We start from the raw sequence: 72,089 nt of genomic DNA on the forward strand, positions 1-72,089 counted from the left end.
TTCATTATTAATGGCTCTCCACATTTGGTAATCTTGGGTTAAAAAGATTTTCATTTTGATTTTCCAAAATCCATAATTTGTTCCATCAAAGTAGGTGGCCTAGTGTTTGAGTAACCTTCATGGTGTTGAGGGTAGTTTGCCTTTTTTAGAATCTTTACTCTAGACCGGTTAGGGTTTTAAAAAAAAATAGAGACGAGGCTTTGATACCAATTGAAATAAACAAGAGGGGGGGTGAATTGATTTTTAACACTAAATTAGCCCTTTTGAAAATTAATTATGAAACCTAATTTGAATTTTCTTCTTTTGATTAATTTTGGTTAGTTCAAATGAGATCAACACAAATAGAAATACCAAACCAAAATTAAGAATGAAAGTGCGAGAATAAGAAAGAACACACCGATATATAGTGGTTCGGGCAAAGCCCTACTCCACTCTTCTTAAGATCGTCCTTAAGGATTTCCACTATTGGAGACCTCCACGATGCCCGGCTCCTAGGCGATTACACTTCCAAGGGATATTAAATAAAGATGCCCTTACACCTTTACACCGACTCTCCTTCTTCGCCGAGTTCTAAGCGATGCTCCCTAGGGTATTAAGGTAGGATGCCCTAGCCACCTTTACAAGAAATTGAAGATAAATAGCTTGGCTTCTTCTTGAAAGCTTGATGCTCTTTGAAGTCCCTTGATTGCTCTTCAATAGTGATTGCAAGTGAAAGCTCTAAATCCAAAGTCAATAGATTTGCAAGTGCAAGGCAAGTTTGGGAAAAACAAGATCTTAAGCTTGAAAGGGTTGCAAGTTTACTTGAATGCTTAAGGGGTTTTTTCAAATGTTCAAGAGAGAGGAAATAATCCTCTTGATGTTGTATATATAGCCTCTTGTCAAAATATGATCGTTTGGGGGTGTTGTTATCAAAAACCAAGTTTTAATTTCCCAACGGCTATATTCTCAGCTGTCGCTAGGTTCTCGGAGCTCCGAGAACCATTCTCGGAGCTCCGAGAGAACGGCCATAAGATGAAAATTTCTACCGGACCATTTCTTGGAGTTCCGAGAAAATTTCTCGTAGTTTCGAGAAAATGGCCAGAGGCTACTGGACTATTTCTCGGAGTTCCGAGAGAACTCTCGGAGTTCCGAGCTCGGAGCTCCGAGAAGCCTAAAAATCAGCAGATTTTGTGTTTTTATTACTTGTTTGATTTTTGGCTTTTGGAACTCAACTCCTATGATAATTTTGAATGTTTATGAGGGTCCCAACATGTTGGTCCACCATACAACCATTCACTAAACCATTTTAAGTTCTTAAGTGTTTTTGAAAAACTCTTTTGAAAAACCATGCCTTGACTTACAAATCTAAAGAGAGAGGATGTACAATGAGTTCTAGGTAAACCTCAACTTCTCTTTAGCCTTGGTCTTCAATTGGTCTTCCATCTTGTGTATGCTTGCTTGAGAGATAATGTGAGCTCCACTTAGCTCCTTTAACTCTTCTGTTGGTACGTCTTCAAGCATGACCATGTAGTGTGTTGGTTTCTTCAATGATCAATCCTATCTTAAACACAACACTTCAAGGCAAATTGATTAGTATTCAATAACACAATCAATTATGTTTAGAATCATCAAAACAAGATAGGAGAGTAGACCCTTGGGCTTACACGTATACTAATTGCGATTAATCCTGCATAATTGGAGTGCGTAAATTATAGTATGATATTGGCTCCGAGGTCCACTGTCCACGGAAATCCTGAGAAATATGCCAGGCAATAAGATACTTTAATTTACGTGCTAAATTATACAAGTGTTGAGAGCACGATTCCCTTCCATGGTTGCGATTCGAGGCCGAAACTTGCGAACCATACAGCCTTTGATATTCCTTAGATGTTTAGGAATAAAAAATCCTCAAAAATTGAAAATCATTAAGTTTAACAAATCGAATTAACTCGATCCGCATCTTAGGAGCCGTTGGATTACGGTTTCCTATCGTAGGAACCTTTAGGGCCCCTTAGGAACACTTACGTCTCGTTGTGTCCTAGGTTTTAGGGAGTCCTACAGTTAGGAGTCCAGCCTCATCACGGTCGTTTGCTATGGATAGCAACCGTACCAATAGATCTAGTTACACTAGTCACCCCTTTTTCCCATAGGACAAGCCTAGTTACCTAGGATGTAGGTTAACCTGCATTAGTCTAAAGGACAACTTGCACTTAGATAGGATCGTATAACATCTTAGATGAAGTCCTAGGATAATAAAATCTTCAACTTGAACTAAATAATTTCTCTTAAACTATTAAAACAGTCAATCCAGTCTAGATCGGTGTTCTAGATGAGTTAGGCATAAGTAGCTTAGTTCAGGTGCACCGAACTACGATCGACTCTGATTCCAGTGAGGCTGGGATACGTAGGCAACTTGGATACTTGAGTGGCATACCAAGCCCGAGTCGGCTCCACACATAAGTGGTGGGGTTTTGTACATTAATCCTTAAATTAAAAGTAATTATATCACTTAGGACTTTCCATGAAATTAGAATTTTAGAAGAACTTTCACTTAGATTGAATTCAAACAAATTAAGAAAATCAAGGTACACATTTAGGAATTACACTGAAATTAGATCTTAGGATGCGTGTCATGTAGTTCGCACATTAATATAAAGTTAAATGAGCCATTTAAAAGAAATTCAAAAGAGTTAACTTTTGGAATTGAAGACTGATTATCGGGCAGGAATGGTGCATGTGGTGGTAACTCCCCATACCTTCCATTCTCGTAACCAGGTAACGAGTCTCGATTTCAGGTCAATTATGGGTCCTAGATCCCTCATCTAGGTGGCGACTCTGTCACTCTCTTTTGCGTGGAATTCGGATTGCCATAGTGATCCCAAGTTCACGGAAAAGATGAATTAAATCACACCTTGCTAGGCTCGGCGGCTTACCCCTGCCCTTATGGGTACTGGGTTGCACGTTTGTTTGCACCCTATGGCTTGGCTGCTGCCTGCTTGGTTGGGTAATTAAAATCAATAATAAAAAGCACACGCCATTCGCATGGGTACGAGAGACCAAGAGAGAGGGAGACGGCTCGCTCCTCATTCCCCTCTTTGGGATCAGGTCCCACAGTTTGGCGACTCTGCTGGGGACCACCCAACTTCATTAAAACTTCAAAGGATAACTCATTTGAATTTAATTTAACTGGCTCATAAAAACTCTATCTCTTATATGCCTGGTAGATTAGTTTTTTTAATTTCTCATCACATAATACTCAAACTTAATCTAACAAAACCTGAAGGCATCATAGATTGCGCAAACATATTGCACACACTTACATCACTTGCATCTAAACCCTTGCATCTCACATGCACACACGTCCTATTTTAGGAACCCGGAGTTTTATCTGGCATGGTTGACTGGGATTTCATCACCTGGTGCCTCTGTGCTAGAGAAGCATTCCACTCTTAGCCTAGTACCTTTATGGTGCGTAAACGGATCTCTTGTTCACGTACTAATACGCCGGACACTGGTACAATATATCGAACACGGATTCGCGCTAAGGGAACTCTTGGCCTTACTCCTAGATTAACCCACACATGCATGTAGTATACGAACACACGTGCATCACGTGTGTGAGCCTAGTTTAGGATATCCTACCCATTTGTGTCTAGATTAGGCCGTAGTCCATCTTCCAATGGCTACGATCGGTCATTAGGTACACAAACAAAGTCATGAGTCGAGATCCTCTCTCCACTCCGTTAGATTAGGATTAGGATTGATGCCTTCAGGTAACCCTTGTCAAAATGTAAAAAGATTAAAAAACTTTCCTTTTGGGATTAGGGTATAAATCCCATCTTTCCTAAGATCTCTTAGGATTAGCCACAAATGATCTACCCGTTGAAAGCAATCCTATGTAATCTCATCTTTTGATCATGTGTCTATCATTCGCCTCTTGTGGGATTCGATTATGTCTTCATTCCCTTTCTCAATTGGCAGGAATTGTGTCTTAATCATTTGATTGTGCAATCTTGATGATCTGATCGTACTTATACCCTTAGTCTCTTCTTACTCTAAGGGCAACATTTTTCAAGAATATTTTGCTAAGTCCTTCAGAGTTCACTCTCATAATTATTGAACTAGGGGCATTCCCCTATACGAATCTGTCATCATTGTCATGTCTTGGTCCTTTAGGATTCATTCTATTGTCCCAATTACTTGCTTAAATGTGTAATCTTTTTTTAAGTCATTGAGAATGAACACTCTTTGAATGTCAAGCTCATATACCGTTCTTATTGTTTCCATGTCAGGACTGTTCACAACTGAAAATCCAGGAAAGCTTCTTGGGTTTGAATCTATTCGCAGTCAGTGAGGAAGCTAATTCCCCATTTTCTTTGGAAGCGTCTCTAATCCTCTCCTTCCATACTCATGGCAGACTCTATGAAAAATTCACAGCTCTCTTACATCATGGAAGCCTTGACCCAGCTCGTCCAATAGATGAAGGAATTGAAGGAAGAAAATCGATTCATCAAAGCTCAACTTACTGAGAAATTTGTTCCAACCACTGTTGTTTCTAAGGGCAAAGATCCGAGCATCTCCATGGTTATGGGTTCGGAAGAACTAATTGTGAATCTCTCTAGACAAATGGCTGCGCTAACAGAAGAAGTTCATCAGTTGAAGCAACAAATGCAAACCTGGTATTGTCAGTCCCAAAGTTCTGAACATTTCTCTGACAAAAATACCAAAGTCCAGGATGTTGTTACCAGGAACTCTGTCTCTGAGCACCAGCAGGATTCTGTTGGGCCCTTACTTCTTGAATATGACCAAGAACCGCCATTTGAGATTCCTAAAAAAGAATTCACCGACTTGCCGATCTCGCGACCTGATGCTTTGAAATGGTTGCTCAAGGAAAGAATGATAACACTATTGGGACCAGAGCCTGTTCATAATCATCTTCCCAGTCCTAGGAACTTCCAAATGAAAGAATTTTGTGATTACCATTTACGTCCTGGTCATGCTACTGATAAATGCCTCAGTTTGAAATATGATATTCAAAACCTGATAGACATGGAGGTCCTCGACCCTCAAAATCTTTTGTCAAGCGGCGAAACTCCATCCTTTCCTGATGACCGCAAGCCGTGGTTTGAGCAAATGAAGAGAAAGTCTCACGATAATCACGACCAGCAATGTACAATGATGGGTCGAAATATATTGAGCCCGGTCTCCGTAGGTCAGGAAATCAAAGTGGTCACAACACATGGGGCTTATAACAGAGGCAATTTTACTTCAAAAAAAATCAAGGAGCTACAAAATCCTATGGTATTCAAATACAATCAGTTAACGGCTACACCTAAGCAAGCGCTTAAGAAGGAATTTACCCCTCTCTCGTTTCCACCATCAGTCATTTTGCAGCAAGGGTTAGCTTCAGGTGACATTACCCTACCCGGCATTAGGGCTCCTCCTAATCCTTTACCAGCAAATTGGAGAATGGACCAGTATTGTGAATACCATAGCGGCCCTGGCCACCTTACTAATAATTGTATTGCCTTAAAATTTAGGATCCAAAAGTTGATTGATGAAAGAAATTAGCCTACCCGAATCATGCAGTACTGCCACCAGCCGATCGCAATGCTTAAATAATTGAGGGTTTAAAGAAGCACAGGTCTGGTTGTAATGAAATAAAATCAGAAGTTGAAAGTACCATTTATTTTTGAGTCAAGAATGTGAATCCTGAGTCTGTTCAGGATAAGTCTTATCAAATGTAGTCATTTTCAATTTAATGAAATTTGCTTTTTTCTATACATTCCAATGTGCGCTTCTGACTTTAATAAATAATGAGAATAGTACTCCCTCCTCGAATGAGGAAAGATGCCGACGAAACTCCTCTTGAGTTGCAGCCTATGCTCAAACAAGAGGAGGAGCGCTGAGCCCAGCCTCTCAAAGATGAAATTGAAGTGGTAAACACTGGCACTGAAACTTTGATTCAGTGAATGCCGATTTAAAATACATTACCCTCTGAAGAATGTGAGGAATTGATAAACCTATTTCGAGAATAAAGAGATGTTCCAGTAAGCACTACCATTAATGCCAGGAGAAAGACCCAGATAGAAGGTTCAAGAAAGAATGAAGTGAATATCACATGCTATACAAGGGGCATGGATTCGAAACAACTTCCAAATCTCCAGTCAATGGCCCCGGTCACAGGTTTCACCAGTGACAATGTAAAGCCATCAAATTCAATATGAAAAGTGCAAGAGCAATCATCTCAGAGCGATCATCAAAATATCAAGAGCCACCGATTCAAGGATGAAATGATGTCCAAAAACCAGTATGCACTCTCAAAGTCAAATTACTTATCAATACCCAGAAGGAAGAAGAATCATTATCTCTCACCGAAAAATGCCGTCAAACTTCGTGAAAAAAAAAAGGAAAAAATAAATAAATAATCAGTACTAGAGGGACTCTAGTAACCTAGATCGATTCCCAATCTGAACATCGGAAGGCCTCATTTGGCCAAATAAATCCCAAAATCATAACCCAACGTCAAAAGAATACCGGTTTGCAAACCCTTCGAGCCTAAATAAAATTTTCTTGAAAACCCATCAAACTAGGGGCATTCACCCGGAACTACACTAAACCTGATCCCTACACTGGGGTACGTAGGCAGCTCGGTTAAACCGAGTTCGGTCGATTCAAAAAAGAAAAGAAATTCAATCGTTCCAAAAAAAAAAGAGGGACAAGTTCCAAAAGAAGAAAAGTCAATCATTCCAGAAAGAAAGAAGAAAAGAAAAATCAATTAACCTTCAAACAATTTATCTTCAAAATAAGGGCATTCGCCCTGAACTACGCACGACCTGATTCCTACCCTGGGATACGTAGGCAACCTGTTCACAGGTTCGGTCGAAATCTTTGTTGAACCTTAAGCCATTCTTTGAAAAGCCCTATCCTACCTATAAAGTCCTTCCGGTGTTCAGAATTAATGATCTAGGTCCCGAAACACAAAAAGTGAAAAAGAAAAAAAAGAACGGAGTTTGAAGATCTGCTAGACTGAAAACCTGAAAGGGTGGTCTAGGCAAAATTTAAGATCATTCCCCTGCTAAGTTGAAAACCCGAAAGGGCGGCTTAGGCAAAAGCTAAGGGGATAGCCTGCTGAGTTGAGAATCCGAAATGACGATTCAGGCAAAAGTTAAGGCTAACACGGTCCGCCAAGTTAAAAATCCTGAAAAGGTGACTTGGTCACGGTAAGAGAATCATTATAAGAAGGCTACAGCCGATATCAAGACTGAAGATCAAAAAGAAGTTCAAGCGAGTTCAAGTGTCATCCTAGAAATTGGGGGCATTGAAACCAAGCAATCGAATGAGTTGTAATCAACTCCTTGAGGCTTTGCCGTTTTAAAGAAGAAGTCCAGTGTTTAGCGATTGAGAAACTATTCTTTGAAAGGCTAGACTTACCAAACAAAATATTAATTAAGTCAGGAGCATCATTCTGTATCAGTCCAGTCAATCCATTCATGTTCGTTTTAGCTCATTCTTTCAGAAACTTCCCGTTCCTCAAATAATGTCTTTACCATTTTTCCCTTTTGGGTAGAGTCGATCATTGTCCAGTTAGTCAAATGTTGCAACTGTCTTGGTGAAAGAGGCCCGGTGTAGCTAGCTCCCTATAACTACGCCGGAGTAATGCTAATCCTGAGGGAAGGACTTCAGGAATCAAGTGAAAATGATCCAATTTAAGCAAAAATCAATTCAGAAAGAGTCCAGAAGCATAAATATCAGTAAGCGCAGTTCCCATAAGAAGATCGTACCCTAGAAAGGCACCATAAGCTTGGAAGAGCCTTGGATGCAATGATGGTTGAGCCAGTGAGACTTTCTCTGTACTTGTCAAAAGAAGAATCTAATATCCAGTATTCCAATATTCCAGTTCCAGTATCCAATATTCTAGTATTTCAGTATTGCAGCATCCAATATTCCAGTATTCCAGTTCCAGTTCCAGTATCCAGTATTCCAATATTCCAGTTCCAGTATTGAAATTCCAAGGGTGGTCCCGAATTGGCAACAAATGAGGAGTGAGAAATTAGGTTGCTACCGAGTTTTAATCTTTTGAAAACTTCAACCCAAATTTAGAAGATGAAGAGATCAAGATAAAATTCAAGCACACAAGTTAAATCTAAAGGTGCAATGCAAAATAAAGAGCAAGAGTTCAAGAGAGAGTGCACCCGAGATTTAAAGTGGTTCGGTCCTCAAAACGCGAGGCCTACTCCACTCCACCAACCAAACCCGTTGATGGCTTCACTATGTGATCTTCTTAACTTCGGCGAAGATCGGTGCCGATTACAAATTCCGATTACCTTTAACCTTGGTGGCAATCTTCACCACGGAGAGTGGGCTTCGCTTCTCCGAACACTCGCCCAATACAAGTTCTTTGACTAAGAAAGAAAGAACAAAAAATCCCTCACAAGGGTTTACAAGAATTGTAGAAGATGTACAAATTGAGCCTATGATCAAAATCCTAATCTTTAGAGGATGAGAGGCATAATCAAGTTTGATTCACTCTTTGGATGTTCAAATGGAGTTTAAGAGTGTTAGGATTGATAGTCTTGAAGTTTAGAATGCCCATATATATAGGAAAACCAAAATATGACCGTTCAGTGGCATTGTTGTAATTCCTGCAAAAATTCCCAACGGCTATAATTATGGCGGTTATAGAGTTCTCGGAGTTCCGAGAATATTTCTCGGAGTTCCGAGAAAAAATCTCGGAGTTCCGGGAATACAAACAGAAAATGGAAAAATGCTACTGGACCATTTCTCGGAGCTCCGAGGAATGTCTCAAAGTTCCGAGCTCGGAGCTCCGAGAATTCTCTCGGAGTTCCGAGAAGCCTATGTCAAGCAGATTTTCATTTCTTGTTCTTTGGGCTTCCAACTCTACACTAAGTTGGGATTGCTATGAGGGTTCCAAGGTGTTGGAACACCACAAGGACAATCTCTTATACATTTAGGGTGTGTGAGATTAACTTAATTATGCCTCTTAAAATCTAAATTAAGATTGGATCTTATAAAATCTAAATTGACTTCGATCTTCAATGCGATTCTTCAAGTCTTCATCGTCTTGGACTTCGATGTCTTTGGCCTTCATGATGTGGTCTAATGAGATCTTCTTGGCCTCAATCCAAGCAATATTGTCTTAGCACCAATGTGATCTACAACTTAGACAATCAAACACATTAGTGATCATAAATCACTTGTGTATTGGAATCATCAAAATAAGATGGGAATGCCAAGGTGCAAACCATTGGGCTTACAATCTCCCTCTTTTTTATGATGACAAGCACCAGAGATTTTCTAATAAAAGCATTCATATTTTCCTTACACTAGAATTCTCTCCCCCTTTGGCATCAATCAAAAAGATTGGGGTAAAAGAAAAACAAAGGGATGAAATATTCAATTTAAAGCTCCCCCTGTTTTAAGGAAAAAGACAAACCTAGAACTCCCCCTATTTAAAATTTTTATTCAACATAAGAGGGGATATTTTAATTATCCAGAGAAAGATATTCAATTTTAGAGCAAAAGCCCCTAATCTAAGCACATATGAAGATGATCATATGGGAGCTTTGGGAACCCAAGATTGCTTGGTTCTACCATAATCCCTAATCTTATATGCACATTGGAATTGGTAATGACCATTAATTTCACAATAATGGCATCTAACATGAGGGTTAGATAAACTAGTCCTATAATGTGCATGATCAGGTCTTTGACTAGCTTTCTTTAAGATTATGTCAATTATTTTATCTCCATTTAGGAATCCATGGAGACATAATCTTAATCTTTCATTTTCATTATGAAGATGGGTTATTTGATTTAGAAAATCATTAAATTCATCTTCATAAGATTTGGAAGAGCTTGCCACATCTTGGAGTTTTGCAATTTGGCAAGTTTTCTCATCCAAAATACCCTTAAGGGTTTCAATCTCAAGTTTAAAATTTTCAAGTTGTGCTTGAGATTTGGAAGAAGATTCATTTCTCAAAAAATTAAGTTCATTTTCTAATTTTGAAATAGGTTTCTTTTCAACTTTATTTTTAGAAATTTGAGAGTGCAAGGTTGAGCAGAATTCATCATATGCTATTTTTTCACTATCGCTACTTGATGAATTACAAGATGGGTTAGAGTTTACCTCATCTTCATGGGTGAATGCCATGAAGCAAAGATCATCTTTTTTATTTTCTTCCCCTTCACTTGAGCTTTTGCCCGATGTGCTTAACGCATCCCAACCGGCGGCAAGAGCCTTATGCTTCTTCCAATCCTTCTTTCCCTTGTACTTTGACGAAGACGACTTGAGAAGTGGACAATTCGATATTTTGTGTCCGGTCTTCTTACAATTATAACACCTTATTCCTCCTTCTACTTCACTTTCTTCTTTCTTCTTCATTTTATCCTTTTTATGTTTCTTTCTCCATAAGCTTTTAAATTTTCTTAAAGCTTCTTCTTCATCGCTATCCGCCTCGCTAGAGGATGATGAGTTCGCTTTGGAGGCTTTTAGAGCTAGAGATCGACTCTCTTTTTCTTTCTCTTTCGGTTTCTTCTCGTCTTGTCGGCTAGTGAGGAGCATCTCATGGGTGATGAGAGATCCTACAAGCTCCTCCATGGTTAGCGTCTTGAGATTCTTTGATTCTTGTATGGCGGTTGCCTTTGGATCCCAATATGGAGGAAGAGACCTAAGCAACTTACTCACAAGCTCATCAGTAGGATAAGATTTACCAAGATTAGCTAGTTCATTAGAAATTTTAGAAAAAACGGGTATACATTTCGAAAATGCTTTCATTTTGACCCATTCTAAATATTTCATATTTGCTCTTTAACAAGTTTATTTTGAAATCCTTAACTTGAGATGTTCCCTCATGGGTAACGGCAAGTGTATCCCAAATAACCTTGACGGAATAAAAAAGAGCAACTCGATTAAACTCCTCCGTAGATAGGGCGCAAAACAAAGAATTTATAGCTTTGTAATTTAAATTTGCATGCATTTTTTCTACGACATTCCATTCTTCAAATGGTTAGGAAGGCAACATGTATCCATTTTCAACAATGTGCCAAAGTTCCACATCTATCGAAAGAAGATAGATGCGCATCCTTGTCTTCCAATGTCCATAGTTGGACCCATCAAAGAAGGGAGGTCTAGTTATGGAATGGCCCTCCGGAAGTCCGGTTCCATTTCTATCCGCCATTTCATAATTAGAAAGTTGCCAAAGATCTTATGATCTTTCCCGTGTTTGAAATTTTTAAAGAAAAATTTACCAAAGACTTCTAGAAATGAAAATCTTTTAAGAGCCTTTGCTCTGATACCAAGGGAAATTCCAAGGGTGGTCCCGAATTGGCAACAAATGAGGAGTGAGAAATTAGGTTGCTACCGAGTTTTAATCTTTTGAAAACTTCAACCCAAATTTAGAAGATTAAGAGATCAAGATAAAATTCAAGCACACAAGTTAAATCTAAAGGTGCAATGCAAAATAAAGAGCAAGAGTTCAAGAGAGAGTGCACCCGAGATTTAAAGTGGTTCGGTCCTCAAAACGCGAGGCCTACTCCACTCCACCAACCAAACCCGTTGGTGGCTTCACTATGTGATCTTCTTAACTTCGGCGAAGATCGGTGCCGATTACAAATTCCGATTACCTTTAACCTTGGTGGCAATCTTCACCACGGAGAGTGGGCTTCGCTTCTCCGAACACTCGCCCAATACAAGTTCTTTGAGTAAGAAAGAAAGAACAAAAAATCCCTCACAAAGGTTTACAAGAATTGTAGAAGATGTACAAATTGAGCCTATGATCAAAATCCTAATCTTTAGAGGATGAGAGGCATAATCAAGTTTGATTCACTCTTTGGATGTTCAAATGGAGTTTAAGAGTGTTAGGATTGATAGTCTTGAAGTTTAGAATGCCCATATATATAGGAAAACCAAAATATGACCGTTCAGTGGCATTGTGGTAATTCCTGCAAAAATTCCCAACAGCTATAATTATGGCGGTTATAGAGTTCTCGGAGTTCCGAGAAAAAATGTCGGAGTTCCGGGAATACAAACAGAAAATGGAAAAATGCTACTGGACCATTTCTCGGAGCTCCGAGCTCGGAGCTTCGAGAAGCCTATGTCAAGCAGATTTTCATTTCTTGTTCTTTGGGCTTCCAACTCTACACTAAGTTGGGATTGCTATGAGGGTTCCAAGGTGTTGGAACACCACAAGGACAATCTCTTATACATTTAGGGTGTGTGAGATTAACTTAATTATGCCTCTTAAAATGTAAATTAAGATTGGATCTTATACAATCTAAATTGACTTCGATCTTCAATGCGATTCTTCAAGTCTTCATCGTCTTGGACTTCGATGTCTTTGGCCTTCACGATGTGGTCCAATGAGATCTTCTTGGCCTCAATCCAAGCAATGTTGTCTTAGCACCAATGTGATCTACAACTTAGACAATCAAACACATTAGTGATCATAAATCACTTGTGTATTGGAATCATCAAAATAAGATGGGAATGCCAAGGTGGAAACCATTGGGCTTACAAGTATCCAGTATTCTAGTATTCCAGTTCCAATATCTAGTATTCTAGTATTCTAGTTCCAGCATTCAGTATTCAGTTTCAATTCCAGTATTCCAGTTCCAGCATCCAGTATCCAGTTTCAATTCCAGTATTCCAGTATTTCACTATGCCAGTTCTAGTCTCCAGTTCTAGTATCCAATATTCCAGTATCACAGTTATAGTGTCCAGTATCCCTATCACCAGTATTCCAGTGTTCCATTTTCCAGTACTCATATTCCTGTTCCCAGTATTTCGACACTCCAATTCCAACACTCAGTTCCAGTGTCCGAAAATCCAGTGTTTCAGAACTCTAATTCTAGTATCCGGTATGTCTTCGTTCTAGATTCCCGGTTCCCGATGTTTAGATCAAGATTCCAGTTTCCAGTTTCCCGTCCTAACATCCAGTGATCAAATTCCAATCCCAATTGAATCAATCAAAATGTCAATCTAAGATAATCCCCAGTTCACCAATTATCAATTTTTGACTCTCCAGTTTTCCAGTAATCAAGTTCTACAATTCCCAGTGAACTAGCTCTTTAACTTCTCAGTTCTTTAATTCTCCAGTTATCCTACTATTGAGTCCCTTAATCATCCAGTTCTCCAATTTTCAGCTCTGCAAATATCCAGTCCCTAAATTTTCTACTTCTCTAGTTTTTCTCTAGTTTCAAGTTATCCAGTTTTCCAATTCTCCAGTCCACCCACTGTTTGATTATTCAGTTTCTCAGTTCTCCAGTTCTCAAGTCCTTAAGCATCTAATTCTCCGATAATCGAGTCCTCCAGTTTTTAAATTGTCATTTCCAGTCTCATTCTCATTTGTCATCTCCGATCTTATATCCATTAGCCCCCGTCAGACTCGCGAATAGGCTAATTCTCTGATTTCTCTGAGCCCGTTCAGGGAACTGTGCCTCCTTTCGTCGTTGCCCGTTTGAAAACGGCGCCATGTCTAGGTTGCATGATTTTTACACCCAGATTGAATCCAGTTCTTTATTATTCTGAACCACCAAGTTACGATGTTTAGAGTAAATGATCTTGATTATGTTCTAGGACTTCATCTAGGGTCCTGCATTAGGTTAGGTTGCATTGTATAGTGAATCCGTTGTTGATTAAAGCTACGCAAAACGGTTCTGTCACTTTTTGCTTTGGTATTCAATGACTACGTCGCCTCTACCAAAGAGGGGCATCTGTAGACACCCCCATTTTGCTATGCTTTAAAAAACAAAAGATTCGGTAGTATCATCGAGTTTTGAAACCGTATTCAGCATTAGATTAGGCATCCATGCATTTTAGGGTAGATTTCATTTCATTATGGGAGTTTTGAAGTTGATTAGCGATCCTGAAGGTCTCTAAGGGGTTCCTTTGGCCTCTGCAAAATGAAAGTTCAAGTTTCCAAGCAAATGAAAAAACCTGCTATATTTAGAATTTTCAGGGTTTCCCTCATTTTTGCCTATTTTGCACTGCAGGGGTATTTTGGTCATTCCCGATCTGTCTCATTTGACCCCCGAGTTATATTTGAGAAATCTTGAGTGATTTTACAAATTTTAAAAAAGTTGTTATTTTTAGAAACTCATGGATAATTTAATAGCAAATCAATACAAAAGTTAGTAAAAACCTCCAACAAATCTTAACTTTACATCATGAATTTAATCCCTAACTCTTCTGAAATAGAAACCTTAGGGTTCATGGATTGCCTTTGTAAATTGGCTATACTGTGACAATTTAACTGCTGAGATCGCAACCGTAATCGTATACTAATTGCGATTAATCCTGCATAATTGGAGTGCGTAAATTATAGTATGATATTGGCTCCGAGGTCCACTGTCCACGGAAATCCTGAGAAATATGCCAGGCAATAAGATACTATAATTTACGTGCTAAATTATACAAGTGTTGAGAGCACGATTCCCTTCCATGGTTGCGATTCGAGGCCGAAACTTACGAACCATACAGCCTTTGATATTCCTTAGATGTTTAGGAATAAAAAATCCTCAAAAATAAAAAATCATTAAGTTTAACAAATCGAATTAACTCGATCCGCGTCTTAGGAGCCGTTGGATTACGGTCTTCTATCGTAGGAACCTTTAGGACCTCTTAGGAACACTTACGTCTCGTTGTGTCCTAGGTTTTAGGGAGTCCTAGAGTTAGGAGTCTAACCTCATCACGGTCGTTTGCTATGGATAGCAACCGTGCCAATAGATCTAGTTACACTAGTCACCCCTTTTTCCCATAGGACAAGCCTAGTTACCTAAGATGTAGGTTAACCTGCATTAGTCTAAGGGACAACTTGCACTTAGATAGGATCGTATAGCATCTTAGATGAAGTCCTAGGATAATAAAATCTTCAACTTGAACTAAATAATTTCTCTTAAACTGTTAAAACAGTCAATCCAGTCTAGATCGGTGTTCTAGATGAGTTAGGCATAAGTAGCTTAGTTCAGGTGCACCAAACTACGATCGACTCTGATTCCAGTGAGGCTGGGATACGTAGGCAACTTGGATACTTGAGTGGCATACCAAGCCCGAGTCGGCTCCACACATAAGTGGCGGGGTTTTGTACATTAATCCTTAAATTAAAAGTAATTATTTCACTTAGGACTTTCCATGAAATTAGAATTTTAGGAGAACTTTCACTTAGATTGAATTCAAACAAATTAAGAAAATCAAGATACACATTTAGGAATTACACTGAAATTAGATGTTAGGATCCATGTCATGTAGTTCGCACATTAATATAGAGTTAAATGAGCCATTTAAAAGAAATTCAAAAGAGTTAACTTTTGCAATTGAAGACCGATTATCGGGCAGGAATGGTGCATGTGGTGGTAACTCCCCATACCTTCCATTCTCGTAACCAGGTAACGAGTCTAGATTTCTGGTCAATTATGGGTCCTACATCCCTCATCTAGGTGGCGACTCTGTCACTCTCTTTTGCGTGGAATTCGGATTGCCATAGTGATCCCAAGTTCACGGAAAAGATGAATTAAATCACACCTTGCTAGGCTCGGCGGCTTACCCCTGCCCTTATGGGTACTGGGTTGCACGTTTGTTTGCACCCTATGGCTTGGTTGTTGCCTGCTTGGTTGGGTAATTAAAATCAATAATAAAAAGCACATGCCATTTGCGTGGGTACGAGAGACCAAGAGAGAGGGAGACGGCTCGCGCCTCATTCCCCTCTCGCGGGATCAAGTCCCACAGCGGGCGACCGCGATGACCCCGTTCGACCGCTGCGATTTAAATTTTGAAAATAAAAAAGGGGCGCCGATAAGGGCGAGCTATCGCGATGGCTCGGTCGACCACGCCGGTCTCGCAAAATTGACGTTGGGGTTTGCAGTGGGTAGGTGGAACCACCCAGTTTTATTACAGTTTTGCCCTTAAACCTTCCTAAATCAACTAGGGCTATTTAAACCCCATCAAAGACCTTCTTTAATACCTTTTGAGCATTTATCTTTCAAACCCTAGAGCTTCAATCTTTGAAAGCAAAAGGATTATTTTTCAAACCTCTTGTGCATTTAAACTTGCATTCATTTCTTGTCAAGAGGAACTCCCCAAAGCATTTAGTTTCATTCATTGGGAGTATTGTGAGCATTGAGAGTTGTATATACCTTAAAGAGGCTTGAGAGCTTTTCATCTTTCCTTCTTCCTTCTTTTCTTGTATTTGAAGTTGTGAAGGGGAGTTTCTTTCTTCATGGCGGTGGTGCTACGAAGAAGAACGTCTTCGGAGGGGGATTGTATCCAAGGGTGTGTCCCCTTGTTGAGGTGGTATACGCTTTGTGGGGCGGCGTTGAGGAGTCTCACTGTAGTGGATAAAATCCCAAGGAAAGACCAAGTACTTGGGTAGTGGAGTAGGTCAAGTTGTGACCGAACCACTATAAAATCTTCGTGTAGTCTCCTTGCTCCCTCTCCTCTCTCTTGTGGTGTGATTGGTAATCTCTTTCCTTTTTCTATTTGAATATAATCTTGAACAAGGGTTAGAACTAATTAGGATAATTTCACAAGCCCTAGCATGTTTAATAGATAAATTTTAAAAACACCCAGTTCACCCCGTCTTGTGTCTTCCCCTTTGGGATTTCACTTGGTATCAAAGCTAAAGGCTCTTACAGAGATTTTTGATCAAAAAATCTACAAGAGAAAGATCCATGGCAACCAATCCTCCTCCATCCTCATCCTCTCCCAATCCTCTTCCGGTAGCTCCGTCAGGGTACATTGAGGGTCACGCCTCAAATAGACTTCCATATTTGAATGGACTAAACTACGGATATTGGAAAGTTAGAATGGGTTTTTATTTAAAATCCATGGACTTTGAAATTTGGGAGCTAGTCCAAGATTGGTACATTGATCCCACAACGGATAGGAAGGAGTGGAGTCCCGCGGACAGAAGAAAGGCTACATTGGATGCCGAAGGAGGGACAGATCTATTTTGTGCTCTCTCTTCCGAGGAATTCGATAGAGTCTGAACTTGTAAGACGACTATAAAAATTTGGACAACACTTGAGACAACCCATGAAGCGACAACTCAAGTGAAGAAATCTAAAGTTAATATGCTTATTAGTGATTTTGAGGCCTTTGAGATGCATGAATGAGAGTCTATCTCCAACATGTTCACAAGGTTTACTAATATTGTAAATGAGTTGAATGTCTTAGGAAAGACATACAAATTATGAATTGGTCCAAAGACTCCTGAGATGCTTCCCGGACTCGTGGGATCCAATGGTCACGGCAATAGAATAATCTAAAGACTTGGATACCCTAAGACTTGATGACCTCATGGGGAACATAATCACCCATGAGATGAAGATGAAGAAGAGGGAAAGCAAAAGAAAATGAAAGAGGAAGAATCTAGGAAGAAGGATGTGGCTTTCAAAGCTAGGATGGAAAGCGAAGAAGAAGACAGTGAGAGAGAATTGAGCATAGAAAATTTAACATCAGAAATGGCTCTCCTCACAAAAAGGATTAGTCGATTCGAAAGATTCAATCGGAAGAATCGATCCTCAAGAAGGACCAAATCCCTAAAGAGAGACAGAGATAGAAGAAGAAGAGAAGTTGATGATCCGGTTCGATGCTTTGAATGTGGCAAGGAGGGACACATTTACTCAAGAGAGATTTGGATAGAAGAAAAGAAAAGGATGACAAGAAGAAGAAGAGCATTAGTGCCAACTGGGATGGATTGAGCGACACCTCGGAAAGCAAATCTAGCGGAGATGAAAAGTCAAACTTTGTATGCTACATGGCAAGTGATCCATCTCAACTCAATGTAAGTCAAATTCTAGACTCTTTTGTTCAAAGTAGTGATAGTGATAATAGTAGTGGTAGTGAAAGTGATAATGAAAATGAACAACCTACCATGAATGAATTAATACACACTTGTCAAGAAGTTAAGAAAGCATTACTTCTTGAAGTTTTCAAAAATCAAAGATTTAAAAAGTCTCTTGAAATGATGACCAAGGACTTTGAAAACTTGAAGAATAAGCTTGATGAAAAATCTTTCTTAAATGATAAACTCTTTAAGGAAAACACCTTACTATAAGGAAAGCATGAAAATCTTAGGAGTAAATTTGATCACTTAAAGGAAGAAAATAAAAAATTGTATTTTGATATTGAAAAACTATGTGATGAGAGCAAGAAACTTAAAAGTGAAAATGATAAACTTTTTCTTAGACATGCAAGTGGAAAAGACAAACTTGATGAGATTTTAGCAAGTAAGGTTTCTATTGGGAAACAAGGTCTTGGTTACCAAGATTCTCAAAAGAAAGTTGCTCATAATACCAAGTTTGTTAAGTCCAAAACCCCTTACAAAATTTTTAACACTTATTCTCCTATATGTTATTATTGTAGAAAACTTGGACATTATAATTATAAATGTAGATTGAGAAAATCATCTAATCTTGTTTGGGTAAGAAAGGATAAGTCTTTTGATACTAACAATAGAGGACCCAAGATAGCTTGGGTACCTAAGGGCAAGACTTAAATCCTTTTTTGTAGGGATGCTTGAGCTCAAGAGCCGCAACGGATAGATGGTATTTGGATAGTGGATGCTCAAGGCACATGACGGGAGACCCCACCAAATTTTCAAGCATTGTCATGGGAGACCAAGGACATGTCACTTTTGGATACAATGGCAAAGGAAAAATCATTGGGGAAGGTACTATTAAGTTTAAAGGCCTTAGTATAAAAAATGTTTTCTTGTTGAAGGCCTACATCAAAATTTGCTCAGTCAACTATGTGATGTTGATTATGAAGTTTTATTTTAAAACAACAAATGCATAATTAAGAAAGAAAATGAAAGTAAAATCAAATTTGTAGTGGCTAGAGACGGAAGTCTATATTCTTTGGTCCTAAACGAGCTAGATGACCAAGACGTGAAATGTCTTTCCTCTGTGGAAGACAATTCATGGATTTGGCACAAAAGGCTAGGCCATGCGAATATGGATCTAATATCGAGGCTTGCTTCAAAAGAGATTGTGAAAGGTTTACCCAAGTTGAAATACGAAAACGATCATGTTTATAGAGGTTGTCAACTTGGTAAACAACATAAAGATTCATTCAAACCCAAGCATATCATATATACTTCTAGACCATTACAATTGTTGCATATGGATTTGTTTGGTCCCATGAAAACATGTAGTCTTAATGGTAGAAGATGTATTTGTGATTGTTGATGATTTTTCTCAATTTACTTGAGTTTGTTTTCTTCCATCCAAAGATGAAACGTTTGAAAAATTTTGTACTTTATGCAATAGATTACAAGTTGAAAAAATGTTGCAAGATTTTAAAAATTAGGAGTGATTATGGAACCGAATTTGAAAATATTCACTTTAGTTCATATTGTAAAGAACATGAAATTGATCACAACTTCTCAACACCTAGAACCCCACAACAACATGGTATAGTGGAAAGGAAAAATAGCGTTATTCAGGAAATGACTCGGTCTATGCTTCATGACAAGAATGTCCCTAGAATCTTTTGGGTGGAAGACGTTAACATGGCTTGCTATGTCATTAACAGAGTCATGATTAGACCTCACACTCACAAAACACCTTATGAGCTTTGGAATGATAGAAAATCAAATATGAAATACTTTAAGGTGTTTGGGTGTAAGTGTTATGTCTTGAACAATAAAGACAACCTTCACAAATTTGATGCTAAATCCGATGAAGGTATTTTCCTTAGATACTCTACTAGTAGTAAATCATATAGAGTATTCAAAAGAAGAACACTATGTGTTGAAGAAGTCATCCATGTAAAATTCGATGAACTTAGTGAAGAAATGAAAAGGTCATATGATGATGAAGATTATGAAGTTATCCCCCGAAACACAAACCAAAACAAAATTGAAAATGAAGTGCGTGTGGATGATATTAGTGAAACCATAGAGACACTAGAGCTAGAGAGTCCTCTTAAAGAGGTTGATGATCAAGGGAAAGGGAAACAGATTTTATCCGATCACCCGAGTACCTAAATCATTGGTCATACCTCTCAAGGAGTCAAAACTAGGTCTCAATATATAAATGTGTGTGAATTTGTTGCAGCCTAAAAGTATAGATGAGGCTGAAAAAGATGATTTTTAGATTATTACCATGCAAGAGGAACTAAATCAATTCAAAAGAAATAAAGTTTAAAAATTAGTTCGTAGACCTAGAGACCACCCCGTGATTCGCACTAGGTGAGTCTATATAAATAAGTTGGATGAACAAGGGGAGATTCAAAGGAATAAAGCTCGATTGGTAGTCCAAGGTTACAATCAAGAAGAATGAATCGACTATGATGAAACCTTTGCACCCGTTGCCCGGTTAGAGGCCATTAGGATGCTTCTTGCATTTGCTTATCATAGAGGATTCAAGTTATATCAAATGGATGTAAAAAGTGCATTCCTAAATGGGTTGATAATGGAGGAATTTTATGTTGAACAACCTCCCGGATTTGAAGATTTCAAATTCTCTAACCATGTCTATAAATTGGACAAAGCCTTGTATGAATTAAAGGAAGCTCCTAGAGCTTGGTATGATAGGCTTAGTTCATTATTATTAGACAAGGGCTTGATATGGGTAAGGTTGATAAAACTCTTTTCATCAAACGTCAAGGAAATGACATACTCATTGTGCAAGTTAACATTGATGATACTATTTTTGGATCAACAAATGAGAGTATGTGTAAAGAGTTTGCTCAATGCTTGCAAGGGACGAGAGAACTCAAATATTTCCTAGGTCTACAAATTCATCAATTGAAAAATGGCATATTCATTAATCAAGAAAAATATACAAGAGAATTGCTTAAAAAGTTTGGAATGGATAGCTCTCCAACAAAGCCTACTCCTATGAGTACATCCACCAAACTAAGCAAAGATGATCTTGGCCCATCTATTGATCAAAAAAAATATAGGGGTATGATAGGGAGTCTACTATATTTGACTGCTAGCCGACCGGACATTATGTTTAGTGTTTGTTTATGTGTTAGATTTCAGTCAGACCTTAAGGAATCCCATTTGCGAGGTGTCAAGAGAATATTCAAATATCTCAAGGGGATTCCTAGTCTAGGTTTGTGGTACGAAAATTCTAATGATTTTAACCTAGTAGGGTATTCGGATGCTGACTTTGCCAGATGTAGAGTGAATCGAAAAAGTACTAGTGGTACTTGTCAGTTTCTGGGTAGATCCCTTGTATCTTGGTTTAGCAAGAAGCAAAATTCAGTTGCCCTGTCTACTACTGAAGCTGAATATATTGCAGTAGGAGCTTCTTTCGCACAAATCCTTTGGATGAAGAACACCTTAGAAGACTGTAGTCTCAAATTTATTTGTGTTCCAATCCATTGTGATAACTCAAGTGCGATCAATCTAACCAAGAACCCTATTTAACACTCTAGGACAAAGCATATTGAAATTAGGCATCATTTTCACAGAAAGGTGACATCAATTGAGTGCATTCACACTGATGCTCAACTTGCTGACATATTCACTAAACCCCTAAGTGAAGAGAGATTTTGTGATCTTAAGAGTGGTTTGAATATGTGGTCACTTCAACAAGTAAAAGAATTTTGAACTATTGCATGCATATACATATATTCTATGTACTTGAATGGTTGTGTATTATTGAATGCATGGTCATGATGTCAATTTAACTTTAAAAGCTACTCAATTTGTACTCTTAGTCCTCTTACCTAGTAAGATGGAGAGTGTACACTCACATTTTAATTAAAACATCTAATCATTTGGCGTCATGCCTCATCAAGACCATGAACATGTCCATTTGATTCCTAGTACTATATTTATCTAGGCATGTATTCTACAAAAAAGGGGGAGAAAAGGTTTTACCAAAAAAAGGGGGATTTTCACTTGTTTTTTATTTTCCCATTTTTTTAAATGACGAAAGAGGAAGAAAAAGGGTAAATTGATTACGTGTGCATGTATGCTCTCTTATTTTATTTTTGTATGCATATGATTTCCCTAAGTCACCATGTTAGCTTACCTATGCTTATCTTGTGCTCATTGTCGGATGTTCTAAATGATTGCTTAAATATCTTAATAATCAGATTTATGATAAGCATATATTGAGGGGGGGCAAAATTTGCATAAATGTTTTACCAAGGGGGAGCCTCCAACCCCATAATCGATTTAGGTTTGTCATCATCAAAAAGGGGGAGAATGTAAGCCCAAGGGTACATCCCTCTCTTGTTTTGATGATCAACAAACCCAAATTGATGGTAGTTTGCTAATGGCTTCTCTAGTAATGTGATTTAGACAGGTTTCATTCATGTCAACACTTAAAGCTAGAATAACAAGGGCTAGTCTTGGAGAAAGTCAAGTCTTGGTGGTCATCCTTCAAGCCGTATGGTGTATCGAAGAATCAATGGAGCCACAAGCGCAAGAACATATTTGAAGACTATCTCAAGATAAGGAGAAGCTCATGCAAGCGCTCAACAAGATTGAAGATCAAGAAGACTCAAGGTTCATATTTTTAGAATGCATGGGAGTCTTCTTGGCATTTAATGTTTGCATGCTTCGATGTTTTCAAATCATCTTTAAAACTATTTTTCTAAGTGCATTAATGTATTTGAAAACACATGTTTAAATCCCAAAGAGCAAGGCCCTAAGTCCCTCACACAAATATTTTAAAACAAGTTTTTTAAAGCAGCGGTCGACCAGACTAGGCCGGTCGACCATGGGATGTTACCTGGATTTTCAAGACATCTCAAAATTTATCGGGTCGGTTGACCGGGCCAATCCGGTCAACCGCAGATTTGTTTTCTGAAAATCTAGAAAACATCCAGGTTGGTCTTCGCTGTCGACCGCAGAATGGTTTTCAAGCAAAATATTTTTTGAAACAGGGTGCCTTCGGCTGGCGACTGCGGTGACCCCGGTCGACCGCGGCGATTTGAATTTTGAAAATAAAAAAGGGGAGCCGATAAGGGCGGGCGACCACGGTGGCTTGGTCGACCACACCGGTCTCGCAAAAGAGACGTTGGGGTTTGTAGTGGGTAGGTGCAACCACACAGTTTTATTACAATTTTGCCCTTAAACCTTCCTAAATCAACTAGGGCTATTTAAACCCCATCAAAGACCTTCTTTAATACCTTTTGAGCATTTATCTTTCGAACCCTAGAGCTTCAATCTTTGAAATCAAAAAGATCCTTCTTCAAACCTCTTGTGCATTTAAACTTGCATTCATTTCTTGTCAAGAGGAACTCCCCAAAGGATTTAGTTTCAATCATTGGGAGTATTGTGAGCATTGAAAGTTGTATATAACTTAAAGAGGCTTGAGGGCTTTTCATTTTTCCTTCTTCCTTCCTTTATTGTATTTGAAGTTGCAAAGAGGAGTTTCTTTCTTCAAGGCGGTGGTGCAATGAAGAAGAACGTCCTCGGAGGCGGATTGTATCCAAGGGTGTGTCCCCTTGTTGAGGTGGTGATTGTTGTATACACTTTGTGAGACGACGTTGAGGAGTTTCATCGTAGTGGAGAAAATCCCAAGGAAAGACCAAGTACTTGGGTAGTGGAGTAGGTTAAGTTGTGACCGAACCACTATAAAATCTTCGTGTAGTCTCCTTGCTCCCTCTCCTCTCTCTTGTGGTGTGATTGGTAATCTCTTTCCTTTTTCTATTTAAATATAATCTTGAACAAGGGTTAGAACTAACTAGGTTAATTTCACGAGCCCTAGCATTTTTAATTGAAAAATTTTAAAAACACCCAATTCACCCCCTCTTGTGTGTTGCCCTTTTGGATTTCAATATCATCGTCCATTTATCATGGGTCACATCTCCTATAGCTTAGGGTTCCTTTTCATGATTCATCTCATAGCCCTAACTTTGGACTTCATCTTCCCTTTAGACTACGGGCATCTTCTTCAAGCTCATCTCCAAAATCTCATGCTCTTTTCATCTTCCAACCCCTATAACTTCAATTCCTTTCAGACTAGCGGCATATCTTCGAAGTCAATTCATCTCAATGGTCACATTCTCTCCGGGCTAGACCCCTACTTTCCTTATTCTCCAGGTTAGCTATACTCTTTTTCCTAGACCTCGTTGGTTGCACGATAACGGTCATACTTTGCACACTAGGGGCATCCCCTGTACTGACCATACAATGTCTTCCGTCCCGAGCTCTGTCCTGCTATCACTATCCGTCGCTACTGGCATCCGATGTCTCATGACTAGTACCTTGTGTCTAACCCATGCATTCTCTTCAAGGCTGAACTAGTCATAGTTGTGAAGCTTTTAAATCTTGCTTTACTTGAATGACAAAATGCACCCTTGGAACCAAACTGAATCTGGTGTTTATTGCTTCCTTGGTAGGATTTTCTCGCACTACTGTTAAACTTCAACTCTGTTTAGATGGCAGAACCACTTCAGAAACCCACAATTGAAGAACTGGTGATGAACCTCTCTCAGCAGATGGTGGCGTTAACTCACGAAGTCAAGCAAGTGAAAAGGCAGATGCAAAATGCGAGTGTTGAACAGGTCAATAGCATGACTGAAGATACTGTAGCCTTTGGTTGGAATTCCAAATCTGGTCCCCCACCCTAAAGATGTCAAGAAGCCCCCTACGGTTAAATGAGTAGAGAAAGTTGGATTGCCAAATCAAGTTTGCAGGCTCGAGCAGTGGAGTAAGAAACCAGCCCAAAAGCAGAAAAGAGAATTCACTTGGTTACCGACCTCACCATCCAATATCCTCAAAAAGTTGATAAGGAATGGATGGTTAACCCCTTTAGAAACGAAGCATCTCCCTTGTCCTCTTCCCAGGACATTCAACATATATGAGCTCTTCGATTACCACCAAGGTCAAGGTCATACTACCAACCGATGCCAAAGTCTAAAGCATGCCATCCAGGACCTCATAGACGAAGGCTTCCTTCTTTTCCCTCGAGATCAAATGCCCATTACTACTGCCCACACCACCATGGAACAAAAATTTCATCAAATTTTGAGAGAAGGGTATGGAGTGGCTAATGTCCACATCATGCCAAAAAGGAGTCTCCTTCCATCAGAGAATCAGGAATCAGAACAAGAAGATATTTTTGAGCTGTCGCTTCTTGGCCCCATCCTCCAGCACAAATAAGCAAGGAAGGCACATCGTTCATGCAACCGCAATGCCAGATCATTGTCATTGAAGAATGTCCCACTCCTCAAAGTTTCATTTATCATTTATTTCTAAGCTTGAGTTCAGAGTCTTCTTTCAATATTTCAAATGTAGAGCCCATTAGCGCGCGCATCAAATAATACAAACTTTGGATGTACTTCCAATTTTCTCTTGATCAATAAAATAATATTTTCCATCTTATCTCATGTTTGCTTCGGTATCTGATGATAAAGTCAAAACTAATTCCCACCTCAAATGAGGATGCGGGCGAAACTCTCCTGAGACCTAAAAATGGTCAAGAGGAGCTTCGCCTACTATCGCCACTCGTAGGAGAAACCAAAACTGTGAGTGTTGGTATTGAAATCCAAATTTGGGAAAATATAAATTGGCAAGACGTTATCTCCTCAAGAGTGCAAAGGATCAATAAACCTACTTAGGAAGTTCGAGGAAAGTTCTGCTCAGCCCTACAAGGATAGGCCAGGATCGATCAAAGAGATTGTTAAGTATAGGCATCCTTCAATTTTCGACAGGTGAGCAGAACGAGAATGGAGGAAAATCTTCCAAGAAAATTGTAAAATCAAAATTCGAGCCAATCGAAGCAAAGACCGGAGTTGAAAGAAAACGAAGGATCATAATTGGAAGAATCTCATGCGTTGACGCCAAGTCTTCCTTGGAAATGCCGCCAGACTTCTCAAAAAAAAGAGAAAAAAATGGAAAACTGATGAACCTCAAAAAACATCACATCAGAAGACCGTCTTTGTCTGATTAAACCCAGAAGGAATAAGAGATGCAAAAGAAAAGAAGAGCAAAATAATAAAAAAAAAAGAAAATATAAGAGAGTACCAAACTAGGGGCATCTGCCCCGAACTATGCGCGACCTGATCCCTACACTGGGGCATGTAGGCAGTCGGGTTCATCCTGGTTCGGTCGAAATTTGCAAAAACATCTGAAGACTTTGTTTGATCAACTCTATCAAACCCACAAAGCCCTTCCGGTATGATAAAAAGAGGTTCAAGGCAAAAAAAAAAAGAGAGAAAAGATGGAGTCTGAAGACCTGTTAGGCTGAAAACCCGAAAGGGCGGTCTAGGCAAAAGTTAGGGTTACTCACCCGCTAAGTCGAAAACTTGCAAGGGCGGCTTAGGCAAAAATCAGGGTATTAGCCTGCTGAACTAAAAACCAGAGATGGCAGTTCAAGAAAAAGTTAAGGCAAGCGGTCGAGCAGATTTAAAACCTTAAAAGGCAATCTGGTCAAAAGGCAATGACTTCACACGAGGGGCAAGCCATCATGCAACGTGGGATCTCTTCCCTTATCAGAATGAAATTTTAAGATCCGAGTTGTGCTAACAAGCTTTCTTTGACACTTCTCTAAACTAGGGGCATTGAAACTGAGCAATCCGAAAGGAGATTATAACCATGAAAAAATATCGAACGAGGAAAATAGAGTTTGTAAGCACAGTATTCGGAATACACTAGAAGTGGCTGGCCTTACCTTTTAAATCTTAAAATCACATAGAACCCAAAAGCAGGTCTAGTTTATTTTAGAGTCTTAGCCTAGTTCTTGGAGTCCTAATTTTCCTATGCCTCGAGACATCTCTGATTCCTTAAAATTCTCTCCAATTTGTCCCCACTCTCTTCGAAGCCAATGTGTCTGGTGTTGGAAAAGCAGCAATGTACCTCCAAAAAGATAAAAAAAGAAGAAAATGACAATCGGCTCATGGAGCTGAAGGGGCAAAAAGGCTCTGGAGCTCTGATCTGAGAAGCACGACATTCAAGCAAGAGAAATGAACCACATTGGCCATACTATCCGTATATTCCTACCACGGAAGCATTAACCTTCACCAAGGCTATCCTATGGCCATGTTTACTAGGGATGTGTTCTATCCATCGATCATGACCTATCAAGCATTGTCATAAGAGCGAAGAAAGTAACAAAAAAAACTGGGGGTGTTTTTGTCACCTCAAGCAAACCAAGATGAAAAGTGTGTACAAAACACATCTATCATCACCAACAAAATTCTTTTCAGGTCTACCCGAGGCATCGAGGCATCATATCTATGTATTTCCCATAGGGCGTCCAATCTTCGTAAGTCTCCTGAGTCACCCTATCTATGTAAATCCCCTGAGGCACCCTATCTATGTAAGTCCCCTGAAGCACCCCATCTGTGTAAGTCCCCGGAAGCATTCACTTTTTGTAAGTCCCCCAAGGCGTCCTATCTGTGTAAGACCCCTAAGGCTTTTAAATATTCGTAAGTCCCCTGAGGAACCCTATCATACCCTAGAGGCATCCGATCTTTGTAAGTCCAGTGCTCCATCTCACTTAATCAATCCCCACAAAAGATTCTTTTGCGTTCCGCCTTTTACGGCATTCACATCCGTCTGTTATGACATTCTGCCATCTACGACATCCACATCTTCCTTCTATGGCATTCGCATTCCGCCTTCCTTGGCACTCTATCAAATCCTTTAGTTAAAGCAGTGATCCTTTAAATTATTTTGAAATCCTTACGCCAAAGCGGCGATCATTCGCCAAAGCGGCATCTCTTCGTAATTCTTTCGCAAAAGCAGTGATCCTTTAAATCATTTTGACATCCTTTCGCCAAAGCGGTGACTATTCGCCAAAGCAGCGTCTCTTCGTACTCCTTTCGCTAAAACAATGATCCTTTAAATCATTTTGAAATCCTTTTGCCAAAGCGGCATCTCTTCGTAATCCTTTTGCTAAAGCAGCGATCCTTTAAATCATTTTGAAATTCTTTCACCAAAGCGGCGACCCTTCCCGAAAGTGGTGTCTCTTCGTAATCCTTTCGCTAAAGTAGCGATCCTTTAAATCATTTTGAAATCCTTTCGCCAAAGCAGCGACCCTTCGCCAAAACAGCGTCTCTTCATAATCCTTTCGCTAAAGCAGCGATCCTTAAAATCATTTTGAAATTCTTTCACCAAAGAGGCGACCCTTCGCCAAAGCGGTGTCTCTTCGTAATCCTTTCATTAAAGAAGCGATCCTTTAAATCATTTTAAAATCCTTTCGCCAAAGCGGCGACCCTTCACCAATACGGTGTCTCTTCGTAATCCTTTTGCTAAAGCAGCGATCCTTTAAATCATTTTGAAATCCTTTCGCCAAAGCGACGACCCTTTGCCAAAGCGGCGTCTCTTCGTAATCCTTTCGCTAAAATAGTGATCCTTTAAATTATTTTGAAATCCTTTTGCCAAAGCGGTGACCCGTCACTAAAGCGGCGTCTCTTCGTAATCCTTTTGCTAAAGCAGCGTCTCTTCGTAATCCTTTTGCTAAAGCAGCGATCCTTTATATCATTTTGAAATCCTTTCGCCGAAGCGGCGACTCTTTGCCAAAGCGGTCTCTCTTCGTAATCCCTTTGCTAAGATAGTGATCCTTTAGATCATTTTGAAATCCTTTCGCCAAAGCGGCAACCCTACGCCAAAGCGACGTCTCTTTGTGATCCCTTCGCTAAAGCGGCAATCTTTTCGAATTTTTCCGCTAAAGCGGGATTCTTTCAAAACCTTCCGCCAAAGCGGCAATCTTTCAAATCCTTTCACGAAAGCGGTGATGCTTTGAGATCCTTTAGCAGAAGCAGCGACCCCTTCACCAAAGCGGCTCCCTTCATGATCCCTTCGCCAAAGCGGTGATCTTTTCGAATTCTTTTTCAAAACGGCAGTCTATCATAATTCCTTCGCCAAAAAGCAGTGTCCCTTCATAATCCTTCAGGCAAATCACTTGCATTAACCTGCACTCAAGACATTTCTAAAAAAGAAGAAAAAGGAAAAAACATTTGCATTTACTTGCATTAGCTTCTATTAGATTTAGGTTGCACGCATTTGCATTAGCTTGCATGCTAGGTTTTCATAGCGTTGGGTTGCATTAGGTTGCTTTGTGTAGGGCATGCCATTTAATTTTCCATAGAAATCCAGTTTTAATTCACAAATTCGAGTGGTAATATTGTTGGTTCAAGTTACGCAAAATGGGACTGTCTCTTTGGACTTTGGCATACTGTGTCTAAACAACCTCTGCCAGAGAGGGACATCTGTAGACACCCCCACGTGATCCATGGAATTTTATTGGTAAATTATTCATATTCACATTCCCTGGGGTCCAAAATGATAACAAAATTTACCCGGTAAGCTGATTTGATCCGGAAAATTGGAAAAATGCCCTGTTTGGTAACTTTAGTGTGTTAGACCCAAAGATTTGTGATCATTTATTCAAAATTAGATCGATCAAGGTTGATCTCAAATTCGGATTCAACATTGGATCACTTATTGGGCAAAAATCCTATGAAAAGCCACAGATCAAGGCGGATGAATGAGAACAGTCGAAATTATCCCCTTAAATCATTGGTAACAGAACTTTTTAATGTCTTAATTGATTTTCATATCTTGGTTTAATAGTTTTAACCAATGATCCAAATTTGATCGAGTTGGTTGGTTCATTTGGATCACCGATTTGCCCAATCTTTGGAAAAGCAATTTGCCGATGGAGATCGATGGCTCTCATTAGTGAAAAAATTTAAAATCTATTCTATGGCAATATTGGGCGTAAATGAAAGAGGAAAAGTAAAGGATTCCAAATTCAAAAAAATTATTCAAAACGGACACCAAAATCTTCGGAAAACGGCATTTTTGTGTATTCCCGTACTTTCTCTCTCCTCTCCCACATGTTTTCCCCACATGGAAAAACATGTAAAGACAGCAAGGAGGCATATTTTGGGAATTTTTTACACTCTTAATTGATTCCCAAGATTTGTAGAAAGATTGCATGGGATTTGGGATGCTATCACGACCGTTCTTTCGATTTTCTTAAGATTGCAGGCAATCTTGGCTATCCAAATTGTTACTATTCTCCATTAAGGCAACAAATCTTGGGCTTTCCTTCATCCCCAAATTTGCTTCCTTATTTGTCAAGATTTTAGGGACACATGGCGTCATCTTGTCCACCCCTTTGTTTTTCAAAATTATGTAATTGATCTCAATCCTCCAAATTCTTTCCATTTCAAAAAAAGAGACACAATTTTGGATGATTTTCCTTATGAATTAAAAGTGTCTCCAAATAAAAAGATAGGATATTCCCTCATATCTAATCTCCTCTGTTCAATTGTTGCTCTTGATTGTCTACTCGATCTTCACCGTACATATTGCAAGTGAATCGAAATGGCAATCTTGTCCACCCTTCACCTATAAATACCCCCTCAGTCACGCACCCCAAGGGAAAAAAATCTCAGCTCTCTCTCCCTCCCTCCCTCCAAATTCGTCCCACCCTCTCCCCCCTCTCTCTCTCTCTGCCCTTCCATAAGAAAACCTCCATACCCCCACCCCGCACATCTTGGCCAATCATCATCTATAACTCTCGACAAAATTTCACCAAAGGATCGAGCTCCGTCAGATTACATCAGAAGGCGAGGATCGACTCCAAGTAACATAGCGAGGTCGGCCCACTTTCCTTTAAAATGGAAGTTAAGTTAATTATATAAGTTTTTTTTTTAAGTTAGAAGCTTTCAAATCTAAAAAGTTATATTTTTAGAAAGTTATTTTCCAACGTCGGAAATCAAGTTTTATAAAGATGAAACTTTCAAATTTCGAAGGTTCTATGCCTAGAAAGTGATTTTTCACACTTTGGAAAATAAATTTTCAAATGGGAAAACTCTCTAGCCTAGGAAATTCTATTTTAAAGAAAGTTTCCTCGTGTGATAATTAGCTAGGAATAAATTGCATTTTGGTATTTCTCTTGTCTTTCCTCTTTTCTTTTATTTTGTACCCAAATCCATGTGATCCATGAGCCCAAGATCAAAACCCAAGTGAACCCAACCATTCCGCCATGTTGCCAAACCCGTACCTGACCTTAATCTAGTTTTGCCCAAAACAGTGCCTAACTCATACCCAGCCTTAACCCAGAATTGCCTATCCAATGCCTGAGGACGCCAACCAGTGCCTAAGACCAAAACCCAGAATTTCCTATCCAGTGCCTAAGACGCCCACCCAGAATCGCCTATCCAGTGCCTAAGACGCCCACCCATAATTGCGTATCCAGTGCTTGAGGATGCCTACCAGTGCTTAAGATCGAAACCCATAATTGCCTTTCCAATGCCTAAGACGCCCACCCAGAATTGCCTATCCAGTGCCTGAGGATGCTTACTAGTGCCTAAGAACGAAACCCAGAATTGCCTAACCAGTCCTACGACACCTACTCAGAATTGTCTATCCAGTGCATGAGGACGCCTACCAGTGCCTAAGATCGAAACCCCAGACCCAACCTAACCCAATCCAGCTAGACTCAACTAACCCAAACCCCAATTCCACCCAACTTGCACCCCTAGCTACACCTCCAATTCCGTCCAACTTGCACCCAAAGTTGCACCACCAAATTAACCCAATTTGCAACCCAAGTTTGACCCTTACCCACCCAATGCAACCCTTACCCCTACCTTTACCCTCATACCTACAGTCCTCTCACTCTCTCTGTAAGCCCAAGGGTCTACTCTCGAATCATGTTTTGATGATTCTAAATACAATTGATTATGTTCTTGAATACTAATCAATTTGCCTTGAAGTGTTGTGATAAGATAGGTTAATCATAGAAGGAACCATCACATCACTTGATTGTGCTTGAATATGTACCATACAAGAGTCAAATGAGCTAGAGACCACATAGGACAACTTACCTTGGAAGAACAATCAATGTGGAGCTCACCTCAACACACTCAAGCAAAGCAAGCACACAATAGAAGATCTATGAAAACCAAGACCAAAGAGGAGCGTAATCATAGTTAGACTTGTTGTACATCTTCTCTCTTTGATTTCTAAGTCAAGGCAAAATCTTTCAAATGTATTTTTTCAAAACTAACCACACTCCCCGTATTAAAATTAATTGGTTCAGTGAATGGTTATGTGGTGGACCAACATGTTAGGACCCTCATAACATTCCAAATTATCATAAGATTTGAGTTCCGAAAGCCCAAAATAAATCAGCACCAAAATCAGAAAAAATCTTCTGATTTTAGGCTTCTCGGAACTCCGAGAGTTCCCTCGGAACTCCGAGAAAGTGTCCAGAGAGTATATTTCATACTTTGGACAATTTCTTGGAACTCCGAGAATTTTTCTCAAAACTCCGAGTATTTCTCGGAGCTCCGAGAATGGTTCTCGGAACTCCGAGAACATCGCGACAGCAGAAAAAATAGCCGTTGAGTTTCAAATAAAAATTGATTTTTGGGGCCTTTTGATACTCACACCCCAAACGGTCATATCTTCTCAAAGGGCTATAAATACACATTCAAAAGGTTCATCTACCTCTCTTGAATGATTTGAAAAAAAATCCTTAAGCATTCAAAGCACTTGCAAACCCTTTTAGCTTGAGCCTTTGTTTTTCTTCTCCACAAAACTTGCCTTGTACTTGTAAATCATTAGAGTTTGGATTTAGGGCTTTCATTTGCAACCTATTGTAGAGAGCACTCAAGGGGACTTCATTGTGCATCAAGCTTTCAAGAGACGCCAAGCAATCTTCATCTACTGTTCATTGTAAAGGTGGCTAGGGCATCCTATTTTTAATACCCTAAAGAGTAGCGCTTAGAACTCGGCGAAGAAGGAGAATCGGTGTAAAGGTGTCAAGGGCATCCTCATTTAATACCCCTTGGGAGTGTAACCGCCTAAGAGCCGGGCATCGTGGAGGTCTCACATAGTGGAAATCCTTGAGGACGATCTCAAGAAGAGTGTAGTAGGGCTTTGCCCGAACCACTATACATCGGTGTGTTCCTTCCTTGTCTTGCACTTTCTTTTTTGTTTGGTTTGGCATTTCCTTTTGATTTGATATTATTTGAACTAACCAAAATCTAAGCAAGAGAAGAAAAAAATCAAATTAGGTTTAATACTTGAATTTAAAATGGTATAATTTTTTTATAAAACCAATTCACTCCCCTCTTGGTTCTATAAACCTTTATTTCAATTGGTATCAAAGCCTCGTCTCTTCTTTGTTTAAAACCCTAACCAGTCTAGAGAAAAGATTCTAAAAATGGCAAACTACCCTCAACACCATGAATGATACTAAAACACTAGGCCACCTTATTTTGATGGAACAGATTATAGATTTTGGAAAACCAAAATAAAAATCTTTTTAACCCAAGATTACCAAATGTAGAGAACCATTCATAATGGATATACCTTGCCCACTAGAAATCTAAATGAATGGACCGAAGCCGAACAACAAGCCTCAAACTATAATGCCAAAGCCATGAATTCTTTAATTTGTGCTTTGTCACTCGGAGAATTCAATAGAGTTTCAAACTTGAATTCGGCTAAAGAAATTTGGGACTCCTTAGAAGTTATCCATGAAGGAACTAACCAAGTTAAGGAAGCTAAAATGAATCATCTATTTAGGCAATATGAACTTTTTCAAATGTCACCCGATGAAACCATTGCCGACATGTACACTAGATTCACTAACCTAGTAAATGGACTAAGGGGACTTGAAAAATAATTTTCAAATAGAGATTTAGTGACCAAAATCCTTAGATCCCTACCTTTATCATGGGAATCCAAAACCTCCGCAATCACCGAAGCCAAGGACATGAACACATTAAATCTAGATGAACTAATAGGGTCCTTGATAACCCATGAAATGATTTTCCAAACAAAAGCACCCGAAATTGAAAATAAAATTGAAAAAGAAAAAGGTGTTGCTTTTGCTTGCAATATAGGTGATGATGAAGAGGCAAAGGGAGAGATGGAAGATGAGGTAGCCCTCCTAACAAGAAGGATCAAGTTCTTGCAAAGGAATAAGAGAGGGATGAGAAATAGAAGGGCCAATCCTCCATTCAAGAAGAAAGAAGAGCTCGGTGACAAATCATCTCAACCCCGATGCTACGGATGCAAGAAACTTGTACACATTCGCCCGGATTGTCCACTCAACAATAAGCTTACTCCAAACAATCGATTCAAGAGGAGAGAAGGGAAGAAAGGAATGACCGCCACATGGGATGAGGACAATGAATGTGAAGGTGAGCCGGATGATGGAGAAAATTGCTTGATAGCAAAACATGTGTGCTTCATGGCTTCAACAAATGACAATCAAGAGGTAAGCACTTTAAATGATGTTATTATTTTAAAAGAATTTCTTGATTCCTTGCAAAGTGCAGATGATGAACTTGAAATTGAACTTGACAAACATGCATCTCTTGAAAATTCTCTTTCTAGCATGACAAAAGAATTTGGTTGGTTAAAGAAAGATCATGAGTTTTTAGAAGATGAAAATGAAAAATGTAAATTTGAAATTCATGATTTAAATGCTACCATCAAGATTTTAAATGAAAATCGACAAGAACTATCCATTGAAAATAACAAACTAAACCATGAAAATAGTAAACTATCTCATGAATATGATGAGTTAAAGAAACTTTTTGAAAGATTTGAAAATGGTTCACTTAAATTAGATAGGCTTGCTAATATTCAAATATTGTCACATGATAAGAGTGAACTTGGACATAAATGGGATACTACAATGTCAAACTATAAGAACAAATTTGTGAAGGCTTCTTCTAGTGGTACTAAAACTTGTTTTTATTGTGGTCTAGAAGGACATTATAAGGTTGCTTGCATGTATGCTAAACAAGATAAAATAAAATTGAATGCTAAAGTAAAAACAAATGAACTTAGCAAGATTAGGAAGATTTGGGTACCTAAGGGATCTCACTTGCCTATTCATATGTAGGTATGCCTTAAAAGCCACAACAAGAAGAACACATGGTACCTTGATAGTGGATGCTCTAGACACATGACCGGAGACCTCACTCAATTTGCATCCCTATCACTCAAGGATGGTGGAGATGTTACCTTCGGAGATGATAAGAAAGGAAAAGTTAAAGGAGAAGGCACCATAGGTAATTCTACCTCTCCCATACATGATGTACTTTATGTTGATGGCTTATCTCATAATCTTATTAGCATTAGTCAATTGTGTGACAATGGTTTTGAAGTAGTCTTCGACCCCGACAAATGCATTGTTAAGAATAAGATAGATGGAAAAGTGCAATTCATAGGTTCTAGAGACAATAACATTTACACTATTGGACTAGATGATCTTAGACTCCAAAATGTAACTTGTCTTAATGCCATTAGTGAGGATTCTTAGTTATGGCATAGGAGGTTGGGTCATGCCGGAATGGATCTCATTTCAACTCTCTCCTCAAAAGTCATTGTTAAAGGATTGCCTAAGTTCAAGTACACCAAAGATCACATTTGTAGAACTTGTCAATTTGGCAAACAATTGAAGAGCTCATTTGCCCTAAAAATATGATCTCAACCACTTACCTCTTGCAATTACTTTATATGGATCTTTTTGGACGAATGAAGACAAGTAGCTTAGGTGGAAAGAAGTACGGGTTTGTTGTTGTGGATGACTACTCACGATTTACATGGGTCAAATTTGTAGCACATAAAGATGAAACCTATGAAAATTTCCTTAAGTTGTGTAATCAAGTCCAAAATGAAAAAGGTATTGTTATATGTTACATTAGAAGTGACCATGGAACGAAATTTGAAAATATACACTTTGACACTTATTGTAATGAATATGGCATCAAACACAACTTTTCGGCACCTAAGACACCGCGACAAAATGAGGTTGTAGAAAGAAAGAACTGAACCCTCCAAGAAATGGCTAATACCATGTTGCATGAGAATAATCTCCCTAGATACTTTTGGGCGGAGGCGGTTAGCACTGCTTTCTATATCATAAATAGGGCGTATATGAGGCCAATTTCTAAGAAAACACCCTATGAGCTTTGGAAAAACTTGAAACCAAATGTAAGCTACTTTAGAGTGTTTGGTTGTAGATGCTACATCTTGAATCTCAAAGATAACTTGCATAAATTTGATAAGAAGTCAGATGATGGCATATTCTTAGGATATTCTACACATAACAAGGCATATAGAGTGTTTAATAGAAGAACCCTAGTTGTAGAAGAATCCATGCATGTTACATTTGATGAGAGAGAGCCAACACCTCAAGAAATGCCACATGATGAGGATGAACCTATTGAACACCGTTTACCTAAGACAAATGCTCCTCCCCATGCATCTACAAGTAATACATCATCTAGTGAGGAAGTTGAGAGTGTAGAGGATAACTCATTACCTAGAGATAGGAGAATATTGGTAGATCATCCTAAATCCAAATCTTAGGTGATGCCACATCGTCGGTAAGAACTAGATCATACTATCGAAGTGTGAGTAACAACTTGGCGTTCCTATCCGAATTAGAACCCAAGTCCATCAAGGAAGCTGAAAAGGATGAATATTGGTTGATGGCTATGCAAGAAGACTTGAGTCAATTCGAAAGGATCAAGGTGTGGAGGCTAGTGCCTAAGCCCAGTGATCATCCAGTCATTGGCACAAGATGGGTGTATAGAAATAAAATGGATGAAAATGGAATAATCACTAGAAATAAAGCTAGGTTTGTAGCCCAAGGGTACAATCAGGAGGAAGGAATAGACTATGATGAGACATTTGCTCCTGTCGCCCGTATGGAAGCTATTACGATACTTTTGGCATATGCATCTCATAAAGGATTTAAATTATATTAAATGGATGTCAAAAGTGCCTTCCTAAATGGCTATTTCTAAGAGAAAGTGTATGTTGAGCAACCTCCAGGTTTTGAAGACTACAAACATCCAATTAATGTCTTCAAGCTTGATAAGGCTTTATATGGATTGAAGCAAGCTCCTAGAGTAGAAAAAAGTTTTGAGATGGGAAAGGTGGATAAAACATTATTTCTCAAAAGAGAAAATCAAGATATCCTCCTTGTCCAGATATATGTGGATGACACCATCTGTGGCTCGACTAATCAAAAAATATGTGATGAATTTGCAACTCTAATGAAAAATAAATTTGAAATGAGCATGATTGGTGAGTTAATCTACTTCTTAGGACTCCAAATCAAATAATACGAAAATGGGATATTTAGAAATCAAGAAAAATATACAAAGGAGTTATTAAAGAAGTACGGTATGGATAGCAGCAAGACATCAAGAATTCCAATGAGTACAACTACTAAATTAGAAAATGATGAATTTGGCAAATCTGTGGACCAAAAGATGTATAGGGGAATGATAGGTAGCCTACTCTATTTGACAGCCAGCAGACTAGACATTATTTTTACTGTCTGTCTCTGTGCTCAATTTCAATCGGATCAAAAGGTGTCTCATCTATCTGCAGTCAAGAAGATCTTCAAGTACTTGAGAGGAACCCAAAGTCTGGGACTATGGTATGAAAGATCAAGTGACTTCACTCTCACTGGATATTCAGATGCAGAATTTGCAGGATGTAGAGTGGATAGGAAAAGCACTAGTGGGACTTGTCAATTCTTGGGCAAATCACTTGTCTCATGGTTTAATAAGAAATAAAATTCAGTACCTTTGTCCACAACAGAAGCAGAATATGTGGTACCTGGAGCTTGCTGTGCACAAGTCCTATGGATGAAAAGCACATTGATGGATTATGGAATTAAATTGGCAAATATTCTTATCCAATGTGACAACACTAGTGCTATAAACTTGACAAAGAACCCCATACAATACTCTAGAACCAAACATATTGAGATTTGGTACTACTTCATTATAGATCACTCACAAAAAGGGGATATTTGCTTAAAGTATATCAACACTGAGGAACAATTGGCTGATATCTTTACGAAAGCCCTTAGTGATGATAGAATATGTTATATCCGAAGTGCCTTGAACATTTGGAGTGCGGATCAAGTCAAAGAAATTGCCAGTACTTTGTCCCTTTCACCTGCTTATCTATATAGTATATATATATCATCCCTGTTTGGTAGTATCTTAATGAATGAGATGTCAAACCTTAAGCTTAAAAATCACTCAATTAGTACTCTTAGCCTTCTTAGTACTCTAAGATGGAGAGGTACCTTCACCTTAATTAAAATACCTAACAATTTGGCAGTGTGCCAACATCTCGATCATGAACAAGTATATGTGCATTACTTTGCTACATATTTTATACCATAAGCATTGATTTAGGGGGAGTACCTAACTCAATCATCTTTTACTCCTGCTCATCATGTTAGTTTCACACTCTATCTCATTCTATTAAAAAAAAAAACGGGGGGGGGGGGGGGGAGATTGCAGGCTTAATTTACTATGACATGCTTATCCATCTTAGTTTGCCCCATTCAAAAGTTTGAAGGGGAGTTTTATAGCTAATCAACATGAATTACTTCTTGAATATTTCCTTGTTCATGTATGCGCTTAAAACTTGATAAACTCGTCTTTTTGTCGATGACAAAAGGGGGAGAAGTTTGGAAATTGATTATCTATTCATGTTCTGTATGCACTATATGCTTTTTCTTGTTATCGTTTATCATTGTGCATATATTGAGGGGGAGTTTCTGCATTCACTTGCCTATTAAGTCACTCCACACACACCTCATAATCAATTTTGTTTGTCATCATCAAAAAGGGGGAGATTGTAAGCCCAAGGGTCTACTCTCCTATCTTGTTTTGATGATTCTAAACACAATTGATTATGTTCTTGAAAACTGATCAATTTGCCTTGAAGTGTTGTGATAAGATAGGTTGATCATAGAAGGAACCATCACATCACTTGATGGTGCTTGAAGATGTACCATACAAGAGTCAAAGGAGCTAGAGAGCACATAGGACAACTTACCTTGGAAGAACAATCAACCTGGAGCTCACCTCAACACACTCAAGCAAAGCAAGCACACAATAGAAGATCTATGAAGACAAAGACCAAAGAGGAGCGTAATCATATTTAGACTTGTTGTACATCCTCTCTCTCTGATTTCTAAGTCAAGGCAAAATCTTTCAAATGTATTTTTTCAAAACTAACCACATTCCCCGTATTAAAATTAATTGGTTAAGTGAATGGTTATGTGGTGGACCAACATGTTGGGACCCTCATAACATTCCAAATTATCATAAGATTTGAGTTCCAAAAGCCCAAAATAAATCAGCACCAAAATCAGGAAAAATCTTCTGATTTTAGGCTTCTCGGAGCTCCGAGCTTGGAACTCTGAGAGTTCCCTCGGAACTCCGAGAAAGAGTCCAGGGAGTGTATTTCATACTCTGGACAATTTCTCGGAACTCCGAGAATTGGAGTTCCGAGAAATGCTCCAGTAAGTATTTTCCAACTTCTGGCCATTCTCTCGGAACTCCGAGAACGTTGCGACAGCAGAAAAAATAGCCGTTGGGTTTCAAATAAAAAATTAATTTTTGGGGTCTTTTGATACTCACACACCCAAACGGTCATATCTTCTCAAAGGGCTATAAATACACATTCAAGAGGTTCATCTACCTCTCTTGAATGATTTTAAACAAAATCCTTAAGCATTCAAAGCACTTGCAAACCCTTTTAGCTTTAGCCTTTGTTTTTCTGCCCACAAAACTTGCCTTGTACTTGCAAATCATTAGAGTTTGGATTTTGGGCTTTCATTTGCAACCTATTGTGGAGAGCACTCAAGGGGACTTCATTGTGCATCAAGCTTTCAAGAGACGCCAAGCAATCTTCATCTACTGTTCATTGTAAAGGTGGCTAGGGCATCCTATTTTTAATATCCTAAAGAGTAGCGCTTAGAACTTAGCGAAGAAGGAGAGTCGGTGTAAAGGTGTCAAGGGCATCCTCATTTAATACCCCTTAGGAGTGTAATCGCCTCGGAGCCGGACATCGTGGAGGTCTCACCTAGTTGAAATCCTTGAGGACGATCTCAAGAAGAGTGGAGTATGGCTTTGCCCGAACCACTATACATCGGTGTGTTCCTTCCTTGTCTTGCACTTTCATTTTTGTTTGATTTGGCATTTCCTTTTGATTTGATATTATTTGAATTTAATACTTGAATTAGGTTTAATACTTGAATTTAAAATGGTATAAATTTTTGATAAAACCAATTCACCCCCCTCTTCGTTCTATAGACCTTTATTTCACTCTCCCACCCACACAAACAACACTCTATCCCTCCCCTGACAGCCCGACAGCCCCACTCCTAACACAACTTGGGTTCACCCTTAACCAGTCCAACCCGGACCCGCACTACTCAACCTGGGTCGAACCCCGATCCTAAACCACGAACTCGAACCCGATCTAGCCCCAACACAAACCCAACCCAAACCCGCACCCTAGCCTCCACTCGAACCCTAACCGAAGCTCGTCCCAAAGTCGCACCCTAACCTACTCCCACCAACCAATCGCCATCAACCCACTGCCATACTTCCATAACAGTACCGATCCCATGCACCCCCGAACCACACCTTCACTGCCATCCCATCCATATCACCACCCATCCTTCATTTCTAAACCAATACATCACATCTCTTTTCCCCATCCGATCCCCATTCCCATATACCCTCGGACCCCACCATCAATTAATTCATATCCCACCATCCCACATACACAATAGTAACCTCATTGCAACCCAAAAAACACATTGTGGCCGAACCATAATCTAAGCCCAACCCGGTCTCAACCCAAGTCCAACTAGAAACCGAGTCCAACCCAAGTCAACCCGAATCAACCCAAGTTCAATCCGAACCAACCCGACTCAACCCAACCCAACCCGGTTCAACCCTTACCCGGTTCGACTGAACCCAATGCAGTTCAGCCCCAACCGTGTCACTCCTTTCGTAACCCAAACAAGTCACACCTCACGACTCGACCGAGTACTCAACTGAATCATCCCTTCTTAGACCCATCCGAGTCACACCCCACAGCCTAGCCAAGTCACTTCATCCAAAGCCCAACGAGTCACCTCTTTCTAGACCCAACCGAGTCACATCCAACTTCCTAACCAAGTCATACTTCTCATAACCGAATCACAACCATTTTCAAAACCAATTTGTCCAGTTCATACCAAAGTCAAAACCTACTGGACGAATACCCAATGGTTTCAAAACCAGTCTCACTTGGCCTAATCTCATAGATTCGCCTCTTGAATCCTCACAGTCCAATTTCTTAATGATTCTTTCAAAGCCTAAATTCAAATCCAAATCCAAAGGCCCAATTCCAAAATCCAAACCCGAGCCATCAATCCAAGATCTCATCTCAAATCCCAAACTCAAATCTCCTAACGGAACTACGTGTGGCTTGATCCTCACCATGGGGTACGTAGGCAACATGGCACCCTAAGTTCAGTCGCACCATTCTTCTACCTCTTTCCTTCCCCTTCCAAAGCCCATCTTTTGCATTGTTCGTAGTTGCATATTTAGTTAATTCTTTTTGCATGATCTCATATGTTTAGTTGTTTTATCACGTATTTAGTTACTTCATTCGTATGTTTAGAATTTGCATCGTAGATTGTTTATCTTGTTTTTTGCATGTTTAGAGTAATTGTTCGTTATCTTTGCATGTATAGTTGCTTTGTTAAATTTGGAACTTAAAGGAATTCAAAAATCCTAAAAATCTAAAGAACTCAAGCTATTCAAGTTGGGAAACTTCAATTCAAAATCTTAACCTCCTTAAGTTCTAGGTTCTAGGATTGGAAAACTTAGAAGTGGCATTTTAGGTTCCCCAGTAGAACTTTTAGATCCAAATTCTCATAGAAATACTAAAAATGCAACTTAGGTCCATTGCATTAGATTTAGGTTCTTATAGCATAGGTCACTTCACCTCATATCAATCAATCTAATCCAACTCTAACCAAATCTCATCAATCTCATAAAATGTCAAAGACACTCACATAGGCACATAGGCATGTAGTTGCATGTATGATGCACTCCTGGCCCTCATGACTCTAAATTGTGAACAGCCAAATCATTATTAATACTTAGGTTAATTCAAATAAACATTCACATTCACCCTCTTTAGTTGAAACTTAAACAATTAAAGCTTTCAAAGTGCAAAAACATGTAAAACAAGAGGACTCCAAATACAATCTAAAAAGATAAAACCTTGAGTCTTCTTGGATTCCTTGGCTCCTCTGCACTTTCTTGGACATCTTGAACTTGCGAGTGAACTCTTTGACTTGATTTGGCTCTTCTGACATCCTCCATTCTTCAAATCATGTTGAGTGGTACATGAGGTGTCACCAATGCTTGTTCAACTCCAAGCTTCTTCTGACACTTGCTAGTCATGCTTATGGGATCCTCATCTTGAGCTGTTGACTTGAATCATCTTCCAAAGATGATGTGTTCAATGTATGTGCAAGCTCTTTGGTTCATTTCCATCTTGATCTGCAAGCACAACACTTCAAAGCAAAAATTAGTCCATAAAGACCAATCAATTTGGGTTTGCTAGCATCAAAACAAGAAGGAAAAGGTGAATAATTGAGCCCATTGGAACCCTTGGGCTAACACCATATATATGACTTATGGTGAGTTCACAAAGTTTTAAATAAACTTGAAAAATCTAAATATGTGTAAACTTCAAATTAAAGTGGAAACGGCAAGTCTAATATTCATTAATTCTCTTTAATTAAAGGCATGTGATTAGAGTTGATATATGCTTTGCCTATTATGTATATGTGATCTACGTATATCATATTTAAACACTCTCAAGCTGGATCACTTTATATCATATAAGTTTGAGTTACTTGAAAGCATTTCCTTTATACATTCAAACTTGTATTTTATGAGATTATAGTTGTTAGCCCAAGGGTTCCCATGGGTTCAACTATTCACCTTTACATTCTTTTTTTATGCTAGCAAACCCAAATTGATTAGTCTTTATGGACTAATGTGTTGCTTTGGAGTGTTGGGCCTTAAACAGGAAATTCATATGTCATATCGCCATTACACAACACAACACAAGGCATGAGGATCAACATGCGCAAAGGAACTAAGAGAGCTTCCACACACTGGAGGCATCATCCTTGAAAGATTTCCAAGCATAAAGCTCAACCTAAAGTTCCCACAAGCATGCCTTGTACAATATCACGAGGAGCTTGAAGATGAACAAGTGTTGGTGACTATCCCACGCATTCAAAGTGAAGATGATTGAGGAAGAGGAAGTCACATGTACCAAGTATTGTCAAGTGTTTACTTCCAAGCCCAAGATCCCAATGAAGACCATTGAAGCCAATACGATCAAGGTGCTAAGTAGTTTAACTTTCTAGATTGTATTGAAGATATTTTTTAATGTGATTTTGCATTTAAAAGTGTTTTTCAAACCATTCTCAAAACTACCTTGAAACCTATTTGTATTACATGAAAAATCACTTTCAAAGGTCCTAAGCTTAGTAAAAAAAAAGTCCATAGCTCAAGGAATCAAAGCCCAAGTGCCAACCAAAGTTTATAAACGAAAAGAAATGACATTAGCACTTGAATTATGAAAACAGCAGCTTAAACCTGATGAAATATTTTTGAAAATATTTTTAGCAGATAGATCTCATCGTTTTCATTCAAATAAATTATAAGAGTGTCAAAATCCGATAAGAAATGAGTGAGATACGAATTTTAAAAGATCGCGGTAAAAAGTTGTTTTTGCAGCCGCGGTCAACCGGCCTGGTCAACCTCCGCACCCTAGTCGACCGGGGCACTCAAATTGTCATTTTTTAAAATTCCAGACGCCCTCCCGTGGGCAGCCGCTCGACTCCAGTCGACCAGGACAGCACGAAACTAACAGTTGGGGCTTAACAGCTAGTTGTTTTTTTAAACCGTTTGGGATCTTTTCTTGCCCAGATCACCCCCAAACGATCATAAGTCGTTATGGACTATAAATATAAGGTTTTATCATGGATTAAAAAACTTTTTGACTTATTGAAAACCTCATTTGAGCTTTAACCTTCAAAACTATTGTTTCTCTTCAAGAGCATTGAACTTGCATTTCCATACTTGAAGAAGATCTCCATAGGACTTTACTGGTGTAATATTTTGGAGAGATTATAAGCGTTTGATTGTTTGTATTAGCCTATCAAGAGGCATTGAGTGAGCTTTATCTTCTTCTATTCTCATTGTAATCGGGGTCTACGATTCGGCCCAACAACAAAAGTGAATCCGGTTTGCAAAGAGGAAAGATTCCCTTGGAGGCGGTTTGCGAAGAGGGTAAATCTCCTTGGAGGCGGTTCGCGAAGAGAAGTGATTCCCTTTGAGGCGGTTTGAAAAGAGGGTTGATCTTCTTGGAGGCATTTTCATGAGAGGGTTTGTTCCCTTAGAGGCGGTGTACTTTGTAAATCTTGGGACTCGACATTTGAAGAGGTCCATCGTAATGAAGGAAAATCTCAAAGAAAGACCAAGTACTTAGGTAGTGGAGTAGGTCCGTTTGTGACCGAACCACTATAAATCTTTATGTGGTCTCCTTGCTCTCCTTCCTGCCTCCTTTGGGTGTTTGGTAATATCTAACCTTTCTCTATGTTTATAATCATTTGAACAAGGGTAAGATTTAAACTTGTAATGCTTTTCAAAATCCTAATTAAACTTATAATTGCTAATTATTAAAATTGTTTTAACATTACATTTAACTTGGGCAAAAAATTTAATAACCCAATTCACGTCCCCTCTTGGGTTGCCTATTGGGATTTCAATTGGTATCAAAGCTAAGGCTCTTATATAGGCTTTCATTTGAAAACCTTCAAGAGTAAAAGATCCAAGGCAACCAATGGCATCTAGACTACCCGTATTTGATGGTTCGGATTATGGATCTTGGTCGATCCGTATGATGACTTATCTTAAGACTTTAGATTTTGGTGTTTGGCAAACAACAGAAAAATGATATACTTTACCCAACACCAAAAAGCCAAATGAAAAGGAGATAAAAGATTTCACCTTGCATTCTAAATGCTCTCATCACATTGTGTTGTGCCTTAATCACTAATGTATATGAAATGTCATATCTTGCAAAAGTGCCAAGGAATTATGGAACAAACTTGAAGAATTGTACAAGAACAACAACACAAGTAAAATTGCCTCACGAAACACTGAAAATATCATAAATGAAAGTGAGCAATTTAAAATGAAGTGTGAAGAGTTGAATAAAGAGTTGATGGAAAGAAACAAGAAGGATTTAGCAATAAAAAAATTTGTTGACTCTATGCTATGTAAGATAAAGACCTTGGAAGAAAAGTTAAAAGAACTCAAGGTCAAAGAAAATAAATTACTTGAACTAAATGAGGATTTAAAAATTACATACCGCGATCTTAATGAAAAATACAAATTTTTAGAGGAAGATGAAAAAGAACTATGAGCGAATTCATCTGGTGAAATAGATTACTTAGAAGACAAAGTTGAAGAGATGAAGCTAGAAAATGAAAAACTAGTGTTGAAAAATCAAAAACTATAAGAAGAAAAAGATAAACATGTTTGCTCTCATTCACATTCTTGTAGTTCTGTTTACTCGTCATCTACTAGTTCTTATTCTTGTACATATTGTAGTAGATTAGGACATCACAAATCTAGATGTAGACTTAGATTTGTGAAATCAAATAAGTTGTTTGGATTAGAAAAGATTCATTGCATAAAATAAACTTTGTTGGAACCAAGTTGGTTTGGGTTCCAAAACCCCCTACATGAGCCATATCATATGCCTATTAGATTTAGGGATTGTGCTTCATTGTTATATCATTTATATGCTACTAGATACCTTGCACTTGATTGTAATGAAAAATCTTGTATGTAGTCACCTTGTGCTAGATTGTTTATACTCTTATAATCTTGCATACTAGATGCCATACTCCTAAGAAAAATTGAATCCCTTGCATCTAGTTGATTGTGCTTCAATATTTAAATCATTTAAAAATGAGTTAGAGATACATGTGCATATTCTTGATTATCTTCTTGTATCTACTGAGTTGTGCTTAGGTTGGTAAAATCATATGAACTCTTGTAGGTAGATACACATGCTTATCTTGTTTGATTTTTTTGTATCTATAATGTAGTGTTCATACCATTCGTGTCATGATACACCATCTATGATTAGTCTTAGACACTCATGTCATTGTACCTAGAAGATTACCCTCACTTATAATGGTATGACCATGTACTTTGGTCTAAGTGATTTGTATCTCACTTGAAACTTATTCATGCACTTAGTACCACCATTGACCTATAGGATTTACCCAGTTGGTTCAGATAGGATTCTAGGCTTAGACATATTTGAAACTTGAATTCAAGTAGGTCGAAATTAGTTAGGGGTGCAACTCGGGCGGGCCCAACCCGAACCCGTCGAGTTCAACCGTCGGGTTGGCTTCCACTCGGGTCGGGTTCGGGTTGGAATTTATCAACCCGAGTTGATCTCGGGTTAGGTTCGGGTTGTGGTGTCGGGCAACCCGAACTCGGAAGAGAACCCGACTTTTTATAACATATTTTGTTTTTGAAAAAAAACTTAAAAACAAAAGTTACAAAAACCAGCAATCTTTTAATTTTTTTACAAAAGAGAGGGGTGGTCAGGGAACAAATGAGGGCCTAATTTTAAAGACTAAAAACATAAAGCCCTAAACCTAAATTGACTATTCTCTCTTTAATCTTGTGCTGCTTCCGCTCCCCACAGAAATCAAAATCGCCATTGCCATCTCCCTCCTTAGAGTAAAAAACCTTATTTCTTCCTCGCAAAAAAAACCTTGTTTCTTCCTTCTTCCTTGCACTAAGTCACTAACCCTCTGTAAAAAACCTCCATCTCCTACCCTCCTTCGAGAAAGTCGAAACCCTAAGCCTCAACCTTTGCAAAAACCCTAGATCCTAATACCCTTTCTACAAATCTTCTCGTCTCTATGAAGCTACCCCATCAAAGATTGAAAGGTACTCTCTTTGAATCTCTTTTCTCATTTCTCTTTTCTCTTTTCTCTCCCTCTCCTAATTTCTATTTAATCTGTATATTCTCTGGGCAAATACCACTTTGATGGATACCCCCCCCACCCCCATGTAGCATAAATTATTTATTTTTAATGCTTTGGGAGTTCTTTTTTTCAACCTAGGGTTTTATGGCCGATTCTAGAGTTGGTTTCAACCTAGGGTTTCATGCTACTCTCTCACTCTCTCTCTCTCTCTCTCTCTCTCTCTGCAGCCAAATAGGGTTAGGATTTTGTGAAGAAGTATGTGGTTCTATGAAAGATCTCAGTTTTATTTTTGGAATGCTGAACAAGGCATGAAAATTTGCATTTTAATTTGTTAAATTTGGGGTTTTGTAAAGAACTCTGCATTTTTATTTATAAATCTGCAGTTTTGTAAATTACTCTGCATTTTAATTTGTTAAATCTGCAGTTTTGTAAAGAACTCTACCTATAATATCCCGACCCAACCCGACCCGATTTGTGAAATCGGGTCGGGTTAGGGTTGGGCAATGTCAAAATCGGGTTGGGTCAGGTTAACCCTTCTAGGGTTGGGAGTCAGGTTGGGTCGGGTTAGGGTTGGGCAGTTGCTGATCCGGGTTGGGTTCGGGTTGGCCTCAACCCGACCCGCCCTAGTTGCACCCCTAAAATAGTAGTTTGCTAGATCCTGTGGTGTTCCCCTAGGCTATCATGTTTTGACTAGAAAAACTAAAACAAAGAATATGAAACTTGAACTTTAAATGAGAAAAATAAGCAAAAATTGGTCTAAAAGGAAAACTTGATGAACTTCCAAACTTTTAGTTAAAACCATAAGAAATTCACAAGAATGAGTTCATTAGTCCAAGGTGCTCTCATTGAGGAAAGACTCTTAAACATCCTTGGGTTTTAACATCCCCTCAAACTTAGAGTGTTACAATTGTTAAGGGAAGTTGCAAATGTAACTTAGTTCAATGAAGGAATCATGATCCATCTTGACTGAACTAAGCCATATATAGCATGTCCATAAGCTTGACAATTCATCCGTGACATGCAAATCATATGAGAAAATCACTTGTTGAAAAGAACTCTAAAATGAACTTCAGACATTCAAACAAGTAAAAATGAACTCATTAGTATATGTGAAGCGATGAAAACCCTTAATCATCTTAAAACCCTTCACAACAAGCTTATGTGCACAAGAAAAATAAAAATAAAGTTAAAATCTACGTAAATGTGCACATTAGAATACAGTCACTATGGAGTGTATTTCATGCTAGGGCATATATATCATCCATATGACTTTGATAAATTCACAAGAATTATTGAACTTGAAAGATACAAATGAGTGTGAACTTCAAATTAAAGTGGAATCATTACATGAGATGATCATTTGTAAGACCAATGGTTCCCACCTTGGCAATCTTCTATGTTTTTATGATTCCAAACACAAGTTGATTTGTGTTATTTATCTAATGTGTTTGATGTTTCAAAGTGCATGTATTGGAAATCGAGGAATCAAACACCAAAGTCAAGGAAAATGACATGGATCGTGGCTTCAACCTATCATAAAGATCAAGATGAGCCAAAGGAGGAAGAAGGCTTGGAGCATGTCATGAAAGCAATGTGAAGCCAATAGAATGAAGAAATGATCCATGAAGATAAAGACTTGAAAGACGAAGAGAAAGTGAAGAAATCTAGTAGTTGTCAAGTCTTAGAATGTAAAAATCCAATCCTTAGCTTAGGATTTATTTGAGGCTCAAAGGAGGCATTAATAAGGCCCAAACGAATATTAGAATATAAAGAAAAGATCCATGGAACAAAGCCCTAGTGCCATAGATAAGTTAGAATTGAAAATAATCAAGTACCGAAGGCCAAACTGAGATCAACACCTAAAACCTATAATAATCAGTTCAAAATATTTTCTAACATTTTTGAAAATATTTTTCTTCAGATCGAGCACAAGAATGTCAAAATCCGATGAGAGACGAAGGAGATATGAATTTTACAAGTTCACCGATGTAACTTGGAAAACCAATTACGGACCTCCGTGGGATCCCATGGAGCTCCGTGACGGAACTCCGTGGAGGCACCTGGACCAAAATAAAAAATGGCTAATGGCTAACACGGAACTCCGTGCGTAGCCTCCATACTAGTCGTTGGAAGCCCTATAACGGCTAGTTTTGGTCTCCCTTGCCTGTATAAAGGTCTCTAACCTTTCTAAACTTGATTCTAACACTCCTAAGCATCATTTGAACATATTTAGAGTTGGAAAAACACCTTTGAGCCTCTCTTGGTCTATTTGTAAAGGATTGGAGCTAGGATTTATTTGTACATCTTCTACATCAAGATTGTAACCGGAAGGGATTTTTGTTTTCTTTCTTTATTCATCAAACATTGTATTTGGGCAAGTGTTCCGAGAATCGGAGCCCTCTCTCCATGGTCAGGATTGACACTAAGGTTAAAGCATTTGGAGATTGTAATTGGCACCGGTTTTCGCCGAAGTTAAGAAGATCAACATAGTGAAGCCATCAACGTGTTTGGTTGGTGGAGTGGAGTAGACCTCGTGGGTTTGAGGACCGAACCACTTTAAATCTCCAATGCACACTTTCTTATCTCTTGTTCTTTACATTTGCATTGCACTTTAGATTTAACTTGTGTGCTTGAATGTTTTGATCTCTTATCTTTTAACTTGTTGGAGAGTTGTATTTTGGGTTAAAGTTTCAAAAGGCTAAAACTTATTTTTATAAACGAAATTTCCCCCCTCTTGGGTTGCCACCATCATACTTGGGCCTAACATTGCATTCTCAATTGGTATCAAAGCTAGTGCTCTTATTTTCAAAGCCTTAATCGGTAAGAGTTAAAGATCATTTTTGGCAAAACCCATGAATTTTTTAAGTTGGTCATGCCATCCTTTGATGGAACCAACTATGGGAAATGGAAAACTCGTATGAGGTTCTTTCTAGGATCCTTGGATTTAGAGATTTGAATCTTGTAGAAAATCATGTTTCTAAAAGGGGGAAAATAGGTTCCAAATTGCATGCATTGAATAGTAGAGCTTTGATTGCAATTTGTTGCTCGTTGTCTCCAAATGTGTTTGAGAAAATTTCTAGTTGCACAAATGCGAATGAGACTTGGACAAAACTTGATAGTATCTTTTCAAATCTTGTTTGTAATTTTGAATCAGTGGATGTAAATGCATCTCAAACAAATGTTAAAAGTGATGTTTCTTATAAGGATTTGAGTGTAAAATGTGAAAATCTTTTAAAGGAAAATAAGAAACTCAATTTATCAATTTCAATGTTGAAAATCAAGTGGAATCTTTGACAAATGAAATTGATAATCTCTCATCCTCAAATGATGCTTTGAATCAAATTAACAATAATTTGATTAATGTAAACAAAGATTTGATTCAAAGATGTAAATCATTTGAGAAAGAAAATAGAAACCTACATGAAGAGAAGAGAAATTTTGAAAATCCTAAATCTTCTTGTAACGCTACATGTCCATCTACTTGTTGTGCGAAAAGTCATTTTTTGGTAGAGTTGGACATTTTAAAAGTAATTATTTGTTTAGGACTTTGCCTAAAAACAAACTTGTTTGGATTGAAAAGTGTCGTTTAGGCAAGTCTAAACTCCTTGGAACCAAATGGTTTTGGGTTCCAAAAGCCCCAACCTAGCTTTCTATGCATTTGCAATAGATTAGGGGCTTGTGCTTTAACTTGAACATCTTTATGATTTTGGTAGTATGTGCCCAAGGTTCCTATTTGAATTAATGTATCTAATACCTTGGCAATGTGTGTTTTGATTATTGTCTCCATCTTTTCATTTTGTACTTTAAATAGGGGGAGATTTGATGGAGGGGGAGCTTGAAAAAGTGTTTATCTTTCAAAACCCCATTTGAGTTCTTAAACCCTCCTTGTTTTGAATTTTGACCTTAAAAAGGGAGAGTTTTGTATTGTTTTATGGCTTGACAAAGGGGGAGTTTATCTTGCATATTTTTATTCCCTTTTGTTTAACTCTCACTCTTTCTTTTTGTTGATGACAAAGGGGGAGAAGTTTTGAAATTATGTGCTTATATGTGGAAATCATCTTATGTGTTGTCATCATCAAAAAGGGGGAGATTGTAAGCCCAATGGTTTCCACCTTGGCAATCTTTTATGTTTTTATGATTCCAAACACAAGTTGATTTGTGTTGTTTATCTAATGTGTTTGAGGTTTCAAAGTGCATGTATTGGAAATCGAGGAATCAAACACCAAAGTCAAGGAAAATGGCATGGATCATGGCTTGATCCTATCATAAAGATCAATATGAGCCAAAGGAGGAAGAAGGCTTGGAGCATGTCATGAAAGCAATGTGAAGCCAATAGAATGAAGGAATGATCCATGAAGATAAAGACTTGAAGGTTGAAGACAAAATGAAGAAATCTAGTAGTTGTCAAGTCTTAGAATGTAAAAATCCAATCCTTAGCTTAGGATTTATTTGAGGCTCAAAGGAGGCATTAATAAGGTCCCAAAGAACATTATAATATAAGGAAAAAATCCATGAACAAAAGCCCTAGTGCCATAGATAACTTCGAATTGAAAATAATCAAGTACCGAAGGCCAAACTGAGATCAGCAACTAAAACCTATAATAATCAGTTCAAAACATTTTCTAATACTTTTTAAAATATTTTTAATAGAAACATATCATTATTTCCATTCAAATCGAGCACAAGAATGTCGAAATTCGATGAGAAACAAAGGAGATATGAATTTTACAAGTTCGCCGATGTAACCTGGAAAACCAGTTACGGACCTCCGTGGAATGTCACGAAGCTTCATGGAGGCACCTGGACCAAAAAAAAAATGGCTAACGGCTAGCATGGAACTCCGTGCGTAGCCTCCGTACTAGCAGTTGGGAGTCCTATAACGGCTAGATTTGGTCTCCCTTTCCTATATAATATAAAGGTCTCTAACCTTTCTAAACTTGATTCTAAGACTCCTAAGCCTTATTTGAACATATTTAGAGTTGGAAAAATACCTTTGAGCCTCTCTTGGTCTATTTGCAAAGCATTGGAGCTAGGATTTATTTGTATATCTTCTACATCAAGATTGTAACCCTTTGGAAGGGATTTTTATTTTCTTTCTTTATTCATCAAACATTGTATTTGGGCGAGTGTTTGGAGAAGCAGAGCCCTCTCTCCATGGTTAAGATTGCCACCAAGGTTAAATCAATTAGAGATTGTAATTGGCACCGGTCTTCGCCGAAGTTAAAAAGATCAACATAGTGAAGCCATCAACGTGTTTGGTGGGTGGAGTGGAGTAGGCCTCGTGGGTTTGAGGACCGAAGCACTTTAAAACTCAGGTGCACGCTTTCTTATCTCTTGCCCTTTACATTTGCATTACACTTTATATTTAACTTGTGTGCTTGAATGTTTTGATCTCTTATCTTTTAACTTGTTGGAGAGTTGTATTTTGGGTTAAAGTTTCAAAAGGCTAAAACTTATTTTTATATACCCAATTTTCCCCCTCTTGGGTTGCCACCATCATACTTTGGCCTACCATTGCATTCTCATCATTAAAATCCACTTAATGAGAGGCATGTGATCTAAAGTGAGATATACACACATTATGCCTAATTATGTGATTTATGTATATCATAGTAAAAACTCCCAAGCTAGGTCACTATAAGTTTGAGTTATTTGAAAATATTTCCATCATAGACTCAAACTTGTATCTCATGACTTTATTGCTAGTTGAACATCATTAAAATCATGAGAGTATGCCTAGAAAGTCAAAATTGTGGTCATAATTTAGATACTTATGTAAATGGCTTTAAAATCGAAAAATTGAAATGAAATATGTTTTCATGCTTAATCATTAAAAAAAAACTTTGTCAGGGATAGATGAAATTGAACTCAAACCTTGAAAATCTCATATAACGAGATATTCCCTCTGCTTAGATGCAATCTAGTCTACCTCTATAGGATAAGTTACTAGAACTAGTTACATTCATATTCAAATAGAGTTGCTTGCCCTAGAATAACATGCTTAGATGGTCGGATTTACTTTCCTAGGTGTGTTTTTTATTTGCTAATAAGTATATAGCACTATATATATATATATATGTGTGTGTGTGTGTGTGTGATATCACCCCTTGATTGATATTAGCTGGATGGCAAAGATGTTAAACCTCAAGGTTAAAAGCTATTCAATAGGTGCTCATGCCTTCTTTTGAAGGAACGCCATCACCTTAATTAAAACATCTAATCATTTGGCTATATGCCAGCATTTAAGCCTTCACCAGTTTTATGTGCTTTAACTTGGTGTATATGTATATTAGTATATATATATATATATATATATATATATATATATATATATATATGCGATTATTCAGGGGGAGTATGTGTTGCCAGGATGTCTCACCACCTCACTTGATATCATTTCAATATCCTTAGCAAACATGTAATTGTAGCCTAATCACTTCACAAACCCTTGGTGACTCTGTCTTGGATAGCCCTTTGGATTCATACTCTGTATGAGTCACTAACAAAGGGGGAGCTATATATGTAATATATGTCCTTTTATCTTATCATTTGTTGTTTGATATATGGGATTACATTACATATGATGAGTACACTCATTTGGAGCCCCATTGCTCCATTTGTGTTGTAATTGGAACTTGTCTTATGCTTTCATTCTGAGACTGTCTCGCATTTATGACACGTACCCTTAGCTTGAGCCTCAATGCTATATATTTCTTAGGCTTCAAACTTATCTTGAATGGTCTCATGATGGTCATCACAATTGCCATTGATAAGTCTCTACTTTTGTGCCTTATCTTGAAAATTCTCTGAATTCTCCTTCATATGATAGTGCTCCAGTTGATCATCTCATTTCCTATGAATTCATATACTTATCATTTGCATTATAAGTCATTTGCACCCAATTTCCCTGATAAGTTTCTTTGGCTAATCACTCATTATCATATCCATAGCCATTTTGTATTGTCATGCCTTGCCTCATGGGTTTTACCCAAGGCCAATGACAAATACTTAGGGGGAGAGCCAAAGTGTCTCATCTTTGTGTTTATATGGACCATAATGATATGCTCACAATGTCCATTGCCCCATTAGTTGTGCTTAAAATGAAAATCTTCTAGCTCAAATATTAAAAAAAAAAACAGGTGATCACTTTAGTTTTATATGTTACTTCACTTTTATCATGCATGTTCCACTTTAAGCATCTTGTAACCATGATAAGTAGATAGGATGAGTGCTTATTACACATCTTGGCATATTAGTTTGAGCTTCCACTGTTGAAACCTCCCTTTTTGCTGCTGCCAAAGGGGGGAAAATTTTGGAATTAATTAAGCATTCCATAGTCCATTTGCATTGTTTACTTTATATTATCATATTACACTTGTGCATATAGTGAAGCAGAGTAATACTTCATTGTTTAGAGCATTTAATGCATATTTGTCTAATCTTTTGATATCTCCTACCTCCTAATCAATTTGGTTTTCCATCATAAAAAATGGGGAGAATGTTTGCCCAAGGGTTCCCATGGGTTCAACTATTCACCTTTACCATCTTGTTTTGACACTAGAAAACCCAAATTGATTAGTATTTTTGGACTAATGTGTTGTTTTGGAGTGTTATGCCTTAAATAAGAACTTCATATGTCATATCGCCATTACACAATACAACACAACACAAGGCTTGAGGATCAACATGCGTAAAGGAACTAAGAGAGCTTACACACGTGGAGGCATCATCCTTGGAAGATTTCCAAGCATAAAGCTCAACCTAAAGATCCGGCAAGCATGCCTTGCACAATGCCAAGATGACCCTGAAGATGAACAAGTGTTGGTGACTATCTCAAGCATTCAAAGTGAAGACAATTGAAGAAGAGGACGTCACATGTACCAAGCAATCTCTAGTGTTCACTTCCAAGCCCAAGATCCTAAGGAAGACCTTTGAAGCTAATACGATCAAGGTGCTAAGTAATTTAACTTTCTAGATTGTATTGGAGATCGTTTTTCATGTGGTTTTGCATTTAAAAGTGTTTTTCAAACCATTCTCAAAACCACCTTGAAACCTATTTGTATTACATGAAAAATAACTTTCGAAGGTCCTAAACTTAGTAAAATTAAAGTCTGTAGCTCAAGGAATCAAAGTCCAAGTGCCAACCAAAGTTTACAAATTTAAAGAAATGATATTAGCACTTGAATTATGAAAACAGCAGCTAAAATACGATTTTATGTGTCGAAAACATTTTCAAATATTTCGAATAATATTTTTAACAGTTAGATCTCATCGTTTCCATTCAAATAAAGTCTAAGAGCATCAAAATCCGATAAGAAACGAGTGAGAAACAAATTTTAAAAGATCACGGCAAAAAATTGTTTTTGCAGCAGCGGTCGACCGGGGCACTCAAATTTCCGTTTTTAAAAATTCCAGACGCCTTCCTCCGAGTGACTGCTCGACCCCGGTCGACCGGCACAGCATGAAAAACTAGCCGTTGAGGCTTAACGGCTAGTTGCTTTTTTGATCCGTTTGGGATCTTTTCTTGCCCAAATCACCCCCAAACGGTCATAAATCATTATGGACTATAAATATATGATTTTATTATGGATTTAAAAACTATTGGACTTATTAAAAACCTCATTTGTGCTTTAACCTTCAAAATCCATTGTTTCTCTTCAAGAGCTTTGAACTTGCATTTCCATACTTAAAGAAGATCTCCCTAGGGGTTTATTGGTGTAATATTTTGGAGAGATTGTGAACTTTTGATTGTTTGTATTATTCTATCTTCTTCGATTCTCATTGTAATCGAGGTCTACGATTCAACCCAACAACAAAAGTGAATCTGGTTCGCAAAGAGGAGAGATTCCCTTGGAGACGGTTTGCGAAGAAGGTAAATTTCCTTGGAGGCGGTTCCCGAAGAGAAGTGATTCCCTTTGAGGCAGTTTGCAAAGAGGGTTGATCTTCTTGGAGGCATTTTTGCGAGAGGGTTTGTTCCCTTGGAGGCGGTGTACTTTGTGAAGCGTGGGACTCGGTATTTGAAGAGGTCCATCATAGTGAAGGAAAATCTCAAGGAAAGACCAAGTACTTGGGTAGTGGAGTAGGTCCGTTTGTGACCGAACCACTCTAAATCTTTGACTGGTCTCCTTGCTCTCCTTCTTGGCTGCTTTGGATTTTCAAATGGTTTTCCTAACAAACTTGACATTATTGAAAACCATCCACACACCCCAAAAGGTGTTTGAAAACCTTGGACAAATATGCCCAAAGATCATGGACCAAAGCCCTAAAGTTTCAATATGTAAAACCAAGTTTTCAAAACAAGGCTGCTCGACCGGGGTCTCCCGTGCGACCGCCGGAAGTGTGCTAGAACTCCAACACCTACCCAAACTTAGAGGGCCGGTCTACCGAGGCACCCTGGTCGGCCGCGGATGAGCTTCTGAAAATCCAGTGGCCATCTAGTATGGTTGGGCTGGTCAACCTCCATAGGGTCGGGCGACCGCGGATAGGGTTTTGGACCAAAAATAAAATGTTCAGATTGCTCAAGGCAGGCGACCGTGAGACCTTGGTCGACCGCGGAGGTGTAAAAATTCAAAATAAGAAAGTGAGCTCCCGAAAGGGCCGGCGACCGCGACACCCCTGTCAACCGCGCCTGTCTGGAAAAATAGCCGTTGGGGCTTGCGCGAGTTGATTTTTCTCACCAAGTTTATTACAGTTTTGCCCCCAAATGGCTATATTACTACTTGGGCTATATATACCCTATCCTTGACCTTCTAAATAACCTTTTGCAAGATCATTTCTCATCTATTTGAGCCTAAAATTTCAAATCTAAGGTTTATCCTCTTCTCTGCTTCGATTTGTGTATTTTACATTCAACAAGAGAATCTTCATAGGGCTTTATTTGGTTAATCTTTTGCAGAGTTTGTGAGCTATTATCTTTGTATCAAGCCTAATCAAGCCTAATCAAGAAGCCAAGTAAGTTTTCCATTTCGTGTTCTTCATTGTAACCGAGGGTCTACGATTTGGCCTATTAACAAAAGTGAATCCGGTGCAAAGAGGGTTTGTCCGCTCGGAGGCGTTGTGCGAAGAGGGTTGTTCCCTCGGAGGCGGAGAAAGTGACTGTACGGCTAGGACATTCGGCTATAGTGGAATCTCACCATTAGTGGAGTACCCAAGGAGATAAACTTGGAAGAGTGGAGTAGGTCTTGTTGATAGACCGAACCACTTTAAAAATCTCTTCTTCGTTGTGGTGTGCTTCTTCTCCTCTCCTTGCATTTGGTGTTTGGTAATATCTAAACCCTATTTCTATTGTCTTGTTTAATTAACACGGGTGAGATCTAAATTGCGCAAATTGGTAAATTGATTTTAATATTCTATTTAATAAAGTAAAAATTTTAAATTACCCAATTCACCCCCCTCTTGGGTAGCCCTATTGGGATTTCACAGCCCCTGTTCAGCGGGACAGGCAACACAGTCTGTAGGGACTTTTTGAGTATAGTTTGCCACATTGACAGACTGGCGGACTACGATTGGTGAGGAGCAGCTTACGCCTTCATCATTATAAAGATGGACTTGCTGTCACGAGGAGCAACGAGGTCCATGTGCGGGTTATGGTTCATCTGGGCGGTACTTCTTTTACCCTTCTCTTTTAAAATGAATATCCTCTCATGACTAAGATAAAACTATCTAGTCATAGTAGTTTATTTTGAATTACATGTGTCCAAGGTGTTCATCACTTGACATTCTCTAGAAGTCCTTGGACTATTCTCTATAGTCCTGCATGAATATTTAATTGTAGAGAATTGAAAATGAGTCTAGATTCAATGTGTGAAACTCTGATGAGTAAAATTGAAAATGTCATAGGAATCTAGTATCTCTGTTGGGCAGCTACTCATTGTAGTGGTTATCGTGTAACACATTGTGATGGGAACACTATTATCCCATACATCTTAGTTTTCCATGGGCTTTTTGCACGCTTTGCTTAAATGCCCTATCTTATATATTGTGGTTTGTGGATGTAGGCATAGATGTTTGGACCATGAACCTTGTGTTCAAACATGATAGACTATCCATGAATGCTCTCACTTGCATGAGCCATGGATGTCTCTCTTAGACATGAGATTCTATTGATCTCTTTTAAAATGTGGAAGCTCTATAGAATTGTGCCTGGGTGATAATATATGCATATTCTATAGTTTTTCCCCTTGTATGGTAATAACACATGGCAAAGATGGTAAATTTAAATTTAAAAATCACTCAATTCGTACTCTTAGCCATGATAAGCCATATGTGCCTTGGGTGTTATATATATATATATATATATATATATTATATGCACATATTTAGGGGGAGCATGGTATGCTAGGTTGATACTTTAATAACCCTAGAAAATCATGCATTAGTGGCGCAAGGATGCTTTGAAAATCATTTACCTTTAAATCCCTTGGTGTCTCTGTGGTTGGACAGCCATTTGGATTCATACATTGTATGAGTCTTTTAGAAAGGGAGAACTATACATGCTTAATGTCTGTCCATCCTTCTTATCATATGATGTTTGATGTGCACCACATATGATAAGCTCATTGATGAGCACATTTATGTGTGAATTGTAGGTAGGAAAAACATGCATATTTGATATTGAAAGCGGTGCTACTGAGGTATTTTCTCTGTTTTTTGTGTTTCAGGGTTATTTATGGATTTTTCACTGAAAATGGATCTAAAGAGATAAAATTTCAAAGAATTTTCCATCATTTGAAGGGTTTAGATCATCTATCGTTCATCAATTGGTTGGTTCGGAATCGCTTTGGGAAATAATTTGTGGAGTACAACTAATTTGTATCATAGCCCATCGATTGTGCGGTTAATATCGTCTTATAGAAATGGGCTTGGAAGGGAAAATTAATTCACATTTGTTGACCATCAATCGGATGGTTAAGATCAGCCCACAAAAGTTATCCAAGAGGTGCGCTCATTGGTAAAATTGAAATTCACATTGGGATCCATAGATCCAACGGTTCGGATCATCTCATTGGAATGGTTTAATGGAGCAATTAATTTATATAGTTGACCGTCAATTGGATGGCTTGGATTGCTCCTTGGAGATCAAGTGGGGAGAAGGCAAATATAATTGTTTATGTGTATTACATGGAGGGATAGATTAGCCATTTGAAAATAATTGTGGTACTTGTGCAATTCATTCGAAAGATAGGGACAACTTGGTCGTTTCATACACATATTCCTCAACTTGGAAACTTTCTATTATTTTCTTTCTAACATTTAGAAAGTTGCTTGAGAAAATAATTGGAAGGTTTTAGACACAACTTTGGAAAGAGGAAAAATAGGAAAGTAGCCCATGTTTTTTTTAGAAGTGATATAGAAAGCCAATTTGAGCTTTAATCTCATCCATCCCTTGATTTCCTAATCTATGCAAACAATCTCCACCATACATCTTTCTCCATCTTCTAATTTAGCAACCCTTCTCACCCAAATCCTATATATATCACTCCCAACTATCCTCTTTAAAAAAACAAATTTTGTCTCGTCTAATCTCGTCGCGTCTTCAGCAGTTTTTTTTTTTAAAAACTTCAACGGACCATAACTTCTTCGTTTTAGCTCTGTTGGACTCGTATCGATAAGAGGAATCCAATCAAGGCTTGAAGGAGGACAATGATTCAACCATTAAAGGAGAAAAAGAATAAGTTTTTCTTATTTTGCTTTTTATTTTCAGTTATAATTTGATGTATTTTTGCTTTCAATTTCAATTAAAGAAGAGTTCTTTTTGTTTTCTTTTTCCTTCTCAAGTTCTTAATGGCAATTCTCTTCTTTCAACTTTTTATTTTTGTTTCTTTCAGTTTCTTCATGAGTAACTAAATCCTATATACTTAGGGTTTAGATGAAACCTTGGGGAAGGAGAAATGTTTTTAATTAAATTTAATGGTATGGAATTAATGGTTAATAATTGTTGCACACCGATCATTCATGCCATTGGCTTTCCCCTTTCGTATGAGTGCTTGCTATGAACATTATAAATATTTATATAGCCTTTAAATTTGGAGTGTGTCTTTGATAAATTACTCATGTGCAATGACATCCATTGATCTTATTTCCCATAGACTAATTATCAAATATACAATTCAATACACAAAAATTGGTTTGATTAATTATCCAATCCAAACCCATGGTGGATTCTAACCCTAAGTAATATGTTAATCAAATTAAAGTTTTAATTAAATTTTCAATTACTTTTCCAATAGAATTCCAATTCACTTTAGAGTAGTTTTTTCAATCAATTTAGGTTTTTGATTTTTATTTTCTAATTAGGTTAGATAATTAATTAATAGAAATTCTTTATTGGTTTACTTTGCCTAAATATAAGGGTTAAATTGATAATCGTTTCTTTACTGTTTTTTATCCTTATCTATTTAGTTTATAAATTTAAAATATATTGATTGATCTGAGGTTGTAGTCCACCGAAATCCTGAGTTCATTCCAGGCAACAATATTTCATAAGTTTATTTTCTATGTAGTATAAGGGTAGAAATCACAATAAGCTCTTCCCTGAGTTCGACCCGTATTTACACGATCCGTGCACTTATGGTTATTTAATAAGACAATCAAGTTTTTGGCGTCGTTGCCGTGGAAGAGTACGGTTACTTTAAATCTTATATTATTCGAAGTGATTTTTATTTTTCTTTTATTTTTAATTAGTTGTTTGTTTACTTTGGTTTTTGGTTTCTTCTTTTTCTAAGTTGGCTATTTTCTGTGTATGAGTGTAGGATGGATGTGCAACTCTGTCAACCGCTTGGAGAGAGTAATTCTTTCAAAAACAGTGACAGACATTCTGTCAACCTGAGCCGCACAACCTTCTTGTATTCGATTGCCAGTGGCTCAGGGCAATAATTTTGAGCTAAAATCGTAATTTATCACTATGCTTCCTCACTTTCACGGGCTTCCTTTTGACGATGCCTACTTATTTTTACGAGAATTTGAGGAGGTATGTGCTTTAATTAAATTACAACAACTCACGGACGATGCGGTAAAATTAAGGTTCATTACCTTCTCACTCAAAGAGGGAGCTAAAAAATGGCTTTACAGTTTGCCCACAAACTCCATCACCACTTGGGAGCAATTTACCGTAGCGTTTCTTAAGAATTTTTTTCCTTCGCATAAAACTAACAAATTAAGAAACAATATTCTTCAATTTAGGCAAAAACTTAATGAATCGTTTTCAAAGTTTATGGAGAGATTTAAAGATCTAATCCAAGAATGTCCTCACCACGGATTAGATACGTGGCACTTGTGCCAAATCATATATGAGGGCATTGATTTTCAAACCAAACAACTTTTAGAGTCTATGGGCTCTCCAGGATTCACATCCTATACGGATGAAGATGAAGCATGGAAGTTCTTGCTTGAATTGGCAGAAAAGACCCGTGAGTGGGAATCCACTCAAGAAAGCGAGAGAGCCACCTCAAGCAAGGGATTCTTTATTGAGGGTGCCGTGACCAAGGAGGCCCAATTACATAGCCTAATCAAGAAGCTTGAGGCTATAGTTGTAAGAGGACCGTCACAAGTCAATCACATCACACATGGTGTCCCCATATGTAATTGGTGCCAAGCCACGGACCATGTCATGGATGAATGCCCAAATGTTTCAAAGTCTGGTAATTCTAATGAAAATGAGAGTGCTATGTTTTTCAATGATCCATGTAGTAGTACTTACAATCCAGGATGGAGAAATCATCCCAATTCCTCTTGGAGCCAAGGGGGCTACCAAGGTGGGCCAACTAATTTCCAAGGCCAATTCGACCAACCTAGGCCCACTTTCACTCCCCCTTATGTTCGGCCACCCCCTCCACCTCCTACTTTTCAAAATCTGATTTTAAATAATGTTCCAAATCACCAACCTCCGGGTTTTCGAAAATAAGGGGTGTCAGCCCGCATAGCTTCCTTAGAGAAAAATATGGAACTTCTCATGAGTACCTTCATGACAAGCCAACATAACATGGAGAAGCAAATTTCTCAACTCGCTACAGCTTTGCATGAGAGGGAAAAGGGGAAGATACCAAGCCAACCCATTCCTAACCCAAGGAATGTGCCCTTGAATGTGAATCAACAGCAACCGCCTAATCAATTGAATTCCATTCAACCAATTGTAACGCACCAGGAGCCCTCCAATCACTGTAATGCTGTATTTGCTTTAAGGAGTAGCAGAGAATATCAAAGGGGGGAGGTCAGATTCGAACCTTCTAAAGATGCTCAAGAACCTCCAATTAAAGTAACAGAGGAATCCTCCTCCACTGGTTCAGAAGAAGAGCCTGAACAGGTAAGTACAGAGCAGGCAGTTTCTCTGCCTGAAAACGAATATGTGCCCAAGGCTCCTTTTCCAAGGAGACTTTCTAATAATAAGGAGGCTACTACGGAGAAAATTTTAAATATGTTTAAACAAGTGCACATTAATATTCCATTGTTAGATGCGATTTTCCAAGTCCCGACTTATGCCAAAGTTTTAAAAGACTTGTGCACTCAAAAGCGCAAGTCTAATGTACCCAAGAAGGCATTCTTAGCTGTAAACATTAGTTCTATCTTGTCTCAACAGATGGTGGCTAAGTACAAGGACTCGAATGTCCTACCATTGCATGCACTATTGGAAATACTCATATTAAACATGCTCTTTTAGATTTAGGGGCTAGTGTGAATTTATTACCTTTTTCTGTTTTTAAACAATTAGGATTTGGAGACCTCAAACCCACCACCGTCACTCTTCAGTTGGCGGATAGATCAGTGAAGAAACTCAAAGGGATGGTTGAGGATGTCCTAGTTAAAGTAGGAGAGTTCTTATTTCCTGTAGATTTCATTGTGCTAGAAACTGAGCCCGTTGCTAATATCAAGGATCAAATTTCTATAATTCTTGGTAGGCCTTTCCTTGCTACTAGCAACACCTTAATTGATTATAGAAATGGCTTAATGAAATTAACTTTTGAAAATGCTTCCATTGACTTTAATGTTTTAGATTAGGTAAGCAACCTAATTTTTACGACGAAATTAATATGTTGCACTCCTCTTCTGAGACTAACTGTGAGAATATTTTGGATGCAGGATTTGAAGAAGGTCTGGATGAAGAATGCTTGGAGGATACAAGAGATGTAGGGGACTCCTTTTCTAGTGCCCTTAACATCCAACAAATAGAATTTAGAGGATTCCTATCTCCGCCCCTTCCCAACCCACCACCCAAAAAGGCCCCACAGTTAAATTTGCAGCATTTTCATTCACATTTAAGAAAAGCATGTTTGGGTAAGAATTGCACATCTTCTGTGAAAATTAAAATGGACTTAAACTCAACCCATAAGGAAGAGTTAATTAATTTTTTAAAAGCAAATAAGAACTCTACTTGGAAGGATAAGTTTCATTTACTAAGATTGAAGTCCTTTGTTGAGTTACAAAAATCAAATTTGGAAGAGGTCATGGATCTCCATGAGCCTCTCTATTCAAATTCTTCTTAAAAAGCTAAGGCATGCCTCTCTCTCTTTTTCACTGTCCTTATTTTTCTTTCTATTTTTTATGCATTGAGGACAATGCATAATTCAAGTATGGGGGGGTAGTATTTTGGAAACTTTTCTTTTGTGAGTCTTTTCTACAGTTTAAAGTAGGATATTTCTATTTTCTTTGTTTTTGGTATTTTCTTAAGATAGAAATAACTAGATACTTTTGGAAAGAAATTTGTTTTCTTCTTTTAAGAAAGGAAATTAGTCTATATTTTAATTTTAGAATTTGAGAAACTAAAAAGCACGCTTTCTACTTATAGATTTGTTTTCTTTTAGAATCTTATTTATAAAAGATTTGATTAGGAAATGGAAATAGAAAGTTGGCTTTTATCTGGTAACGTGAAAAAGAAACGAAAGGTGAAAAAAAAAGTACTTTTTGATCTAGTCTTGACTTGTAGCCTTCTTTACTCGAGCAAGTAAGTCCGAGGGGTGTAGAACACCTAGTTCCTTAAAGCTATCTAGTTTGAGAGTAATTGACTAAAAGCTCGCTATAAGGGTCAACTAGAAAGCTTAGGAAGTTGAGACATTGCACGGATCAAAATAAATTTGAACTCTTACTGCATCAATTTCTAAAGATATATGCAAAAGTAATTCTGACACTGCTTAGTAACTTGGGTGTCTGGTGCAAGCCCTGCATGTCATTCACGCCAACGCCAGTAGAGGAATAATTGAGTTCAAAGTTTAGAAATAATGGGAAAGTGGAATAAAAGGTGGAACCATATAAGTGTCCAATTTCTATGAAATTTCTTATTTGAATTCTTTTGTAGTAAAGATGACACTAGAATCTTATCTATGGGGACGAAAGTGTGAAACATAAGAAAGAGGATTCCTTAATTAAGATATGAGTCGAATTTCCCAACTTAGGATGAGATGACAAAATTCAAGTATGGGGGTATCCTAGTAGTTCTATTTGGAGTAAATTATCAAACCAAATGGATTGGAAATATTTGGCTTTATTCTATAATGAGAATTTGTAAAAGAAAGTTTTATTTTTGGAAAGTTTTATTTTTGGAATTTTGTGTGTATATTCACTGCAAACACTCACGAGACACAACTCGTCCACTAGGGTAATCTAGGGGTTTAAAGGCTTGTTGCACATGCTAAGTGCAATCGTGATTCCTACGAAAGTGAGTTAGGTTGTTTTAGTTTTTATTTTTATTTATTTTCTTTTTGTTTGCTCGAGGACTAGCAAAGCTTAAGTATGGGGGATTCTTATGAGCACATTTATGTGTGAATTGTAGGTAGGAAAAACATGCATATTTGATATTTAAAGCGGTGCTACTGAGGTATTTTCTCTGTTTTTGGAGTTTCAGGGTTATTTATGAATTTTTCACAGAAAATGGAGCTAAAGAGATGAAATTCCAAAGAATTTTCCATCATTTGAAGGGTTTAGATCATCTATTGTTCATCAATTGGTTGGTTCGGAATCGCTTTGGAAAATAATTTGTGGAGTACAACTAATTTGTATCGTAGCCCATCGATTGTGCTGTTAAGATCGTCTTATAGAAATGGGCTTGGAGGGGCAAATTAATTCACATTTGTTGACCATCAATCGGATGGTTAAGGTCAGCCCACAAAAGTTATTCAAGAGGTGCGTTCATTGGTAAAATTGAAATTCACATTGGGATCCATAGATCCAACGGTTCAGATTATCTCATTGGAATGGTTTAATAGAGTAATTAATTTATATAGTTGACCGTCATTTGGATGGCTTGGATTGTTCCTTGGAGATCAAGAGGGGAGAAGGAAAATATAATTGTTTATGTGTATTACATGGAGGGATAAATTAGCCATTTGCAAATAATTGTGGCATTTGTGCAATTCTTTCGAAAGATAGGGACAACTTGGTCGTTTCATGCACATATTCCTCAACTTTGAAACTTTCCATTATTTTCTTTCTAACATTTAGAAAGTTGCTTGAGAAAATAATTGGAAGGAAAGTTAATTGAGAAAATAATTGGAAGGTTTTAGACACAACTTTGGAAAAAGGTGAAATAGGAAAGTAGCCCATGTTTTTTTTAAAAGTGATATAGAAAGCCAATTTGAGCTTTGATCTCATCCATCCCTTGATTTCCTAATCTATGCAAACAATCTCCACCCTACATCTTTCTCCATCTTCTAATTTAGCAATCCTTCTCACCCAAATCCTATATATATTACTCCCAACTATTCTCTTAAAAAAAAGAAATTTAGCTTCGTCTCGTCTCGTCACGTCTTCAGCAGTTTTTTATTTATTTTTTCTAAAACTTCAACGGACCATAACTTCTTCGTTTTAGCTCCGATTCGTGCGTGGTCTGATCTGTTGGACTCGTATCGATAAGAGGATTCTGATCAAGGCTTGAAGGAGGATGAGGATTTGAAGGAGAAAAATAAAAAGTTTTTCTTATTTTGCTCTTTATTTTCAATTACAATTTAATGTATTTTTGCTTCCAATTTCAATTAAAGAAGAGTTCCTTTTGTGTTCTTTTTCCTTCTCAAATTCCTAATGGAAATTCTCTTCTTTCTACTTTTTATTTTTGTTTCTTTCACTTTCTTCATTTGTTACTAAATTCTATATACTTAGGGTTTAAATGAAACCATGGGGAAGGAGAAAGGTTTTTAATTAAATTTAATGGTATGGAAGTAATGGTTTATAATTGTTGCATACCAATCATTCATGCCATTGGCTTTCCCATTTTGTATGAGTGATTGCTATGAACAATATAAATATTTTTATAGCCTTTAAATTTGGAGTGTGTCTTTGATAAATTAATCATAGGCAATGACATCCATTGATCTTATCTCCCGTAAACTAATTATCTAATATGCAATTCAATACACAAAAATTGGTTTGATTAATTATCAAATCCAAACCCATGGTGGATTCTAACCCTAAGTAATCTTTTAATCAAATTATTGTTTCAATTAAATTTCTAATTACTTTTCCAATAGAATTCTTATTCACTTTAGAGTAGTTTTTCAATCAATTTAGATTTTAGATTTTTATTTTCTAATTAGGTTAGATAATTAATTACTAGAAATTCTTTATTGGTTTACTTCGCCTAAATATAAGGGTTAAATTGGTAATCGTCTCTTTACTATTTTTTATCCTTGTCTATTTAGTTTATAAATTTAAAATATATTGTTGGATCCGAGGATGTAGTCCACGAAAATCTTGAGTCCATTCTAGGCAACAATAAATCGTAAGTTTATTTTCTAAGTAGTATAATGGTAGAAATCACAATAAGCTCTTCCCTGAGTTCGACCTGTATTTACACGATCCGTGCACTTGCGGTTATTTAATAAGACAATCACTTACTCATGTCGAGCTACATTGTTCCATATGTGTGGTAATTGGGTCTTGTCCTATATTCTAAATTTGAGATCTTCCCTGCTTTTTGACAAGTTCCCCTTGGCCTAAGCTTTACTGACATATTCTTTTAGGCCGTATACTTATCTTGGATAGGCACATATGCTTCTATCTCTGCCAATGATAAGTATCATGTTCTAGAGTTTGAAAAATCTCTATAACTCTTCCTCATAGGATCATACTTTAGTTGATCATCCTGTTTCCTATGAGTTATCTCTTATCATGTGTTTTTGAAGAAGAACATTTTTCATCACGATAAGATTCATTGGCTATACATTTACAGACATATCTATAGCTATTGTGTATTGTCATGCCTTGCACTACAAGATTTATCAAAGGCCAATGACAAAATTCTTGGAAAAGAGCTAATTCCTTGGGCTGATAAAGTATCTTTTAAAAATATTTTTGAGTTTGTCATGTCCCTTCAGCTCTTCCAAGATTTTAGCTTCGATGGACTCCATTCATATCATAGGTCATTCGCAGCTAGTCAAGGTACTTGTCTCATTCCATCATGCCAAATGTAATAAGATGGTAAATGTACTCAATTCTCCTCTGCGCAACTCTACATTCTTCCATAGTGAAGGATGAACAGAGACTAAGGAAATTAAATATTCATGAATAAAGGCTGGCATGTGCACTTCATGTTTATCCTCTCAAGGATAACCTTTTGATGAAGGAGAAGAGTTAAAATAAATACCTAATCTCTCAATTCGGGAAGAACTTTTAAAGATGCTACTTGATGGCGTCCAGATCCGGGTCTGCGATCGCGCGGTCGGTAGAGGGCCTCCGCGGGGTCTGCAATCACAAACGAGAGGGGGTCAGGGGGTCCGGGGTGGGTCCCGGACGACCACTTCGACACCCAAGTCAGATCCTTTGACCAGTCAATATAAAGAACACATAGAAAGGGAGGGGGTTTTGATCAGGGTTACCAGGGCCGGTGCGCGGGGACATTTCTGGGTGCATAAATGAGTGAGTCGGAGGGGACTAGCAGGGAGGGCATGATGGGATTCCTGGCCTCCTCTGTTGTTGCCTCGCCTCTTTTTCCGGTATTGCGGGGTGGAGGATGGGTGAATTCCCTGCTTTTAGGGGCCTTAAAGAAAAAGGGTTCCCCTTCTTCTTCCTTTCCCTCCCCTTTTAAAGGGAGGTGTGAGGCCCTTTTCATCATTATGGAGGGAAAAACTTCCTTTGCAGGATTGGGCCGTCCCTCTGCCTCGCCGGCGCGCGTGGCTTTGGCGGCCATTTCCTTCCCTAATTTGTGATGATGAGGCCTGGGTGGTAAGAGGGCGACATGTGTCAAGAATATGTGGTCTTTGCCGTTTTCCAACACCCTTCTTCATGATGGTTGGGCTCTGCTCGTGCATGGATGACACGTGGCGATATCTGGGAGCGTAGCCGTATTTGTGCCCCATCATAACTCCCCCTTACTCCTTTGGTCCATTGAATGGGCCAAGGAGTAACGTTTTGTTCGAGCAAAGTCATGATGAGGATATTTACGAGGGCTCCGGGGTGCGAGGAGACGTGCCGTTTTATCCGGCGGCTGTCCTTGGGAAGCGGCAGCGTCGTTAGGCAGGCTGCGTTGTCTCGAGGCACCAGGATTTCTTTCCCGAGTTTAAAAGAGGGGAATTACCCTGGTGCCTTTTTGTGGCTCTTCGTCGCTCTTCTTCTTTCCTTTGCGGTAGGGGTTTTTTTCGTATATTCTCCAGCAACATGTCTGGCTCTTCTTCACGAGTTAGGGGCAAGGCCTGTTTCCTCCAGGAGTCGCCGAGCGACCCTGACTTGTCCTCCGATCCGGGGGAGGATCTCGTGGCTCGTCGGAAGAAGGCTAAGAGGGGCCCGGGCACTTCGTCGGGCTTCCCCCCCCTTCGCCTTTCTTCCCTGCCTAGGAAGGACAGATTGTCCAGGTCCCGCGTTGGCCGGGAGTGGTCGTTTTTCTCTCGAGCCTATCGTCAGGGAACGGAACTGTGTGGGCGTGTTTCGAAGATGGGTCAGGAGATCGAGGACTTGAAGCGGGAGAACGAGGTTCTACAGAAGAAAGTTCATCTTTTCAACGAGCAGCTGTCGGAATATGAGGTGGACCCCCTGCTGGAGACCTCTTGGGAGGAGGAGGGGAACTCCTCTGGAGAGGAGTCGTTCTCCGATTAAGCTTTGGCTTTCTATGTTTTCCTGCGTATCTATCCCCTTCTCTGGCGGGGATTTCTGAGGCCTGCGTGCCTGTGCTGTTTTTTTGGTTTCCCTTTATTTTTGTAGGCCTATGGGCCAGGAGGATATCAATGGGTAGCTTATGTGTATTTGGGCCGTATCTCTTAATGTTGTTCTTGGCTTGTGATGGAGAATCTCTGTGTTTGCAAGGATTTGTGATGCTCCGACCCTTCCGGGCGCTCTCTTTTTTTTTTTTTTTTTCTTTTTTTGGGCCCGAACCTGCGTGGGGTCGGGATAGCGAAGCGTGTCGGATTCGTATGATCTTGCCCTTACCCTCTACTTCCTTTATGAAGGTTAGGCTTTATGTAGATCTGGGGGCGACGCGTGGCGTGCTTCGGTGATAGCGCCGTCTTTGTATGTTATCGTGATATGACCTTTAGTCCATTGATTGGCCTCGGGGAGCGGGCCCGTTGGCATAGTTAAAGGATAATGTGGTGAGGGCGTTTATGGGAGCATTGGGGTGCGAGCGGATATTCTGCTCCGTCCGGCGGCTCCTTCCCGAGGCGCCGCTTGGTTATTCAGTAGGAAACGAACACGCGGGTAGTAAGTGCTTCATTTTTCCACACCGGGGTTTCCTATAAGGGTTCTATAAGGGGTGAGCTTTCCTGAAGTCAGGAAGATCGCCCTTTGTTTCTTCTTTGCCTTTTTGATTTCTTCCGGCCTTTCTTCAGGCTTGTCCGAGATGTCGTTGCCTTTCCAGGGTCTCTTTGTGAGCGGCGATCGTAGGTCTGATCGCGACGGGAGTCGTCCGAATAACCCCAAGGCAAACTCTGGCGGGCTGGGGCCTCAGCGAGGGGTTCCGGAGGGGGACATGGATCATCCTCCTCCCCCGCACGAGAGGGAGTCTCATGAAGCGTTTATTCACCGCAACCGTTCCTTCTTTTCCTGCGTCCATCGTAGGGGAATGGAGGTTTTTAGCCTGATGAGGGACATGGATCGGGAGATTGCTGCTTTGCGCGCGGAGAACGATCTGCTGAGGAACCGGGTGCGTTGGTTAAATGACCAGGCCCGTTTTGCTGGGAATCGGCGTTGGGGAAGCTCTTCGGACGGGGAACAGAGTGATAGGGAGCTTTCTGATGCGGAAAACTCTTTCAGCGGCCAGTCACTCTGAGCTGATTGCGGTGGGATTTCGAAATTTTTGGAGGAAGCCTCTTGTCTTTGCGCTTTCTTTTTTTTGTCTTAGGGGTCTTGGGGGCTTCGGGCCTGCGTGCCTATTGTCCTTACTCCCCTTTTTGTAGGCCTTTGGGCCAGGAGGAAGTGGTTTATGAATGGTGCCTTTCTTTTTCCTGTTTCTGATGTGTGTTTTCTCCTTACGTGTTTGCTTTTCTTTTGCATGCTTGCTTTCTCGCGCATTTCTGAGCCCTTGTCGCTGCGTTCGATATTTTCGGCCCGGTGGTATTTTGTATGGGGTATCTAGTCGTACCTTTATGACGGGTTCCGAGCCCTTTGCCATCGAACGTGGTTTTTTTCCATCTTGTGGAGGTGTATGCCGGGCCCATGTGACGGGGTCCGAGCCCTTTCTTTATGAACGCAGTTTTTTTCATCTGGTGGAGGTGTATGGATGGCTTGCTGGGGAAGTTATGTCGTGGGTAGGGGTAGAGGCGTCCTTTCCGTATGGCGCTTCGACTTATGGCGGTTCCCTTGGGTTTCTCAATCGGCGCCACGTGTGCGCGTCCCATCGACTTAGAAAGGGCGGGAGATCGAACGACAGGTGTCAAAACCCTAGCCCTTTTTAAAGCCTTTTTGGGGATTTCATTTTTTACTTTATTCCTTCGTCTTCCTCGATTAGAACGGGTTTTTCTCCGCGGCGATTCTTCTACGTGTTGCTTGTCGTCCACGCTTCGTTCGGTGAGTTCTGTGTCTTTGTTTCATAGCTTACGATGTCTGTTGCGACTGTGCCTCAGAGCCCCTCTTCCGCGTCGGTAGAGGTGGTGGAGAGGGCTCCGGTGAGAAAGAGGAGGCGGTTGTCTGCAGAGGGTGGGGGCGGCGTCGCTGAAGATGTGCGGCAGCCCACGGAGTTGAGGGATAGTTCCCGGGCCTCCGGGTCGTCGGTGGGGGCCGCTGCTTCGGAATCTCCGGCTCGAGTTTCTTATGCTCGTGGGGCGGAGATTGGGGTCATTTGGCCTGGCGCCGTTATTCGTCCCGGCCGGGTGGCATGCTTCAGGAATACTTTGGAAAAAGGGGCGGCGGAGAAAATTAGGAGGGAGTTCCATATCCCCGACGATTATGGGATTAGAGTCCCCTCCTTTGTAGAAGGGGTGTGTGGGGGTACCACGGAGGAAGAGGTAGCTTTCTACGTGGAAGCTTTCCGGGCGGGGGTTAGGTTTCCGCTCTTGGACATTATAATAGAGGCCCTCGAGTTTTACCAAGTGGCTCCTTCCCAACTGGCGCCTAATAGTTGGCGCACACTCCTGGCCTTTGTGGCCAAGGCGGGTCTTCATAAGGTTCAACCCACCCTTCCGCTGCTCCGGGCCTGCGTTGCCCTCAGTCCGTTGGTGAAGGGGGAGGACAGCTGGCTTTATCTGACCCAGCGTCCTCAGGTGAAGATTGCAGCGAACTTGCCTTTGTCCATCAAGAAGTGGAAGGAGGAGTATGTGTTCGTTACCCCTCCATCGGACGCGGGCTGGGATTTTCCTCGTTCTTGGAGGCGCTCCGTTGAGTGGCGGAGGAAGTCCCTTCCCGACGAGTCTGACTACAGCAAGTTTGACTTGGGGAAGCTCGCCTCTAGGGAGGCTATTGATGTCTCCGAGTTTAGGTGGGAGAGGAGCCTGAAGAGGTTTGGCTTGGTGGGAGCTGTGGAGGGGAGGGTCCGTTGCACGGGCGAGGGAACGGGGGAGAGTTCAGCCAGCTATCGTGGTGAGCCCCTCTCCTCTTCCTCTCTCTTTTTTTTTTTTTTGGTTTTTCTTTGCTTTGAGCGATTGTTATTTTCTTGTTTTTGGCAGGAGAGATGTCTTCTTCTGGTGACGTTGGTAAGGGGAAGGAGGTTGCGGCGGTGACAAGGGGCTTGTCGAGCCGTAAGAAAATTCCTTCTGACTTTATGGCCGCGGCCAGGCTGGGTCGGTCGCAAGCGAGGCTTGCAACATCTATGCCTTCCAGCCCCTCTGGTCGAGCGGTTGGAGAGAAGGGGCCGGTTAGTTCCTCACCCCCGGGGTCTGAGTATCCTGCTAAGAGGGTCGCCGGCCGCGTGGTGTGTCCTTCAATCTTTG

Source organism: Tasmannia lanceolata, unplaced genomic scaffold (assembly GCF_043159265.1).
Source record: "Tasmannia lanceolata isolate RefF3 unplaced genomic scaffold, GAP_Taslan_0.1 ptg000035l, whole genome shotgun sequence".
Lineage (NCBI taxonomy): Eukaryota > Viridiplantae > Streptophyta > Magnoliopsida > Canellales > Winteraceae > Tasmannia > Tasmannia lanceolata.